This window comes from Microchirus variegatus (assembly GCF_963457635.1).
Source record: "Microchirus variegatus genome assembly, chromosome: 7".
Taxonomy (NCBI): Eukaryota; Metazoa; Chordata; class Actinopteri; order Pleuronectiformes; family Soleidae; genus Microchirus; species Microchirus variegatus.
Window position 1 is genome coordinate 5554013 of NC_139808.1, and position 72089 is coordinate 5626101.

At 37.5% G+C, this 72089-nt stretch overlaps 2 protein-coding genes across 2 annotated transcripts in view; one reads left to right on the plus strand and one right to left on the minus strand.

Annotated features, from left to right (window-relative positions):
* Positions 1 to 6750, plus strand: part of LOC310929634 (serine hydroxymethyltransferase, mitochondrial-like) — a 17984-nt gene extending 11234 nt beyond the window's left edge. The window contains exons 7-12 of the mRNA XM_083892451.1: positions 1842 to 1981; positions 2067 to 2229; positions 2604 to 2703; positions 3843 to 3998; positions 4850 to 4957; positions 5126 to 6750. Coding sequence (XP_083748577.1) covers positions 1842 to 1981; positions 2067 to 2229; positions 2604 to 2703; positions 3843 to 3998; positions 4850 to 4957; positions 5126 to 5253 — 795 coding nt within the window. The 3' untranslated portion in view covers positions 5254 to 6750. The remainder of the gene's footprint in view (positions 1 to 1841; positions 1982 to 2066; positions 2230 to 2603; positions 2704 to 3842; positions 3999 to 4849; positions 4958 to 5125) is intronic.
* Positions 6751 to 39181: 32431 nt separating this feature from the next.
* Positions 39182 to 49001, minus strand: fam210b (family with sequence similarity 210 member B). Its single transcript, XM_083892117.1, has 3 exons — positions 48407 to 49001; positions 42936 to 43132; positions 39182 to 40175 (listed from the first exon to the last, which is right to left on the minus strand). The coding sequence occupies exons 1-3, from the start codon at positions 48929 to 48931 to the stop codon at positions 39959 to 39961; spliced, it is 939 nt and encodes a 312-aa protein (XP_083748243.1). The 5' UTR covers positions 48932 to 49001; the 3' UTR covers positions 39182 to 39958.
* Between the last annotated feature and the right edge of the window lie 23088 nt (positions 49002 to 72089).

A 72089-nucleotide genomic window follows, 5' to 3' on the forward strand; every position in this document is an offset into this window, starting at 1 on the left:
CGAGATCTCTGTCTTTTAACTTATAACTTGTAAACACATACACATTTTCTGGGTTTTTTAGCCTTACGTACAGGAACACAGATGCTGTGTCTTGGTCTCTTGCCGACTCAACCAAACTAAACATGGTCCCTGACGTGCACCTACACAGTGGCACCTTTTGACCGTACACTCCACTGCTCTCTTTGAAAGTGCTCGAGAGGCCCCCTTTATCTGTTTTGTTATACCCACCCGCCGACTCACTTTATTCACTCCATGACTGCTTCTCTTTGTTGCAGAGCTCCACTTTAGCTTGTACCATCAGATGGAGTGTCCCGCCATTACAGAGCTGTGTTTTTATTAAGCACCATAACTGCTTTGTCACTAGGCCTGAAGTGGGGCCATATTTTCCCGCTGGCATGTCTCTGTGGAACTGTTCACTGTTTATGGCAGAATCTGTTGGGCCCGGGCTTCTCTCCAGATTGTTAGTGTTGTGCTACCTAGATTGAAACAGGCTGCTGCTGCTGCTGGTGCTGCTTCTTCTTCTTAAATTTGTTTTGCCATCAGTGATTGTCAGCTACTGCAGATCACCTTTTTGTATTCCTTACCCCCTAAAGTGGCTGTGCCTTCTTCCGTGTCTTTTAATCCAATAAACATGTACTGATCCAGCTTAGATATGAGAGGAAGCGAGGTTGTCATCATAATGCATATTAATTAGAGCACTAAAAAGATTGTTTACTACTCTGATCACTTGCCAACAAGTCATTTGCATGCTTGCAAGCTATTTATTGTTTGTGCCTTTTTGAATAAATGCTGGCAAGAGACGGCAAGGATTTATTGAATTATGCTGTAATAATTCTGGCCTCTGACAAGTGCAGAAGAGTGTAATTATAGCAGATAAATGTAAAAATATCTGCTATTTGAGAATGTAGGAACTTCTAACAAACATAGTAGTAGTCTCTTGTTGTCGTCAAACACCGACAGACAAACTCAAATGGCATCTGACTTCAGTCCAACTGAGCGTTTCACCCCCTGAAAATCCAGCTGAAGGTTAAAAACAACTTGAAAGTGAGGATCTGTGTTTAATAAGTCTTATATTTCAGACACTTGCTGACGGCAAAGGATTTGCTACTAATAATAAAGAGTATAATTATTTTGGCACCCTAAAGTAGGACACTGCATAGGATCGCCAAAAACTTGATATTATTGATCTAATATGGATGTAGGCACATTAAAGGTCCCATATTATACAAAATCAACTTTTCATCATTTTAATCCTTATATTTGGGATTCTGGAGGTCGTATCAGTTGGCCAAGTGTGAAAAAAGATGACTCACTCATGTTTTTGTGGTCCTCCTCAGTCTAAGTACAGGAGATAAAACTCACGATTTTGACTTCTGGGACACAATGCGCTAAATTCCTGGTATTGAGCTCCGTTTTTTCCGTAAAACACTTGAGTGCTGGCGAGAGCAACGGTATCCGAAAACCGGAAGTCCGCAAAACGTTCTATTCTTTGCTCCACAGTGCAGCACAGAGTTCTACACGAACTTCCAGCCTCATAGGATTTATCTGTCCAGTGGATACATGCTATATATGACGGCAATGTGCCTGCTCGAGTCTGCAAATGATCACTTTTCCAAATGCTAACTGCTGTTAGCTCCCAGTAGCCTCTGTGGCTGATGTTATTTCCTGTCCCTTAAGTTTCGTTTTACTTTTTTAAAGAGAATGAGGGTATAATATGTGTCTTTTAAAGCTGACAGCAGCGGCATCACAGCACTAATTTAACCGCAAACAAAAAAATCTTTTAATTTACCCTTACTTAACTGAACCTAATTGTGTCGTTGTTGCCTCTTTTTCTCTTTCAGCTGTGCACTGACATCAACGCCTACATGCTCGCTGACATGGCCCACATAAGTGGCCTGGTGGCAGCCAGTGCCGTCCCCACTCCCTTTGACCATGCTGACCTCGTCACCTCTACCACTCACAAATCCCTCCGCGGAGCCAGGTAAAAAGGACACTCGTGAAACTGATGTGTTTTAGAGGAAGAAATAAGTTTGTTGTCTGATTTATATTACTTGTGTTTTGCTCAGGGCTGGACTCATCTTCTACCGCAAGGGCGTTCGCTCGGTGGATAAGAAGGGGAAAGAGATCAAGTATGACCTCGAGGACAAGGTCAACTTCTCAGTCTTCCCCTCCCTGCAGGGTGGACCTCATAACCATGCCATTGCTGGTGTGGCTGTTGCACTCAAACAGGTCAGCACAATACACAAAAAAAAAATGCTCGTTCAGTGCATATATGACTACATTTGTATCGATGTAGGGTTTTATTATCCTGGTTTTTATTTTATAATAAAAACTTGCCGTTTGCTGCTGGCTCAGATTTTACAGTGAAACAAAATCATGATCAAATCATCGGGATATCTTGGCGTAGCTACTACTGCCCTTTATTTCAGCTTATTTAACTAAATTTCAGAGGGCAGTTTTCACTAGTTCCATCTTCAGATGCCAATAAAATATTTATAGTTTCAAAAATACAATATGTCCTTGTTGTGAAAACATATTTGCTGATCTTAATATGAAACAAAGCCCTCGGCTCAGCTGTTCCTGTTCTTTCTTTGTGTTGCCAGGCCAATTCTCCCATGTTCAAGGAGTACATCGCCCAAGTAATGAAGAACGCCAAGGCCATGGCCAAAGCTCTTCTCAGTAAAGGCTACACCCTGGTATCAGGTAATCAAACTTGTTTTCAGTCATTCTCTTCGAGACACTGGGTCAGCGAATAAGAGAACATGCGTCAATAAAGAGAAACGTCTTGCCATGAAATGCTAATTTAACAGTGTGTGGGGAAAAAAAAGAAAATCAAAAGGCGGGAATGCATTGAAATTCATGATGTGCAAATGGGCTCATGTCAATGTAATGGCCTCGCCAGTCAGGAAAATTAAACCAGATTGTGGTCACTTACTGGTTGTGAGTGAATACATGGCTCTTTAATACGCTGGCCTCAGCTCTTTTTTCAATGCACAGCCGTGCACACTTGATTCCCTAAAACATGCAGACTTGTCCTGTGCTTACACGGCATTGTTTATATACGTTGGTTTTTAATGTCTTTTGTAAATGTCTTTATTAAAATGGAAAAAATAAGGGGAAGTGTTATACTCTCCCACCTCTCTTATCGTCCACGGCTTTATCCTCCTCATGAGGGTTTTTAAACTGTTTTTGTAAATGTGGTCATTTTGGAGCCTGTACATCTGTTTATCATCATATTGTGTTGCTGTATATTGTTTAAGCCATTGTTTGTTAGTCAGCCCACCTTCACTGATACAGAAACACCTCTGTATAAGTTAGAATAATTCAACAGACCATGCAGAGCAGATTCAAAAATGTTGCTACTGAGTGAACATTTGGCACATGAAAAATTAACGGCTTTAATCTGTAAAAGATTGTGTTGCTGAATTACCTGCATCGACTGCTTCATCTGCGTTTAATCACGATGGCTAGATAAATATTTAATCATGTAAGATATAATAGTTTTAATGGCATTGACCGTTTGTCACCTCAGAGCTCATCAGGAAAACATCTTTTGCTCCTGTTTTTCAGTGAAGTAATATTTATAATTGCAGCACGGCGCAGATAGGATTCACATGGATCAGAGCGTAACAAAGATGAAGATATAAAGCATTTTTGGACTTGTTACTATCCAACAGTAATTTGGCTTCATGATTATATTCATCCAGCTCCATATCCTGCGATTATTAAATCTTGTAAGATTAACTCGTCCACTTTAAATTAAAGTTTTAAAGGTCGGAGGCTTAAAATTTAAGTTTGTGTCCATTCAAAAGTGTTAACTTTTTGAATTCTGAATATTTCAGGGGGGACCGACAACCACCTGGTCCTAGTAGACCTGCGGCCTAAGGGCATTGACGGAGCTCGGGCCGAGAGGGTTCTGGAACTAGCGTCAATCACGGCCAATAAGAACACCTGCCCTGGGGACAAGAGTGCCCTGACTCCTGGTGGCCTCAGGCTAGGTAAGGAACAGCTTCATATGATTGTTAATAATAATTCAATAGCATGACTCGGATAAGGTCTTGTCATATTTATTAGGGTAATGATCAGAATAACTACCTTGAGAGAAGCAGCTGGTTCGGCCCAGGCAGCGAGATAAAATAGCGAGAAAAATACTGATAGCGTCTACGGATCACGCCAAATCCGTGCATGACTTTTTGCGTTATGTTGCTAACAGACAGACAAACAAACTCTGGAGAAAAAACACACACCTCCTTGGTGGAGGTCAATAATAATAAATAGACTTTGTGATGGTCAAGTTGTCCAGCATTGTGTGTTATTTATAAATGAATTGTTTTTGTCAGATTTACTTTGTACTTAACATCCACTTCATCTGCTTTGCTGTTTTATTTTTAAATGTAGCTCTGCATATGGAAATGAGTCAGCCACCAATTAAGCCAACAGCACTGAGCAAAACATAATTAATTAAGCATGTTTGGTTTTTAATCCTCTTCCAGGAAGTTCAAGAGCTACACATCTACACGGTTACATTTTTAGCTTTATCTCAGGGCAAGATATTTTACCTACAGTCTAATGATCTCAATACCTTTTCATTTGGACTGTGATTTTTTTTTTATGACTAGCATCTGTGCAGGTTTGACACAGCTACAGTCTCAAATTTAAAATTTCAAGAAGCTTCAGGGTTCTAGTTTTTTTTGTTTTTTTTTCAAATACCATATGGTTCGCAAAGTAAGCAAAGAGAAAATAAACAGCAGACAGCTGAAGTGTTAAAGCTAAATGAAGAAATTACCAATTTTTAATTGTTATTTCAAGCAGCAAGACATGTTTTTTTTTTCTCCCCCCTCTGTTGCAGGCGCTCCAGCCTTGACCTCCAGGCAGTTCAAAGAGTCGGACTTTGTGCAGGTTGTCGAGTTCATGGACGAGGGCTTCAAGATTGCTTTAGATGTCAAGAAAAAGACTGGTAAGCTTTTTGTAGGAAGGGAATCAGATTACAATGTAGCTCTGGTTGTCTTGAAACGGAACAAAGGTATGATGCGCTGTATATTGTATTTAAATTGTTGGATATGAAAACACGGAACTTAATAAAAACCCTGTGGTTTAAGAAAGCTGATATTTTTACTCTCTCTAGGCAAGCTCCAAGACTTCAAGAACTTTCTCCTTCAGGACCCGGAGACTGTGGCTCGCATCGCTGATCTGCGCCACCGCGTTGAAGCCTTTGCCAGGCCCTTCCCCATGCCAGGCTTCGACGATCATTAGACTAGTCTGTATGGACTCGGTGCTGAAAGCCAGGTGATAAAAAATCCGGCTGAGCGGAAATGTCTTAGGAGATGGGAGATATGTGTCGAGTGGTACGCGGATGTGGTTGGTGTCAGGGAAAGTGGGCTAAATGCTGGAAGTTCCCTCGTTACCAGTCAGATCTTAGTAACCACTTTTTTTATATATACATCTTTTGCAGTCATCAGTCAAATTATTCTTACAAAAAACATAACCCTCATTTTGAGGTTCAAAAAACATTATTACAACAGGCTTCTTTTTTTTTAGGCGGCATATAACTTTTTTTTGTACTGAATGTGTAAAGATCATTTTCATGACCAACCGTTATGGTTTACAGAGACTGTGTGACCTGATTAAATGTTAAACTAGTTGTAATAAATCAAACCGAAGAGTCTTAATGCTGTAAAGAGTCCTAACTGAAGTCACTAATATAGATGATTCTATTCACATGGAGATGTGTGCATAGTAGTTTACCACCCTCACCAAGAGCTTCACGATGGGAGGATTCGTTCTGTCAGAACAGTGTTGTGTTCACCATGCAACATTTTTGGGGGTAGAGATGAAAATAATGAAAAAAATATATCACTTTTGAAATTATTTAGATAATGCTAGAGCATCTAGGGCAAAGTGCAAGTGTCTTTATATGCTGCAGTCCAATTACTACATACTTGGTCAAAAAAAGGCAGCAAAAATAATATACCATGAGCTAAACAGTCCATGATCCAATTATCTATTTTTTAATGTAAAAATCTAACCGGGTTTTTTTTTTATTTCTATTGAGGTGTGACTTTCATCTGCTTTCTTTCTTTCTACATATCATAGGTGTCGCGTTTCTATTGCTCTGTTTATAGTTATAACTGATACAATAGCCAAATGTGGAAACGAAGACATCCTCCCACTTTGTTTCACACAGTCTTATAAGTGCATTTAAAAATAGTATTTAGATATACGTTTGTATATATTGTTGGGTAACGAATCATAAATTGCAGTGTATCACACATCATTTTAGGTGATCTGTACTTGTTTCTCTAGAGAAGGAAATGCTGTCACTCTTGACTTCAGTGTCCTTTATATTCCTGTGTGGAAACTGAAGCAGCTGGATTTAATAAAACATTTTTTTTTTTTTTTTTTTTTACAGTACTTTGTTGTCTCTCTGGTTCACAGATTGGCACTGTTGTCATTATCACTGCATCAGTGAGGAAACTAAATTTATGCCTGAGAAATGGTCTTAGAGCACAACTGAAGAAAACAAAAAAAATATTGGATATATTGGAGATGGTGTGGTACTTTCTTACTATGCACAAAACAGCATCTTTAAGTAAACCGAACAATGTGAATTGTCCCAGTGAGCGGACGGTTTTAACAGCAAATGGAATAGACTTCTAGCCAAAGTGTACCAACAAGTATTTTATCAGTGTTGTTTGTCTGTTTTCATCTCTTGACATGTTGCCAGCAATTGTACATCAAATTTGAAAATGCCATTTATATATAACAATTTATGTTCATAGCCGAATCCTAATAAAATGAAATGATGCAAGCATAATTGATGTTTAAGTGATATGAATCATATTAAGTGAGGGTGATGTCGTTCTTTGAAAATGTATTGTATTTGTCTACATTTTTAGTATCAGCTCGGTGAGCGGGGACTAAAAATAGTACCAGGTACTAATAAAACCGCAGAGTCGAGGCCGTGCCGAGCCATGCTACAACTGTATAGTGGAAAAGCTCCATTAGAGGAGGCCTCGTGAATGGCAGTTAGTCGGGCCCTTCCTCATGTTTCTACCACTCTAGAGGGCACTTCAGCGTACGTCTTGAGGACACTTTAGTGCGCAGAGTTTTTGTCCATTAGGGCGATTGTCCCACCGAAAGCGAACCCCCCCCCCCCCCCCCCACTGTGCACGCCACTGATCCTTATTGTTGCTTTGCTCCTGCTACAACCTACAGATGTATTGTTGTGGCATGTATACATATTTCATATGTATGTAGACATGTTTATACTTTTAAGCGCACCAAGACAGATGACTGGTTTTAATGTAAAATGCACTGACGTCGCTTTGGTCATTCATGTGTATGGGAACTGAATTGTACGTTTCAGACGTCTACGTCATTACGACTAGTCGTAATTCAAGTTCTAGATGTTGTTTAATTATCCTAATTTGACAATATCTATATTGTTATTTTTAGATCTTTTATAATTAAGTTTCAGAGAGTCAAAATCAAGCCAAACCTCGAACTTGAGTCATGATGATGCAACTGAATTGTAGATATCTACAGTAAAATGACAAATCCCCAAATGGCAAAAGTGACGTCATTCTGACGGAATTGCGGATATCTGCTGGAGCTCAAACTAGTGAGAATGACGTCTCATATCTACAACTACAATTCATAGTATAGTAACAAAACGACGTGACGTCACAGATATCAAGTCCAGACAGTCAAACGTGGGATATTTAAACCCTCGATGCCCCGCCCACTTTTTTTGATTAGCTTCACCTGCTGAAACTCATCGTTTGCTAGCTTGAAACGCCACCGCCACCGTTTTGTTTTTCCGTACGAAAATGATTTCATAAACATTTTAACCAGCTAACAGTCTGATGACTTATTGTATTTATGGATTAACTAACTTCATGACGGCAGTTTTCTTGCTCGTGTTGCCGTTCACCTGCTCTCTTTCGTCACCTGAGCGGCACCTAGCCACTGACTTAGCCACTAAAGCGCTGTTCAAACTTTCAAAGGATTCATGAACGGCCACTAACGGCTCCATTAAAGGTAAGTGAGAGCTACTTGTGCTAACACAAGCTGTCTGTGTATTGGCTTTGTTTTGTGTTATATTATGTCTTAAAGCCTTTTTTAACATTTTAAAACGCGAAGTTGGACTGTCTGGAATTACCGTTATAAATATATGTGACGTCATGCCACATGAGTCGTGGTTGTAGATATCTGTGACGTCATTCGTACTATTAAAACTGCAGTAGCAGATGCAATTCATTTTTTACTAGTCAAAATGACGTCACTTTTGCCATTCATGTGTATGGGGTTTGTCATTATAGATAGCTGAAACTTTTGATATGGACAATGTGGTTGCCTTCAATAGAGGATAATTTAAAAATATTTTGAACTTGAATTATGACTTTGCATAATGACGTTGGAGATATCTGAACCTGAAATTAGAGATATCTCTGCATTCATTTATAATGACAAACCCCATACACATTAACGGCAAAAGTGACGTCATTCTGACTAGTAAAAACTCAATTGCAGATATCTGTAACTGTAGTTTTAACTAGTAAGAAAGACGTTACAGATATCAGTCGTGAATATTCCGTCTGTCGATTAGATGTTAAAATCGCTTCTCGATCACACTCGAAACTTCCCAGGATAGCCCAAATGAGAAATTATAAGATTAACTGATTATCAATTTTTGGGATTTATGTGTTCCTTATCAATTGTTAACCATTTGAGATAAGGGGAGCACTCACATTGTGAGAAAATTAATTGATTATCTTCTGTCTTCTTTTTATCTGTGTTATTGGACTGAATTGAGTGCTGCAGGGCTCATGTAAACCATGTGCCAAGTAACAATGTAGAGCATCTCCAGAGGATCAAATATTGGACAGGAATTTTCTTGTAAACAGCCACATACCATTATTTTCTATTACAGTTACCTCACTGGGAGAAATGTGTTTATGTGGTCGTCAGCTTTACTTTTTATTTTGTTTTGTTTTGTTTTTTTATGCCACACTTGCATTCATTTGCAACCTGAGGACTGTATGGATGGACTATTGTTTTTTCTGCTCATCAATGCATAACCATTTATAGGAGAGCTAATCAACAACAACATACTATGTTTTAATACAATGCCTGTTGCAATGTTTTCGTCTGTCGTTGTAGTACCGGGTATATTGCTGTATTTAAATGTATCCAGTGTGTACAAGAGTATATACTGCAGGTGATGATGTTGGAATGGCCACAGATAGAGCTGCAGGGTTTGTCGAGGTGGTAATAGCAGCTATAGCCTGGTTCTTGGCTGGGTAGCTAATGCCTGTTTGATGGGGAGTTTGTTATTGGCATGCTTGCATAGTTCCATCCATCTCTGTAACAATCCCTTATGTGCTGTGGCTGGTGTATTCCAGCAGACCAGAAGCCAAATATCAACACTGTTATACTAATGGTTGCAGCCATTTCAGATGTACGATTATATTTGTATGGAAATTGTATGCATTGACACTTTTGAGCACTAGGTGGAGCATTCATCATTGTATCACCAGGGCATACAGTAGCTTAGGAGCCATTACACCTAGTAATACAGTGGTACCGTTTCTGACTGTAAAATAGCTCAGTGGCTGTTATTGATTATAGGATATCCTACATCTATGATGTGATGCAGAGCACAGTGAAGAGTATATTTGCCATCTGTGATAAATGTAGTATGATATAAAGTTTTTCAGTGTTACACTGGTAATGACGCAGCATGACAAGATCTTCATTGTCAAGGACACTGTGAACTTCACAAAAGTAAACACATGCTTCCATTCTGTGGAAGAAGTGATGGATTGGTACATGTTCTGAGTGTGAAATGAACAAATAAGAACTGTGTGGCCTTGACTGTAGGGAGGTCCTTCTCCCATTATGTGATACAGAGCACAATGGTGAGTTTATTTGTGTTGTTAATGGGGCATCATGAGAAGATACACATGAAGGTGACCTGCTCAATAGATTTATGCCCCTGAAGAAGATAATTCTATAGAATGCAATTTAATTTCTCAAACATGAATAATAGTTTACCGTCATGCTTGATACAGTACTTGTTTGATTAAATAGAAGCAATATAGTTGAGATTTAAAGTTTCTAATAGCAGGGTTGTCGGAAGTCATGTAAATTTAAAATGATGTTATTAAGGATTGATCATCTGAATTGATTTAAAGGCTGGAGCCTGGGGAATATACTATATATTGGTAATGAAGTATTGATTAGGAACAATTGCATGTGGCAACCCATTTCTGATAGGACAGCTTCACTGTGTATCACACAGCTCAAGTGTCGGTTCCTCTGACCTAATGTAGTAGGATTTTATTAGCAACAGCATAAAAGTCTTATGTGTGGTCAATAATAAGATTACTTTTTTTCCAATCAATGTTACTGGTGATTGAAATTACATGTATTGTCAGGTCAGTGTTGTGACAGATATTGCACCCACTAGTCCACTGTGGCTGCACGATAGTTGTGCTGCGGCAACAATTCCAAAATTCCAAAATTGCATTCACTAAAATGGCTACTACACCTAACCTTTATCTGTTAAGCCAGCTAAGACCAACGTTGCCCGGTCTTTATAAAGAGCTTTACATTGAGGTGGAGAATGTACTTAAACAGAAGGCAAGTGCTGTACCTTGAATTACGCTGATAGTGGATAATGATAATGCCAAACTGCTTTGGCAATCTATTTATGTATTGAATGAAGATAAGTAACTTTCACAAGCAGCAATGTTGGAGTTGCATCAAATTGTACTTAGGTAGCTCCCTTGCCAGTTTTTTTGGCCGTCGTCTCATCTAATACAGCTTTCCCTTCTTTACCCAGTGGTGTTGTTAACAGTTTTTTTTTCCATTTCTTAGAAGCACTACAGATGAGTGATATCTTGTAGCTGCAGAGCGTGTTGTAAAATCACTCTGTAAAATGAATAGGTCTATAAGCAAGAAAAAGTGCAATGAAGAAGCACTCTTCATTGATAATTGTAATAATTGTACACAGTATTACCCATCTGGTAATACTGCCTCATAATGCCGCTCATATATCAAAGCATTAAAACTTGCCTCTGATCCTCCCTGTGCTGTGGCAGAAAACAGGCATGCACACAAACAAAATGAAAAAGATGATAAAATTAAGCTCCCTCCAGAGCTGATCTGACAATAAATCATGTCTATTAAATGAAGAGAGGGATAAATGATAGTGCCAACAATTAATTAGAAGTATATCTTTAGTCTGATCATGTAGTGTGTGTGTTTGTTTGCGGGTGTGTGATGTGGATGTGTGTTGAATACCTGTACTGGCTAAAGATATGTGATAATCTTAGCATTCATATTTTGTCAAGAGGATCTGTGTCTAGATGTAATGATGTACCAAACTATGGTATTTAAGCACCCAAACCACGCTAATGCGCAGCAATTATCTGATAATGAAACAGTCCATGAGATATCAATTAAGTGTGCGCCGTTGTTGTCAGTCTGTTGAATAATCCTAATCCCAATCCTGGGATTTTCATACTTCTGCACCTGCTGCTTCTTCTATTGCTAATAATGGTAACATCCAGGTGCAACAAACCTAAGAGGAAACTTAGGTTGATATCAATCAAGGTCTGTCTGCACATGCCCACGTGGAGAAATTAGCCAGTGTTATCATATCCATTGGAAGTTAAGAATTGAATAAAGGTGCTTTTTTTCACTTAACTTTTTATTAATTAATTAAGGAAAAATGTGTATTTTCTGAGATGAAAATAAACTGCATGTTCCAAGCTTCCAAAACTTAAAACTTCTCTCACACATTCTATATTTCCATAAATGGATCCAAAATGTTTTATTAAAAAAAAAAAAGATAGTTTCGAGTACATCCGTCCTAAACGAACAACTGAATAGGGCTGTGGTTAGTTAAAGAAAACCTGCTTGTCTTAAATAACACTCTTCATTCGGTCTGTTAATCTTGGTGAAAAAATGATTGCCTGCAGGGCATCAAACATGGTTGCTTTGTTAATCTTAATGAATTAAACCTAACCAGAAGGCTTGTATTTTCAGCAGAAATCATTTTTTATCTATTTAGTAGACCAAACATTGCACTGTGCCTCTTCTGATTATACACTCGAGCTGTGATGTGCAAACTGCTGCAAACTTTTGGTTCATTTGTTTTAACACCATGTGCCCACCCACACTGATGACCTCTTTGACAGGACCACATTTCCTTTGGAAGCAGAGTAAATTAATATTAAACTAGAAATAAGTTGAACCGTGTCCAAAGGAGTTGTCAGAGGTCGTCCTGCTGCCAAAGAAAAGTAAATATCAAATGTGGATCTAACTCCAATCAGACTATGATAATTAAGTTGAAGTAAAATGGGAGACAACAGCTCTGGAGTCGTATCATTTTTTCAGTAAGACATTTTGAATGTGACGACGTAAGAAAAGCAAAGGTCTTAAAAGGAAAATAATGGACCTTTTCAAGTTTATCGTCCTGTTTTGTTTGTTTATTTATTTAATTGTTGCAACTTTGGGTTTTACTTTTAATGTATCTGGGTTGGGTCACTTTAATGGCTTACTTTATATATTGCATTTTCTTCAAGTGTCCTCCAAAAGTAATAGACTTTTTTTTTATTGTTTGTCTCCTCTTTGTTCTCGGCTATCAGCTGGATTAATGACACTCTGATGATACACATGAGGACAAGGAAATATTTCCATCCTCAAATAATCGTCTAACGGTGTCCCTGATCTGCAATCCAGGAAGCTTTATATGTGTGTGTATGCGTCTGAAAGAGTCGGTTTATATCTGTTTTATACACACATTTTCCCCCTTTACCTGTACCTTGAGTAAACAAACATTTTTTCCACTCCTGCAGTAAACCTGCAGTGGTGAGCCAGTAATTGAACCCTGTTTTTTTCTCCCCCCGGTCTAACTTAATGGAACCTCTCCTCGCTCCTGAAGCGATGAGGGATTCTAGGAACAAGACTCCCAATGCAGCATAATTCTTTATGCCGCTTTCAACACAGTGTGAGCTATTCTCGTGTTGTACATTACAAACATGCCGCTGGCATATCTAGGAATTCTTAAAGGCACAATGCCACCACGTACGCTGTGGTAATACTCCAGCCGTGTTCATAATTGAATACAGTCTGCGTTTGTCACCGCACCGTTCATTCCTAAAATTTGAATAAAACTGTTAAACTAAAATATTAAATATTCTTCTAAGATAAAAAAAAAGACATCAGTACAAACCATGGAGCTTATGGTTATAGCATTTAAAAAGTGTTTTTTTTTATATATATATGTGATAAATGCCATGTCATTATGACCCAAGGCCATGCTTTCAACCGCTGCCAAGGAGGTTATGGTTTTGGCAGCATCTGTGTGTTTGTGAGCAGCATAACTCAAAAAGGTAACAATGGATTTTATTGATGTTTTCTAGGGATGTAGGCGATGGCTCAGGAAAGAAATTATTTGATTTCGGTGGCGATCCGTTGATTCCTTTTGCCGGTCATTGTTATTGATGCTGTGAGAAACTGAACGGCATTGTCTTTCACATCAGATTCAGCACAGGTTTCACGTAGCATTGTTCCAGTTTCCAAGCTAAATCTTCAATAGGCCGGTGCATTCAGATGCAACGTTGGGTCCCAGCAGGAAACAAAACAACGTGGTTTTTCCTTGTGAACCATTATGTCATTAATGGGCACTTTCGGCTGGAGACAGGACGAAGAAGGAAGGCCAACATCCCTGTGAAGATAGCCAAGGACATGGTGTAGTAGTCTCTGGAAAAGAAAATGCTTGATGCTGATATGTGCATCCCCTAAATTCCAGGATCAGCTCACAGAAGCTTCTTGTGTCGAGTGTTTACTTCCTCTCATGTTGTCATTCCCTTGTTGATGACATATGAAAGTGGAACTTTGATTGGGCTGAACCAGTGTGAATGCAGGCTGGCTCGCTGAGAGCACCAAGGTTCTGAACTAGAGATTGAACAGGAACCATGCTGGGGCTTGCTCCGGCCATCTTAGTGCTTTCTGTAGTCTGAAGATATAAACCCACATATTTTCTTTATTTCTTTCTACCATGACTGTATATTGCATCTAATCTGACAACCTCCCTCTTGTAAACGGTTGTTCCATTTGGATTATGGCTGGACAAGTTCTGGTTCTTTTAATTTAGTTTTTGAAACTCGGGGAGGAAAAACATTAAAGGATGAAAGGCCTCACTATCTCCATTGGATCAGTGGATCTGCCCAGGGCTTTTCAACAACAGCCACTCTACTCCAGCGCTGCCACAGTTTCCCCCTGTTTTGCGGCATGTCCTATTTACTTATTTATTCGTCCCTTTCTCCACCCATGACTTACTTCTTATCTCACCCATTAAAATTAATCCTCATCTAAAAATATCTCCTCTTGCTCATGAGAGAGGATGCAATCGAAGGAGGAGATAGCCTCCCTCCCTCTGACTCTTAACCGACAAGTGCTCAAGTGTGTTGAGAGTGCTCTCTTTTTCGACTTCTGTGGTCGAAAAAAAATCACAAGCAACCCCGCGCTTGTGATCACGTACCGCCATACTTCATTGCCTGTTGAGGCCTGATTGGGATTACACATCTGCCTTAACTGTTAACTGTTTTGCGGGCACGTCTGTTGACACAGTCGCTGAAGCTGTATGAATGGAGCAATTTAGCTCTAAGGGGCCATTTTAGAGATAGTGGAGTTGGAGAAATGACTAAACGCAGACAAGGACAACATAATATTATTAAATAAAGACAGCAGCTTGAAACTGACATATAAGAAGGCGGCGTACGTGCTGTTTTGAAGCGTTGAAACAATGAGGCGCAGACTATGCGCGGCATAAAAAGAGACAACGGCAAAACAAATGCTCCTTCCATATTCTACAAGCACTTATCCTTATTGATGTGTGTAATCTGCAAGTGTGTGTGTCACCCTCAGCTTTTAAGGATTTGCTCTGATACAGAAAAACACTAAGACTGTCTGATCACAGTGAAGCTGTTAAAATTCCATAATGACTATCCTTCCCTCTCTTTCTCCCTTTTCTGTGACTATGTGTGACCTTGTGATTATGCCCCAGTGTGATGCTTTGGCCCAGCTGATTACCTGTCAGCAGGTTTTGTGTAACGCACTCGCAAATCCCCTCCCAGCAACAGACAATACCCAGTGGGCAGGTTACCACACTGTTTCAGGTAGCATATTGCTGTTTAAAGGGAGCAGACGTACACACACACAAACACATAAATGGACCCATACAGGGGCTGGAACACTGTAGATTGTCTATTAGGAGAACTCAGGGGTCCGACATTCAGACACTTTGTGTGCCATTAGTGCAGGATATTATGTTGTTGTCGGGTGCACAGTGATACCGAATGAAAGCAGATTTTTTTACGTGAACACAGACACAAGCATTCATCGTTCAATGTATGCTCCGACGTGGGGAAATGATGCCAGTGGGAGGCATTTTGAGTGCTGCTCCTGATTCAGAATCTGTCATTCTCCTGCTTCTCACTGAAGTGAAAATATTTTTGGTCTTTCCAGACGAGCAGTGATCAAACAGTTGACAGAGAACCGAAAACGGGTTGATAAGAGCTCTGTGACCCACACAAATATTCATCTCTCAAATTTAATTTCTATTTTAGTCCTCTTCATCTGCAGCCTCATATCACAGCATGAGTGCATGTGTGACTTACTTGTCACAGCGTTGCTGGATTTGTGATGTGGAGAGCGCAGTAAATAATGCTTCTCTCACGGAAATTAAAAGGAAAAGTCTGGCTTGCGCAGATTTATAAGTTAATTTGGCTTTTCAAGGTATTATCATAACATGGGGGTCATTTTAAGCAGACTGTTTTCCTTAATCTGAAATAATGTTATAAACTAAAATAATAAACTAACTAATGACCTTTTAGCACTGTTTTTCTCAATCTCTCTTGTTTTGTGTTGTGGTTCTTTATAATCTTTTACACATTTCCTTGTCTATTTCATATCTTTTAAACGCAATCCAAGAATAGTTCATCAAAATATGACAACATGCTCAACATTCATATACAGTATGTGTTTCCAGTCCCTTATTGTCATGCTGTGTAGTCTTTGCCTGACATACACAACAACAAACCCCATGGACTTCTTGTTAGGATAACAGCTGTTGTTACAGAGGTGGAACTATACTTCTGCTGTTGTTGTTGTAGACATTTTTGACGGCATGTGATTACACATCTGCTAACCAAAGCACTACAATTATACACTATGGTTTACTAGCTTGTAGCTGATATTGTCTGTGTGCCACATGGCGGTGTGCAAGTACTATGTACAATGAGTTTATTTATTTATTTTTCTTCTTTAAAACAGCTGCCTGGTGGATGCGAGTTAATGAGTGAACCACAAGAACTCGGCTTCTACTCAGAAGAGATGAAAAGAGTTTAAACATGGGAAAATGGTCCGTAGAGGTAAGGGGAATGACATTATCTAGGTTCATCACTTAGAACGAACCAACGCTCAGCACTGTAGTAGTTTGACGCATTTGTGACTGTCATCTTATTTGCCAGTCACAATGAAAATCCTCAGTTCATCCCTTTTTAAAAAATATTGATTGTTGCATCTTTTTGGAGCTAAACTCTACAGACTTTGCTAACTTTGAAGTTGCTGTCTAGTGTCAGTCTCTGTTCTTTGATCTTTCAGCTGAGGGGGCTACTACAGGAAAGAGCACAAACTAATATTTACTCATGTTCATGACTATTACTGCAGACCAAAGTAAAATGTGATGATTGGGGTGTCACGACCTCGATTGTAAATCGAATACTGATTGAAACAATCTCGACCTTCGAAAGCGAAGGTGGAATCGATGATTTAACCACGCCCCCAGCGCCGCATCATAAGGATGTAGACTTAACTACGAAAAACAGCTCCGGCTAAAGTGATAACTAGCGCTATAGGTGTGTTTGTAGCATCAGACTTATTACCTTATTTGGTGGTGTAAAACCCTTGATTTAGACATTTTCTGGTTATTGTTACATTTATATTGTTCATGGTACATTGCAAACAAACGATGGACATTTTTCACCCGTGATACCTTGAAGACAATCGAAGTGGGAATTAATAATTAAACGAGTTATCATGACATAAAACCAATGATCCTAGACTAAACTAGACGAGTCTAATAATGGAAGACCCATCTGCGCTAAAAGAGAGGGAAGAAGATTGAAAGTCTAATCGAGTCAAGGATTTGGAGAATCGTGACACCCCTAATTAATACTCGACATGAAATGAAAACAAGTATAAACACTGATCATGCACGAAGTCTTAGTGTATGATGAATGACGACAATAATGAATCATGTGACTAAGGAATCAGTCATCTGTTTTGTGTCCTGTTTAATGAGTTTTATTCACTAGGTTACAGTATTAAATCAGAGCTGCTGTGTGACAGAGCATGAGGTGACAATGTAGACTTTTCACCACAGTGACGTGACAGCAGGAGGTCCTGCCAAACCTGCGGAGCTGCCTAGAGGACCTTTAGAAGTCAGGGTCTTCTTTCTTCAGGTTGTTGTAGTCTGTATTGATGGCCACAAACTGTGAAAGGCAGGAGGAATTAATTTAAATCTGTTTTGCTTAAATTAAACTACATTTCATTAATCAGGGCTGTTTTTAGGAGAGGATGCTGAAAGAAACAGAGGTTAGGATTTTTCCGTCTTCCCTATTGCAAACAGATTTCTATGCACGTATACACTCACCCACAACACATTCTTGTTATAGCTTATTTATTTTTGGGGCTAGGGGATAGGTTTATCAGATATGTATCTTGCTGAGCCTTTTGGGAAACGGTAATGCATATGTCATGTACATCATTGTGTGACTGCATACATGTATGCATAGAGTATGGCTCCACAACCATGAAACAATACACATCAATGCTCAGATTTTTTTCTCCTTGTGTATTTTGCCCACCGCCCTCCATCTCTTCGCTCTCTCTCCCACTTTCCCGTCCTCATTACGATCATTTTTTGGACATCAGTGGAATTTCGATGCGAGACCTTTGCCTTCCAGTAGAGAATTAAACATGCCATGTCCTGACCTTTTGTCTGCAGAGTCTTTCATTCCACTGGCAGGCAACACAGCCTTGAAAACCTCAGAAAACGTTCTTTACTCTTAAAAAAGAAAAACATAACACACATCATCTAGATCGTGCCTTCGGTAAGCTGGTTGTTTTTCAGCTCTTTTTTTTTTGCAGGGGCATTGTTGTTAATATTTCCATTAGTTTGTCTAGGACTCTGTCCTTGTTCAAGAGGCAAGGAAATTACTCCCAACCACCTCCTGGTTTTTAATTAACTTTTGAAAGACTTGTTTTCCTTTGTTCCTTTGTTGGTTTCCTTTATTTGAACGGATGAGGAGAAAGAAAGCCGGACAGCAACAATGTTGATCTGACATTATTTTGTCAGCAATGATCTGTCTAAATCTATTTAGACGGGGTTTTCAGCTGATAAAATGAAATGGTGCCTTTTTTTTCTCTGTGTAAGTTTTCTGGCAAACTCGATTGGTGTAAGCACTCATGCAGGCAGACAGTGTGTGATAGGAAGAGTCACCTTGTACTGGTAGGTTGGATTCGGGCTTGTTCCAGGGCCCTGGGGTGTTCTCCTTGTCCCAGAGGCTACAAAAGCAGAACGTAGAAGAAGGAAGAGAATAGACAGAATGCACATGAGAGAAAGGCATACACTGTGACAGCAAAGAGTAGATGAGGAGGAAAAGAAAATATGAAGAGAAACAAAATGTGTAAATGCCAGATGGAAACCAAAGATGGGGGGGAAAACGAGAGAAGTGATTATGACACGAGGTAAACTCATCCCAGCGACTTGGCAGCGTTCCTCCGTTCATTAACCAAAGTCTGGATTTCATGACGCTCCACTGTGACTGTCCTTCCCTCATCCCACTGTGGCAGCATGTCATGCCGCCAAAGCACAAACAAAGAGGCCAAGAGGCTGATGGCAGTGTGAGCATGCAACTCCAACCCCCCTCCATTATTACAAACATTAGACAGTCTCTGAGTGAGAGAGAGAACGAGGCTGACCAAACACTCATCGCCAGCTGGTGATGAGGTCAGGGTTTATGGTCGACCCTCTGAACAAGTGGTTCTGTGTGGCTGAAAATAGGACATGGGATGCACACTTTTACTTTATGTAAACATTCCCTGATTTCAGAGGGTGGTTGAAATGTTTCATTCTGAAATATGACAAGTTAATAAAGCCATCTGCGTTTGTTGTCAACTTTAATTTAACGCGCAGCGATCAAAAAAGCTTTGTTTTGATCGTAGCATTAAACTCGCTGCACAGCGTTGTTTGTTTTATCCCTTTGGAATCCTTTATGTACAAGGTTTCATGTTTCAGCGTTTGTAACGGAGCCTGACCATTAAATTGACAAGCTGAAATTGTCCACAGATTTTAAACCATCAGAGATATATTTATTAGATGTGTGGGTTAATAAACTGCAGCTAATTATGTGTTTACTGTGACGAACAATAACATGTTTTACTTGAAACCATCTCCTTAAAATTGACTTCAAATATTCTCCCTGGCACAACTGTTTTTCATCATTATTTGGTGACAAAACAAAGAAAACCTATTTGTTTTGAATTAGTGGATATTAAAAAACACCAAAATGGCCTAATTTGATTTCACTCCAAGTGGTACGTTTCTAAAATGACAGATAACAGTTGCTAAGATGCTACGCACACTAAATAAGTGGGAACAATAGACCCATGACATACAACACATACACCTACATCAAATTACCTGCATGTTTAAGCCTCAAACCACCTCTGACGTGGCCCATTCAGTCCTCGTCTGTGCTAGTTGATCTGATCAATCGCATGTTGACGCCGACGGCCTTAAATAAGAATGTTCACACCTGTCGTTAAAATGCATCTTGGGAGCATCTTCTGTCACAGCGTGAGATTGGATCTGGAATGTGGTCTCATGTGTCCTCAAACAGATCAGATCTGAGGACGCATTCAGGACGGATTGGGAGCGTTCAGGTTCAGACTTCTATTTTGCTCAATCAGCGAGTGAGTGGATCAGGCAGAATAGATTTTAACCCTTTAACACCTTAGCCTCAAAATGTCTGCCTGGACCCTTTGTGACTGGTGGTACCTTTGTCAGGCCAAAAAGTGGAAACTATGTACAGGTGTTTTTATTCCCCCCAACTCTTTCCTGTCTGGTGACCAAGACTCTGATTTGTGAGCAAAATTACCACGATAACCATGTTGTCTTTGACGTGCAACTTCACAACTTGCACAAACTGTTGCATAATTACGGTAATGCAAAACGCTTGTGCAAACGTGTCGTATGCGATACGTTCTCGGTTACAGGGTTAATGCCAGGAGGGAGTCACAATTCCTCTCTGGAAACTTTGTTTTTACTGGATGCGTTAGTGTTCATCAACATTTTCAATCTTTGACTTCTGTGTTGCATGTACACTTTGCTTAGTGCAGAAAAAAAAAATTCAAGCAGCGAAAAAATAATTGTTATCACAGAGCCGTGAGGGGGGCCATTGTTGGGTGCCATCAGGCTTGAACCTCACTGTTTAAATCCTGCAATAAAGTGACATGAGCATCATAGTACTTGACACAGAAAATAATTATATTCTATATTTAAGGTTTGGATCTGGAAGAAGTGGAAGAATGGGAAGACTTGCATGATATGAGGCCCTCTGGACAGACGGATGAGGTAGAGGAAGGCTCCTGTGAGGCCCAGAGACGTGAAGAAAGACAGAGGGATTAACTGAGGAGAGAAGACGATGTGGTAAACAAACACACTCTCTTAAGTGGTTAGCTGTGATATGTACTTTGAGCATAAACCTTTGTGATATGCATGCACACACACACACACACACAAACACAAACACACACACACAAACATGAGTAGTTGTTATTCTTGCTTTCCCTCTCACTGCCCTCTTGCATATGCATGAGGCCCAGGCTGTGTGTGAGGCAGCTCACTGTCAGCCTGGGTTGAATGGGCAAGGACGTGGTGGAAGAGAGAGTTGCCGCATGTCAGTGTGTGTGTGTGTGTGTGTGTGTGTGTGTGTCAGCCTCTCCTCCTCAACACTACAGTATACCTGTCAGACCAAACAACCACATCACATCACACACACACACACACACACACACACACACACACACACACACACACACACACACACACACTTAGTGCAAGACAGTTAAACACATGGATATACTTGCAGAAATATGCACAGGAAAGAGCGTCCACACCCAGGGTGCTGCACACTTTAATCCCATGATGTGAGCTGTGATGATCACAGCAATTAAAATAGAAAGTCAGATAAGGGGGGGCTGGGGATAATGCGATAAGTCAACTTAAACAACCAAGGCTAATGTGTGACAATATGAAAATATTTTCATCGACACTATATATATACATATATATATAGTCATACAATTCTTCTGTGCTCTGCTCCGCTGTGGGATGAGACTCAGTGTAGAAATAAGACTCGCAGTGCTCGAGAACAGATGTTCTCTGCCCATACAGATTCAGTCAAGCTGTAGAAAGATGACAGTTTGATCAGGTTGAACTGAGGGATGACTCCGCTCAGCTGTATCTAGACATCTGTCTTCTGTCTGATTGTGTTGTCACTTGCTTTCTTGTTGATTAGCAGAATGTTCAGTGATTAAAACAAAGCTGGTGGAGAGCTGAAGAAAATGCTGTTGGCCTCGAGAACTTGAAGTGGTTCAGCACCAAAAACAACAACAACTTTCTGCAGTATAACTCTGATATGAGCATCCTGCAGCTGATCACATATGTAGATGTCAAATGCAGGCTGATAGCTAAATAGGTGAGCGTTAGCACTCACTGTGAGGAATATGAATAAATCTGCCACTTATAAATCTTGTGAATGATCTATCTAGAAATGCAAGGAACGTCTGTCTGTTCCCCGCATGACTGTCTAATGTTCATTTGACAGCCTTCAAACAATTTACTTAGGGCACCATAACAAGGCTATACTAGTGTATAATAGTATAATAGTTAGACGTTTTTAAAGTACACAATTTAGTTTGAGTTAAGTGGAATCATGTTGAAATGCAGTTGCAGGTGAGATAAATAGTTTGCTCATATTTTGTGTTCACCAAGAATGGAGTTTTCTTGAATTCCTCTCTGAGGACGTTCTAGACAAAACTTTGCAACTTCTTCTGCAACTAAACCTTGGAAAGAAAGTTTTCTTTCTTTCTTTCTTTCTTTCTTTCTTTCTTTCTTTCTTTCTTTCTTTCATTCACTCTCTATCAGTCTCGACGTTTCCTTTCACATACACACACGAATGTTACAGAACACGTAACATACAGAAGTACAGAGCTTCAGTCAAGCAAACACAAATGGCCGTACACACGCACACACATATCAGCCACACAGAAGCAGGTCAGCTTTGATCACTGACACACACACACACACACACACACACTGAGCTGTCCGTTCCCCAGTGCTGATATCTTCTTGCCACAAAAGTGAGTGTTTCACCTTTCACCATTCAGCCTTGCTGATCTGGGAAGTGTTTTTTTTTCTTAGTTTGATGCCGTTTCTGCCCTTATTACTTTTCTGGTGCACTGCCAAGCCAACCCCGTCAATCTTTAAATTTAGGTCACCTTCTGCAACAGTCCAGCGAGGAGGAAAAAGGACGGATAGCTTTCTTTCGTTCGAATCTTTCTTTCGTTCTGTCTTCGCACAGATACAGTCCCAGTACATTTAATTGCTTTATTGTATTAGAATTTTAAACGACCACATAGTAGTAACAGGAACTGTGATACTTTTATATTAGTATCAAGTTTTGTTATATTTTACACTGACTTTAGTTGTTGGATAAAAGTTATGTTTTGTAGTTGTTTCTTGTTCATTTTTAACAAAAACTTTTATTACATTCTCTAATACGTGTTGATGTGTGTGACCCTATAGTGCGTACAGCATTTAAAATGTATGTCATGAATATTTATAGTAACAAACAAAAAGATCCCACAGTGTGCTGCAGGTTCGAATACAACATTTTACAACACGACAGTAAATAAACAGGAGGGTCAGAATGGAGACAGAGAAGAGATTGAAAGGGGGGAGACACATTCCTAATCCTTATAATCCTATTAGCTCAGGACACTGTAAGTTTGGTACTCTAAAGTTTGTGGAAGTGCAGTTATTGCAAGTCCCATTTTTACTCACTCAACAGATACTGGCAGATATTTTCTCAGCATTTCCTCGGCAGTAGAGCAGCTGGCTTCTATAATGGATTCACATTTAAACCACACACCACATTACAACATTGGAGCTCTTAAACTGTATTTATAGCAGTGATCTCACTGTGACGCATGGTCTCGTTTTCAAGAGAGACACGATGAGCCTTTGGATAGCTGTCACTCTAAAGATTTTTGAACCAAAAAAGTGTTTTTTTTAAAGGTGGGTGAGCGTTTTGTCCTGTGTAAAGTAGACCCAATTAAAGCAGTGCCCAAAGTAACACGTCCCTTGGGTTGAGACCTTTGTCTCTGGTATGATAATGGCAATTGATTATAGTCAGCAATGCACCATCTGCAGAACTTCCAGGTTCTTTAACAACACTTTGCAACCTAATGTGATTAACACCAGAATGCTACGCTGTTAAAATGGTGCAGGTCATTACTATTACTTATTTAAAGTACCCGTTGTTTTCCCACCATATATCTAGCTTAAGTTGATTAGAGACAAGTTTCATTGTTAGCCATGGCGGCTTGAGGCAACGAGAGTCTGTTTTGGACGTGTCGGGTCCAGACTGTGAATTCTACTGACTTTGTTGATCTTATGACATTTTTATTATTGTGATTAATGTGCTTTGATCAACTGAATCCAGAAGATGTACCTGCTACCGTCTTACATAAGCACGTAAACGGTCATCCTGATCTTTTAGGATGTTGCTGAGATATACACATCTGAGCTTGTAATAATGCTTTAAATTTAAATTACCGCCAAATCCGTACTTAGGATCCGATCCGAATGAACCTTGATCAGATGGTGGTGTCTACAGTAATCCTGGATACACATACCAGTTTTGACAAAGATATGGATTGGCATGAATGTTGATATGCACCTTCATCTACTTGACTTACAATAACTAGTATATCTGCAAATCTAATAACCATCAAATCTAAAATATTAGCATTTTGTATTTTCTGTGGTTGTAGATAGTAGACGTTTGGCACTAACCAGTGTGGACTTGAGGAAAAACAGGTTTCAGCCATTTAAGAAGGTTCACCTAACAAAATATATATTTTTGCAAGCCTTTTTTGACTGGAAACTTAAGCCTGTTATAAGACCAAGTGGCAGCCAGGCATGACATTACCCATAAGAATCTGAAGTTTGAAGCTTCCAGAAATTAGAAGTTCAGGGGCGTAGCCTGCAATCAGGCATGCATTGGACAATATCAACTGTCAATCACACTGGAGTTTTCCCACAGTGGAGGTGCCCCCCAGTGGCTAATCAGTATATTTTTACTTCCATATTTGCTTCCTGGAAGACTATGTCCACTTTTTATATACAGTCCCTATAAACTAGGGACTAGAATACACTTCTATTCTATTCCACTTAACACGTTTTTGTGAGAGCAGTGTAACGATCAGCATGACAATAATAACATTTACTTCATGTAGAAGTTCAGTTTGTACATGTTCATTCGGAATATGCCTCATATTCCCCAACTTTTAACTCGTCTTTACTGCATCAAATGTGTCCAATATTTTGAGGTGATTAATGCATTGGTTCCTGCGTCCTGCAGTCTTGTGAGTCACCCTAAGTTGTTTTACCTGACATTTGTCAGTGGAAGGACTGCTATTTCTGTATACCACATGACAAGGGTAATGGGTGCAATATTTCACCCAGCAAGGATAGAGAGATTGATGAAGGTTGATGGGGAAGGAAGGGTTTTCAACAGAAGAGGATGGGGGGGAATGAGGTACATTAAGACGAAATAGGGGAGAGAAAAAGTAATCCATTGTTCCCCATAACAGATTGCTGGCCAAGTGTTTAAAAGAAAAGACAGTGTAAGAGTGCAATATCGGAATCGGAATGTTGTGCAGCAAAGAAGAAGAGTGGCTGTAATGAGATTTTCTTTGTAAGTATGAAAACAGTAGACTTGAGTCCAGACTGGACCCCAAATCAAAGTACCACAACAGTCCATTTGCTCTGCTGTCCAGCACAAGATTTCAGGCAGTTAAGATTCATATTTATCACACAATACCATCAGGGTAGTGTGGATGACATCACCCAATGGCACCACTGGGCCCAAACAATGTGGCAGCTACACAGTCATACAATCTGAACAAGTGGTACCACAACAGGTCCCCATGGAGCCTTTATCTCATCATTGAGTCAGTCAGAGGTTAGAATGAATAGGCATAATCCACTGAGAAAGCCTAAATCCACAGATGAATCCTGGGTTAAAAAATCTTTGGAAATCTTTGGGAAAATGAGCCTGCTTCTTACTTTAGTTGTACTTTACTTTAGATTTTCCTGAGTTCTAGAGTTTATGGTCCCAGTTGCTAGATACTTCGATTGTAGTGTAAATGTAATGTATAGAAACATATGATAAATTACGGCGCATACGGCTATTGGCAACTGTATTTACACATTACATGCTGCACTAAAGCATAATGTAATACCATAATCAACAATTCCCAACTGTGTTTACAGATATAAAGAACAGTACAGATGTAAACTTAGATGTCACATTTTTGTCACTCTTTCCATTGAAACATCTGTCAGTCAAACAGTCTTTGTGACTGAGGCTGCTGTCATCCCTGCCACAACAATGGGCATGTTTTCAAAGACACTTCGATGATTTCTTCTTGTCAACTTGACACACACACACACACACACACACACACACACACACACACACACACACACACACACACACACACACACACACACACACACAGTCGTGCCAATGTGCACATGCGCACACACACATAAATAATGTGTTCTTTCAACCAGACATTAACACACTCTTAATGTAAATATAGTAGGATTTGTTCATAATTCTTACCAGTGATGTGAATACACCTGTTGTGTCCCAAAAACCCACAGTGTCTTCACACTCACACACACACACACATAATACATTTTCGACATGTTTTTCTTTCATCAAATAGAGAGTAATAGCGAATCATCTCTGTGACACATGTGGCCCTGTTACTCTCAGGAGCCTCGTCAAATCCAGTCTCCATCCATGTACAAATAAGTGCTGACCCCAACGTGTGATCCCACCAGGATAGCTTTCAAATAATAGATAGCTCTGTTACTGATTCCTCTTGTCTCATGACAATAGTTGATTTTGAATTTCAACGTCTATTTCCAGTGTGTAGACCCCACCAAATTCTAGTCCTCATAAGACGGTGAGACACCATACTTTGACATATGTCATTTACTTATTTTAACCTGAAAAGAGTAAATGTTCTTAAATTATTTGATATTACGCTGCATTTTCTTACATGGACCCCAGATGATTTTTTTCTCTTTTCTCTCACTATGAGAAAACACTCTTGGGAAATTATGTACTTTAAGGTGTAAGGTGTGTTTTGTTTTTTTCACTTATACTATCAGGTGCACGGTGTGCCAAAGTTGTAATTCATTTTAATATCCGATAACAAGGCTTAGTTGTGAGGACTTTGCACTGTTTAATTTGGGAAAAAAATGTATAGAGAATAACAGAGTGGTGCTGCTGTAGAAATGATGATATATGGAACTTCCGGAGCAGAAGAAGAAGTAGCAGTAAGCTAGTTCTTTCCAGTGGCTAATCCATGGTAGTGGTGGCAGTTATGTGGCTACAGGATCACACTGTTCCTGCCGTGCATGAGCATCTTGCACTTTCTGTTTTACCTGATGTTGAAACTAAAACCAAAGGCTTGGTGATGTGGGACACTGAGGCTCTGACTTGGCTCTTTGTCTGGCTCTTTAAATAATTAAGACAGTGTCCCACCTCCTTTTAACAAAACACAACAGACCTCATTGCAGTGAAAAAACTGATACGCCTTGGATCTTTCGAGAGGCCACCTCTTCAGGTCGTCCTCCCATCCTGCAAACACTGTAAATGTTGCAGGGTTAAAGTCACACTAAAAGTGTCAATGCAACACCAATTCTGATACGGACAAGGTACAACCGGGATTTGTGTTAAACTGAATTGATTTAATATAAGCATGACATTAAAAGTTAAATATAAAGTATAAGATTGACTCTTTTAGTGTTACTTGAACACAAATGCATTTAAGCTGTTCTGTCATGTACAGTAGGGCTTATGTTATTTTAAATTAAAATCAGTATTAAAGCTCCCATTGAGTGGTCCTATCGCACATATATGCGAGTTATGGAGGTCTCCTTACATACTTTATCTTGTTTTTATGGTCAAAAACCTCCTAGTTGCTGTAAATGAGCCCATATAAATCTCTCCTCACTGAAGCTCTCGTCAGTCGCCCTGTTTCAGACTGAAATCTTACACCCAGAAGACAGAACTGTGTTGTGATTGGCCAGCCAGCCTAGAGCTTTCCCAACCATCTTGTGATTGGCCAATACCTGGAAGTGACGTAATTAGCACACCAGCTCTCAGAAGCGCAGCTCCCCCCTCTGGAACTGTGGATTCACTGCTACTCATTATCAAAACATTGTTTTAACAATGTTTAATTGTTAGTAGCGTTGTAGACATAGCTTTGTCATGACTCCCCGCCGCAGTCCCTTTTACGCCTTTGACCCGGAGTCGGACCCAGAGTCAGCCCCATGTGTCATTCGGATCTGGAATCTAGATCCTTCTCAAAACTTTTAAACTTATTCATTCTCCCAATCTGGATCCGTATCCAGGTCACCACGGAAATCTAACAGAATCTGCCTTGTGCCATGACCTACATCCCCCCCAGAAAATGTAATCAAAATCCACCCTTTACTTTTTGAGTTGTGCTGCTCACAGTGAGACATACAAACAAACATGGCCAAAAATATAACCTCCTTGGCAGAGGTAATAATAGCCTCAACAATCATAAAAATGATTCAGTTCCAGTCCTAGTTTTCATTTGTGCATTCAAATAACAATACCTATCACAAAAAAAACATAATCACCTTAACAAGCAACCCGTCTCCACAGGAAATAGTGTATATACTGCAGAGCTAGTAACAAGGACAAGAACAGGTACAACAATAGAAATGACAAGACCTTCTCAGTCTTTTTAGAGAAGTCTTGGCCAAGAATTATAAAGTTTGAATGACGTGCAAGACATCTGTGGTTAATTATGCGTCTGCAGTTAGTGCACGTGTAAAATCAGTCATATTGGACTGAGGCCATCATTTCGTTGTTTCTGCTTTCTCCGGGTGGAAGAGAAAGTCGTTCTTAAAGCAGAAGGCATTTCAGCTGATAACCATGTGTGAATGTAAACATTAAAAACAACACAATCTGTTTCCAGGTTTGGAGGCATGAAAACTACCAGCACACACACACACATGCAAGCACACGTTAACGCGGGAGCATCCACAGACATTAGAGGAATCTGTGTTGCCATGGTCGAGCGGTGCACTCATTTTTATTATTAAGTGGCACAGTAGCACATTTCAAACCCTCCACTATGAGCAGCAGCTCCCCTCCACCCTCACCAGCAGTGAGGTTTGGATGATGGTCACGACTTTGTGTGCCCAAACCCAGTCCCGTGAGTTCTGCAAATGCTTTGATGCATTTTTCAAAAGGGCTGTGACATGAATGCCAAAAAACACATAGATTCCATTTTCTGCAGACAGCACACAGTATCCTCCACCATTTCTCCTTTTGTCACACTTTCTTTGCCATGCTGGAATTTTTGTTGCAATAATATAAGTTCTGTAGACTCCACTATACTGTACATCCTCAGTACTAGCTGACAGCAGAATTGTGGTAGTGCAGAAGTTCTGTTTGGGTACACTTTGAAATAAAACTCTTTTCTCCCCCCCCCCCCCCACTCCCACCTTCTCTTTTTCAGTTCTCAATCGTGTTTTGTAGTTGAGACCTACATTTTCTGTTCTTTCAAAACTCTGAACAAATATTGTTTCATCACAATAACCCATCCGTCCATCCATTATCTGCCGCTTTATCCCTTTATCCTCCACCGGGGGGTTGCTGTGCCTATCTCAGCTGACATAGGGCAATAGGCGGGGTACACCCTGGACAGTTTGACAGTCCACAATAACCAACATTCAGTATTATTTTCTCTTTTTTAACTCATCATTCCTCCCACCATGTATTTTAGGGACATGGGTTTAACCATCTCCAGTTTTGGCACTATGTCACATCTGGTTCCGGTGTAACAGGCCAAATTAACCCCTGCCCAGAATAAACCCTGGGTATAGTTTGGCCCTGGCCAGAGTATACCCAGGGAATAAACTGTCCTAGGCCTGGCCAGAATATACCCCTCTTATGTAAAGAGTATATTCACTCAATAATATTTATAATCAGGAACAGGAACATGTATTTACCCCGGAATAATCTATATTTTAGCCAAAAATAAAATTGAAACGAGCCGTTTTTCATCAGTATCCTTACAAAATGTAGGATATAGATAACTACTTTAATTAGTTTCATACATTTACTCAAAACAAGTCTCTAATTACTAATGAACTTTTGACATTACACATTTTCTTAGGGTTATATTGATGTGGTGGATTAAAATGTTGAACATCTCAGTAATTATTGTGTAAATACAAGCAAAACCTCTTTACACAAGAGGGATATAGTCTGGCCTAGACTAATTTATACTCCGGGGTAAAAGTGGCCTAGGCCATAATATAACCGGGGTATAATCTAACATAGGCCAATTTAACCCCAGGTCTATTATTCATATATTATGTGCGGTTATCATGCCACACAAAACAAACTATAATGTATGAAAATGAAGGAGTATTTTAGAGTTGACAGTTGTAATGAACAATACTGTTCACTAACTATAGGGGGCCCCCAAGAGCAAATTCTACATGGCATTTCTTTTAGCATTTTGTCGGCCCACAAAATTCAGGAGAAAGAAGTTATTAATATACTAGGCCTGCAACTATTATAGATTAGTAATCCACTACTAAAATAATATGTGTTTGTGAGTTCATCTACTTAAAGGTGAACAGCCTCTGGTTTCTTTGCTACTCCATATGACAGACTCTGTGGTTTGATAAGAAAAAACAATTAAGAAACAAATTGATTAATCGAGAAAATAAATTGACAAATTAATTGATAGTGAAAACAGTCGTTAGTTGCGGCAAATTAAAGTCACTGAACTATGGCCAAACTCTGTAGCTGCTAGAACAAGAGTGAATATTTACTTATTAAAGGAACTATGTCCCGTGTGGCCAGAAATGAGATCAGTCGGTGCAATCTTCTTTGCCATGCGTTTAAAAGTTTAGTTTAATAGCACGGTTTGTGCTATTGGAAAAACACTGTTATGGTTATTTCACTCGAATGCTGCAGAATCAGCATCCTTGTCGCAATAGAGGGGAGAGTTGGAAATATGCCTGTACATAAATGTACAATTTTTGGGACAAACACTGTTCAAATTTTAAAATTGAACACGCAAAATCTGATGTTCGTTTATAACTCCAGTGTTTAAAGCTCCCATAGAGTGGTTCTATCACACATATATGTGAGTTAGACTGTGTTGTGATTGGCCAGCCAGCGAGGGCGTTCCCAACTGTCTTGTGATTGGCCAATACCTGGAAGTGATGTTTATTGTGTATTGGTACTTCCATTCTATGGGAGCTTTAACACGCAAAATCTGATGTTCTACAGTTCTACATTTATTAATTTTTTTTTTTAAATAAAATGTTGCTTTTCTTCATTTTTAATTGTTAATACACTATTTTAACAGATTTTTTAAGTTATTCTGTAAAAAATTTACAAAATCACTTCCTCAAAGGACATGCTCTGGTCCTTTTATGGTTAAAATAAGCATTTTAAGGATATTTTGAGGCTCCAGTGTTAAAGGGTTAAGACGAGACAAAATACTCATGTGAAACCTGAAGGGTGGAAAAGAAGAGACTAAGTGAACTTCTATCTCTCCCTATCATCCTAATGTCAGGCTGCAGTTTGTGTGGTTTTGGGGGTTATTTCTAAAACCCATAAATGATTATCTCTGTGTGAATTCAGCATGAAGCATGTTAAAAGTGTCTGGTTTTGTCAGTGGGGAAACACTACACCAGCCATATGGAGTGACTTTAGTTGGCATAAATTCTGCCAAATGGCCTAATGTCATAATATTAGAGGCGACGCCATATCTGAATATGAGAGGAATAATAGCTTTTCCTCCCTCTGTCAGCAGGTCTTGATGAAAACCTCATTTTATTGCCACAATCATAATGGAATTATCTCCAGGTGTGATGGGGGCATTTAATGAAATCAAAGGATTACTTGCTCTTTTTTTTCATGGGCTTATTAAAAGGACCTATGTGATAAAAGGCGGCGTGAGAGAGGCTTTAGTTTTTTTTTTCCCCTCTCGTTTTTCCTCTCTGAGTGATTGTGTGTTTGTCAGTCTGGCAGTCGCACCATTTGTGGCTGGCATAAAAGCCTGCAGGGAGCCACAAGATCTGATTGGGAATCTTGGAGGGAAAGAAGAGGAGAAGAAAAAAAATAATACATTGGTTGGTGCAATTTTGTACTGATGTGTTTGACACACAGAGCTCTCATTTTCATGCCCTCGAAGCACACATAAAAGTGTTTTTTCAATAAACGCTGCACTTTGACGCATAGTTTCTGTTCAATAATGGACTTTCTCTTTCTTTCTTTCCTCTCCCTCTCTGTTTGGGTGCATCTTCTCCCCTCTCTTCGCTTTCTGTTTCTCTTCGTCTCAGTTTCTCTCTCATCCCTCTTCTTCTTTCCGTTCTTCTCCTCAGGCTTGACCACCTTTATGAACCGTCATGTGACTCCACTTCTCTATGGTATTGAACTTTATTTAACCTGTCCCTGTAAATCTCATTGCTGGGGGGGGTGTTGGGGGCACATTATGGATGTTAGGTTTAATGAGCAACACAGGCAAATCACAGTAGTATTGCTATCCATAATTCTCTTTGATTGAGTTCTGAATTGTAAAATCAATGCCTCTGTGCCTCCTTTTCACTTGTAGTTAATATTTCTCCATATGGCAAAGCAACTTTGATTCTTCCTTCATCAACCAGAGGTGGCCTGAAGATCTTCAATACATCACCATGTGATGGCAAATAATAACTCAAAGTGTTCTCCTTTATTGTTGTTATCAGCATTGCTGTCCACCAGTATTTCTTTTCTCATCACACTTGAACCGAAACTGCTCATGGAAAGTAAGTAATGCCGCTTTTCCGTTATATTTGAGTTCTAGCACGACTCGGCTGTGCTCTACTTGACTCTACTCGGTATGGTATCAGTCATGTCATTTTTACATTACTATCGTACCGCCGAAACTGCCGTGACGTTGTTTCATAGGTGGCACAAACATAGAAACACGGCAGTGTTGTTGCTAAATACATAATCAGCCTACGGTTGGTGTAGTGGTTAGCGCTCTTGCCTTTGTAGCAAGAAGAAGACCCAGGTTCATGTGTTCGAGCCCTGGTTGGAACAAGGGCCTTTCTGCAAGGTTTGCATGTTCTCCCCGTGTGTGTGTGGGTTTTCTCCGGCTTCCTCCCACAGTCCCAAAACATGCAATATGGGGATTAGGTAAATTGGTCACTCTAAATTGACCATAGGCATGTGAGTGAATGGTTGTTTGTCTTTATGTGTGGCCCTACAATGGACTGGCGAACTGTCCAGGGTGTACACCTATCGCCCTATGTCAGATGAGATAGGCACAACACCCCCCGCAATCCTCCAGTGGAGGATAAAGCGGTAGATGATGGATGGATGTCTACTTATCTGAATGCCTTATGTTGCCATCTATACACATATTTATACTATATTTCAGATAGCAATACTCTGCTATACTATAATGTCACCTACTGGTTGGTGAGCTGCTGTTTTGAAGCCACAAATTTGATATTTTGTCTTGTACCATCCTAGGGTAATCATGTTGAAGAGCAAAATGGGTCTGACTGAAAGCTCTGAACACCTGCAATCGCGCACCTATTAGACGGGACTAGCACACAGTGGTCACGCCCCCAAAAATATCTACTGTATGTATGCTTTGCCATCGACTGTCTGTAACCTAAATGTTAACACCACACTGTGCTGAAGAGACTATAGAGAAAAATGTTTACTGATATTATAAATCGAGTAACATTAGGGTAATTTTTTGCAACATCATTTCCACTTTTGGTTTAATTTCTGGGCCTTGTGACTCTGTCCATTTTCACATAGGCGACTATTCTTATCATAATAACAGCAAAATTAAAGTTTCAGAAGTAAAAATCGAATGTATTTTATGTAATAATATGACACTCGTTTCCTGCATAATTAGCACTGTTAATTCGGATTCTTTCTCAAACTTTTCTTTATTTCCGTAAAACGAACTTGGGTGGCTGACTGCTATTCTGCCACTAAAGGGTAAACAATGGTTACTTTCATGGCTGTTGTCAAGCTGTGATGAATGACCGCACCTTACGACTCGGGAAAAATGCTTAAAACAGAAAATTAATCCAAGTCGTGAATAAATGTATGAAACATTTGTGTTGTGCCTGGTCAGCACTCATTCAAGTTAGCCAAAGGAAGGAGGGGGGAAAGTGAGGAATGGTGGGGGATTGAAGAGACGAGCAGGCGAGTGGCAGTGGTGTAGTGGCATAAAATCAAGCACTCAGCAGCTCCACAACACCCCATTAGTCTTCATTTTCACCGGGACATGCAACAAGGCCGTACGTCTTGGGGAACAAACTAAAATTTATTGGACCGACCAGTTCGGGCTAATTGAAAGAAATTGTGTGTCTGTTTGCTTTCTATTACATTTGTAAAAGGTGGCAGTTTGGGGCGGGGTGATGATCTGGGGCCTGAGCTTGTTGCCCTCCACTCCTCACCTCAGCCCTGGTCCCCGTGTTAATGGCTTGATCCACGAGCGCCCTCCACTGAGCAGACAGTCTGAGCTGTGGGAATCATTTAAGGAGGAATCGTTTAGGGAGGATTTATGAGATGCATTCATTATGAAGTGTGTAGAGGCAAAGAGATTTCGATCAGTAATGGCAGCTCAGTAATGGCTTACAACACTGTGTGTGTACTTGTTATTTTGGTTCACACCTCTCGTGGAGTACAACATGCTGATTATGACTGATCATCGCCATTCTTGATTTTGAAAGATGCTTTAACTGGATTTTAACAAATTTCTATTTGGACTTAAAGATGGTTTAACTGCTATTTTTCATGTTGCTTATCATTATTATAGTGTTAGAGCTGAAGCAATTACTCGATTTAGCAATTATTAATCGATTACTAAATTAATCGTCAACTATTTTGATAATCCATTCATTGGTTTGAAGCTTTTTTCATGACTAAAACAAGATTTCTGATTGTTTTAGCTTCATTTTTAGCTTCATTTCTTTGCTCCACATAACAAAGAAATCATTCTTAGCGAATCATTTTGGTTCGTGGACAAAACAAGACATTTGAGAACATCATCATTTCCAGCTTTGACAAACTTGATCAACATTTTTTTAACATTTTCTGACATTTTATGGACAAAACGATTACTCGATTAATCGAGAAAATCATCAACAGATTGATCAATAATGAAAAAAATCGTTAGTTGCAGCTCTAGTCCAAGTTATTAGAGGCGATGTGTGAATGTTTTGCCCTACAATCTGACTTTATGACCTCCTCTGACACACTGTAGGAAGTTGTAAAATGACCTGATGTTTCTGCATGTTCAAACATTGTTCTAGTTAAAGTAAAATATGAACATTAAAGTATCAGAGTGTAGGATTTGCTCTTACTCCAAGTCTTGGAGGTTAAAATTCTACATTGTGTCGCTTTAAAGATAATAAACTATATAAAAGATAACAAATAACTCTTTAGATTAGAGAGAACACATGTTCACCATTAACCAGGTGCTCTCTAACATGCATATACGTAGCATACTAGCCCTTTATTAGTAAATATGTATTAACACCTTATGTAGGAAAAATATAAATTTATGTCATAATAAAGGTTATGTAGAATAATGTATGCTTAATGATTACTAATAAAGGGCTAGTATGCTACTTATATATGTTAGTAAGCACCTAGTTAATGGTAAATATGTGTTCCCTAATCTAAAGTGTTACCAAGATGACTTATGTTTTAAAACCAGTCTCTTTGTTTGCCCATCATTTCTCTGTTTGTATAAATAATTAAATCATGTAATTATTGATTATTATTTATTTTTCACAGTGAAACATCTCGCACGCTTTCAAAAGGAAATGAGGGGAATAGTGTTGCGTAGCGGTGCCTTCCATTTTGTCATTAAATCCTTATTTGGTCCTTATTTTTTATCAAGAGACTTTATTTGTGGAACAAGCTGGAAAAAATAATAATTTCCTGGCTCCATTTGCATCCTCATTGCTGAATCTCATGTCACACACTCTGTATACAGTATTCTTGCAGCCAGAGATAAGTCGGACACAAAAGCAGCATTCAGGTGAGACACCATTTACGCTGCGCATAAACGTAATAAATATATGATAACGGATGACGTGACGCAGCTGTAGAACGTCATTGTACACAAATCTGGACGGAAATGCAGCCTCCACATGTAGGACATCTGGTTGTGATCCGTTTTGGCGTCTAATACCAGATATTATGTTTTCTGCTTGGTGAGAGTAAATCTTCAGCAGAAAATGATTTGTAGAAAGAAATCCCATAAGCCCTTTAGTCAAATCATTGTTTCATTCCCAACATGTAAAACAATTTTGCCAATCCAGTGTCAGCAGTTTGACTGGAGGAGGGAACAGTGATATTAATAGGATCTTTATTGCACAAAGAAAGCACAAAAAAACCGAGTGACCAAGTGACAGACATTCATCTAAGTTACAATAACAGACAGTTGAAAACATTTCACTGCTGCCAAAAACACTTTGACAACTTATGCCTGCTGCTGCTGCCTCCTCTCCCTCCTCTTCTTCTCTGTCACAGGACAGATAAACTATGTCTCTCCCCTCTCTGCTCACTTATAATTGCTCACATTTAACAGCTGAGATTCTGAATCCCGAGGAGAAATGACGAGGAGGCGGCAGCGCCCGCACGCGCGCTCCGCACACACTCGCACAGACGTGCACGGGCGTATACGCAAGAAAGAAAATTAAATGCACGCAACTCCGGTGGAAAATGACTGGCACTGGTGTTTAAAATAATAAGATGCAGCTGTTGATAGTAGCGACTGTCTCCAGGTTTGCTTCCCTGTGGCCCCTGTGGCAGCAGTGGAGCCGTGATGAAGGCAGACAGCTGACAGGTGCTCCGAGATGATGCTGCCATCAGGTGCATCTGCTAAACTTAACTCAGAGACAGGCAGAGGAGAGAGCTGGGGAGGGAGGGAGGGAAGGGGAGGGAAGAAGAGATGCTCCAGCGAAAGAAAGTTGTGGAGAAAGAGAGGAGTGGCCAAAAAAAATATACAAAGAAAACAGGGTTGACGAGCGAGAAGGAGAGGTTTGTTAGTTTGTGTGTGCGGCGCGTTTCCATCGTGTACACCTTTAAAACTTTATGTCAGCCGTCCCCGTAAAGAAATTCACAGGATGTCTTTGAAGCGCAGAGGTTGACAAAAATATTTGCTGCTCCATCTCGACGCTGTCATTCTGTTGGTCTAAACAGGTTTCCCGAGCAGGTCAGGAGATGAGGAGATGGTGGGAGGAAGGTAAATAAGGAGGGATGATGAGCAGGTGCAGGGAGACGGAGCAGTAAGAATTCTAAGAAATAATTAAAATGAAGAAATTTAATAGAAGGGGGCGAAAAATGCAGCTTGTCAGGAGGTGAGTTGGAGTAGATGTCAGGGAGGAGGAGTGTGTGTGTGTGTGTGTGTGTGTGTGTGTGTGTGTGTGTGTGTGTGTGTGTGTGTGTGTGTGCGCTTCTGCTGCCTTGTGTTTACGTATCATTGTGTGCATCAGCACTTTGCAAATACGATACACACACACACACACACACGCCTTTCAAAGTCTTGCATCAGAAGTGGCACCTGTGTCTGGATACACACACCCGTCACGGGTGCACCTGACGCTGAATCTAACTTTCATAAAAGGTGCTGAAGCAGGAGCTCTGACCCCTTGAACCCAATACATTTGTGGGGTGGTGGTGGAGGGGGGGGGGGGGGTCGTCAAACTCAAGATGAAGTGTTCACAGGAATCATAATTCAATTTTGGGCAGAGCAAAAAAAAAGGTGAGAGTGGAGCATGACCAATGACTCCTTCCACCCTGTCCTCTTTCTGCCATGTACATATTCACACCCCAGACCCAGCCCCACCCTCACACACTCTCTTAATACACAAATGCACATTTGTGTGGATGGAGACAAGTCTGACACAGCCCAGTGCAGAGTGGGTATAGTCCGACAGAGTGGCTGGGAGCGCTGTCACCAATTTGTTCCTAGCCATGGGGGACATGCAGGGGATGGAGAGGCGATGGCAGCTCCCTGTCCTCATCATGGCTAATGAGGCCAAGGCTTCTCCTTCCTCCTCTGCAGATCTGTGAGTGTGTGTGCGGGTGTGAGTGTGTGCGAGTGTGTGTGTGCGCGAGCGCATCAGTCTGTCACAGTGCTGCCAAAGCTCGTATTCCTGAAACACCTGGGTTGATATTTGGCATAGACCACCATGTTCTCTTAGTTTTCTCTTAGTTCACACCTCTCCTGGTTGAATTATTTACTGGGCCAGGAAACGCATACACACACACATATATACACAAACATACAGAAAAGATTGGTCTCGTTCAAGGCAGCTACCGTTCACTACACTGCAGATCTTCAGGGGCACGCCAGCTGAGGCTTGCTCGCTGTGCTAGCTGACCTGTCAAACCTTCAAGGGTAGGAGAGAGGGAGGACAGAGAGGAGCGAGATGGGATGGCGCAGACATGCTACAGAGCCACAGAGTGATGAATACTTATGAAGAGTAAATCTGGTCAGTGTGAGGTGACCCGAGCCCTTTCTGAAACGCACCGTGCACCGTCATTACCGCCCGATTATCTTCTTTGTGTTAAAGTCTCCTCCTGTTATCTGGAGTTTGTACAGTTTGAGACCGAAACAAGAGTTCCATTCTGATTTAATCGCTGCTGTGCTGCTCATCGATCATCTCTTAAACATTGTGCGCGTCTTAGTGATGCATGAGGAGCGATTCTCATTCTCGCGTTTTTGAAGCCGGCATCTATCTTGACGACACACTGAGATGTTCAGAGTGAGAAATGAGAGCTGTGTGACGTGGTCACACCACAGGGGGACAACACGGGGAGTGGGCATTTGTAGTTCAGGAGCTCCTCTGTGTGGTTAAAATGGGAAGGGCAGCCTTCATTTTCGACACACATACTCCATGTATTGTTAAGTAACAGCTACTGATTTCAGTTAACTCCCAAAATAGAGCAATTTTCCATTTTTTCTCTCCACTCAGCTTCTGTAATTTAATCTCTCCTCCCACAGAAAAAATAGGTTAGGGAATTGGGAAGATTTCCGTCAGTATTTCATCCAATATTAGACTTTATTTTATCTTGTTTGTCTCCTGAGGGAAATATTAGGCTGTTAATTGTTTTCCAAAGTGTTGACTAGTTAATCAGATGGTATTTGGCACTGACCAGGGAGTGCACAAAGCTGCCAACTGTGAGGCCGTGTATGTCACGATTCAAATCTAGTCCATGATTCATCATGGCACGTTGCATCTTCGGTCAGTACAAGCAGTATAAGTCAAATTAAATATGACATAACATTTTCTTTGTTTGTTAAATTGAACAACTAATGCCTCTGCAGTCAGGCTGCAGACATTAGTACATGGGCTGTATCTGCATCGCTGCAGAATCTTCCATGCTCGCATCGCAGTGCGTCTTAATAATGATTATTTTCAACACGCCTGCAGTCAAGAGTTGAACTATGAAACGAAATCACAGCACCAAACTTAAGAGAATCATATTGAAACCAAATTAAGTGATAAAATATACTTCTAATGTGGAATTATTTCATGGAGAGAAAAAAAACACCAAGTATAAAAGACAAAACTCCCTTTATTAGTCAAAGTCCAATCAGAAGAGAACTATCCTACCCCAAAAAACAAGTTCATTCAGAGGTTGCACGGAACTACAATCACCCTCACTCAGAGATTAATGTTCTGGCAAACCAGGTAGTGGCATTAGCAAAGAGAACAAGAGGCGGCAAATGAAGAGAAAATGGAGGCAGCAAAAGGATAGAGGGAGAAGAAATTGAATGCCAGGAGAGAGAGCAGAATATTAGAGAAGTAAAACAATATCAGAAAAATGGGAGAGAGTCTGAGTTGTGTAAGGAGAATGGATAGGATGGAGAGAGAGAGAGGATGGAGGTAGGAGACAGTGAACCTGAATATTCTGCTGATTCACCTAACACCAGAACATGGCTTAGTCAGCTCTCAGGGAGCAGTGGAAGAGACATCAGCTTTTTTTTTCTCCTGTTGTCCCTGTGGGCAACCTTCACAGCATTTGGAGGAAAAACCTGGCCAGTGAAAAGAGCTCAGTCCTGAAACTGAAAATCGCCACACTGCTCTGACTTGTAACTGGTTTATAAATATTTGAGCTTTCAGACTGTTTTGTGCTTTAGTTTCTGAGTTTTTAAATCCACACACACACACATTAAGACACAACTCCAGATACACTGGTGTTTGGTGAGCAGTTACATTATTACTTTTCTTTTTTTAATCTCACAGAAAACTACTTCAAACATGTGATTCTGTTACAATGCAAAGAAAACATTTAACCCGAATTCACAACTGCAATTAAAAAAAAGAGAAATAGTATGTACAGATGTTTTTAATTTAATGACTAACAATAATCTGGATGCTTGTTGCTTAAATGAGGCAGAAATAATGCACAGGTCTTCATGGTGTAGGCGTTGGTGGCTTGAAGAGACCAGTCTTTCTGAAGTAGCGCACAATAAGCGGGACGGACACCAGGGTGATGCTCATGCGCACCGGAGCGAAGAGCTTGTGGATGGCGTAGGCCAGGACGAACGTGCTGGTTCCTGCCGCCATCTTTGAGCGGACCACTGTCTCGCTGAAGCCCAGTTTGCACAGAATGGCCGCCATATCGATCCCACTGGGGAGACACAACAACACAAGAGAGTGGTTAAAAAGTGTGTGTAATTCATACATTAGCCAATCACTTACTTTTTACTCCTCTACATTTAGATTGCAGTTGTTTAAAACAAGTGTTTGGATATCAGTGACTCCACTGATATCTTTAATCTTTAGCACACGTCATGTGAAATGACAGATGGATATGGATTCATGGATTTCTGCTGTTATGAAAAACAAAAGGGGGAAAAAAAAACAAGGTTGACGACATTGGGAAGCAGTGTGGGATCATGGGAACTGTTTTCTTATTTGGTTCACTTGTGCTGTAAGAGGAGCTCTTTGAGAGTCAGTGACCCATTACCATAACATGAAAGCAAAACAAGACACCGGCCAACTACTGATACCAAATATTTTCTTCGGCACACTGAAGTTTCATAGGGGTTTTCACAGTCCATCGCCTTGAATAGTCATACGGATTCATGTTTCTGATAAATACCAATAGTCTCATAATTATTTTTGTTATTTTTATGCAAACATTTTGAATATTTTGTCTTTAAATATATATATATTTTTTTTTTTAACTATATTAATAACTTAAAAACAGTGTGTGTGTGTGTGTGTGTGTGTAGTGTTTTCTTGCACAACACTTTCAGTAAAAGTAAAGGAAACTCTCCCTCTGTTTTGAGTTCCAGTGTATGCTAATGTAAGTGCAGTGCCCCTTTATCTCCACCAGATGAAGCTGTGTGCAATAACTCATGTTCCATAACAGTTTTGTTCATAGCCTATTGGCCCATTTACGGTGGAGATAAGAATCAGCAAAGTAAACAAATCAAAGGGGGGGAGGATTATTAACAAGCCCCCATGCAACTCTGTGTATATGAGACACTTTAACTTATTTAAGATCTTTACCTTTGAGCTATTTAGGGGAGAAATATGCAAAGAATGTGAAAGCACCAGGCTTAAAGCAGTACCACAGCCCCCCTCCGTCTCTCCCCCTCTTTCTCTCACATTAACAGCTCCACTGCGCTCCATAAACGTTGCTCAGTTAAATATAAGGATCCATCTGAACTGTGACATCTGATTACCCAGCACTGTATTAGCAGGCCACATCGCCTGGCCTCTGTGGACAAAATGATAATACTGGACGGTCGCTGGATACTGAGTAACTTCTCAGTTCGAGGGTTTGTTATGAGCTGTAGGAGGAAATCGCCAAGCTGTCAGATAATCACTGCCAAGTCGCTGCAGTGTTCGAGGCCCTGGCATGTGGCTCAGACAAACAGACGTGGGCTCGCTGCCTTTGGCTGCTTTGGCTTTTCCTCTGTCCATCACTGTCATTAGAAGGTAATAAAAATGCAGGGCAAATGTCAAAAGATTTGAAATTCTGCACATATTGTGGAAAAGGTAAAGGTCTAACAAAAAAAAAAAAAGAAAGCAAGAGGAGAAAATTACCTAATGTTTTATTCAGGCACTCCACATGATTTTAGTGTCTGCATCTGACTGAGCCAGCAGCAGTGTCTCCACAACAGCAGGGCTGCTACAATATGGCCGACTGAGTGGGGCATAACAAGAGGCCGTACTTAGCGTCCTCGCATATAAAAAGGTCCCATTTGCTGCCAATTTACAGCAGACATTTTGCATTCCTCTGTGTAAGAGCCGTCTGTGGTCGAGCCATTTGGAAATGTTACTGTCAGTATGATATCAGGAAGTGAAGTTTGATGCACTTCAGAGATATTGTTTAAGTGTTTTGCAGTTCCCTCATTCACAGCCACATCAACTCTTCAGGATACGCTTTTGAGAAGGTTGTGAAGGGATCTAGACTTTGTCCCCTTCATCGAGAGTAACCAGGATTAGCCAAAGCTGCTATACTGCTGATTATTAACCTCCACCAAGGAGGTATATGTTTTTGCCGGGGTTTGTTTGTCTGTTTGTCTGTTAGCAACATCACTTGAAAAGTCACTTACGGATTTGGATGAAATTCAGGAAATGTCCGCAATGGGACCAGGAACAAGTGATTTGAAATTTTGGCGTGATTCATAGACCCTATCACTGGTTTCAACACTGGTTGTCTGACCCAGCAGGGTGTATTTTATAGGCACTGAGCTGCCTTGGCAGGAGTGCTTTTCTAGTTATAAATAATCCAAAGATTTATCGATTATGAAAATTTGCAGCCCTACAGTCAATAGGAAATTGTTAATTATGTTCATAATTGACTCTTTTTCTGTTAAATTGCCAAATATTATTTGGTTGCAGCCTCTTAGCCAACACATTTCGGTTACAATTTACATTACAATTTTATAGCAATATAAACCAAATACTGCTAGTTTACGACTGTGTGTCTGTCAAATCAAGGCATTTAAATATGTCTAAAGGATATTGATAAGCATGTTTAATGGTTTTCTGTGATTTTATAGATCTAATGGTGATCAATCAGTGAATCAATAAAAACATTGGTTGCTTGCTGCACCTAAATTAACTTTAAAATGGTCTGGTGTATAACATTTAGAAGGATTTAGTTGCAGAAATTCAATATTTTACCCCTAAGTATGTTTGTCTTTGTGTATTATCCATTTAAATTTTTCATCGTCATTTTTCATTGGTTTTCATCGTCTTAGATTAAGCCTTTTTCCGTGTACTTATACTGGGACCTTGCTTTACAAAGGCCGCCATCTTGTGCCATCATGTTTCTACAGCAGCCCGCAATGGACAAAACAACCAAAGCTTGTGTTTTTGCTTGGAATTAAATGCCACATGTAGAACAACAAGCGGTCCACTCTTTGGTTACCTGGATACAAGCAGATAGAACATTCCCAGAGACATGAGGGAGATGCAGACGTGAAAGGAAACTCCCACCGCTCCATACTCCTTAAAGACTTTCTTTAGCTGCTGCGTCTTGGAGGGTTTCCCTCCTTCTGGCTCGGGCTCCTCTGGGGCCTTTTCAGTCGACGAGGACGTAGTGGGCGTTTCCTTTAACTTCTGCTCCTGTTGGAATAAATGAGAGAGAAGAAAAAAATAGCAGGGAGTGGTTAGAACATGATGAATTAATGAACTTGTTAAAGTCCAACTTCAGTTAAATATTCACTGTGTAATAGATGAAACCATTCAAATAATCAACCATGCTCTAGTGCAAGGATAAGACGTCAAAGACACCAATTGTTTGTGTAACAACAATCAAAATAGAACAATTAAATTGCAGCCAGTGCAATTTGCTAAGTGCATTGTTTAAATGTGAAGTTTATTGTTCAGCCGTATAGAAGAAAGACATTTCATTCATCACAGCGGTAGATAAATGGATGGATGGATGTCTCAGAGTTGAGTAATCGAAGTGGGCCCTTCATCCTGTAAATGTTCATAATAAAGATGAGGCTACTGCTGTGTTATGTAGATAATTAACATCATTATGCAGGCTTGCACTCGTGTACAAAGCAATAACTCTCTCTTACAGGGAGCCTCTCATTAGTGCACAAACACACACACACACACAACAAACATTATCACACCATCTGACACGTAGCAGGGGGCCAGCAGGTCACCCCTAGTGTTTGCCTCTAATAAAACTGAGAGAACACACAGTAAAACCCAACAAAGCATTGATGGTATAGACACAAGACCAAGACAGCAGAGGTTTAAGAAAAGCAACCCTACGTTTACTGAACGAACGCCTCCTGGGCTACGTTTCATAACAGTAGCCTCTTGCTTGTAATGCAGTCAAACCTGTGTAACAGGCATTTAAGCATGAAAAGAGTTGTAAAAGCAGCGTTGGTCTTTTTTTCACTCCGACAGCGATATTACACTGTTAGAAAAACTGAACGTCCATTCAAATACACTGAGCAGACAAACTTTAAAGTTTTCTCTGTGCTGAAATATTGATTTGTCTGTACTCATTTATTCAGTCAGATCCAGAGATAGACTAAACATTTACAGATCTCACACACACAGACTCAGTCTCTATCTATGTAATAAGTAAATAAGTAAATTACTAGAGAAAGAGTACAAAACACCACCAAGGCTGTTCAGTTTCACAGTGTCAATACAGATTAAGATCTGGATTTTGACCAAAATACACAGTAACATAGACCATGAGGTGAGGCGCCTGTCTGTCAGTCTGTTTGTTCTTTCTTTCTCATCATCCGTCCATCTTCTACCCCTTTATCCCCCACAGGAGGGTTGTGGTAGAACACCCACTCTCACTCTCACACCTATGGTCAATTTAAAGTGTCCAATTTACCTAATCCCCATATTGCATGTTTGCTGCAAAGGAAAGAGTTCTTTCTAAGCAATATTGACATTTTAAACAGAATTAGGAACAACCCCCCCCCCCCCCATCTCACAAGGTTAACAATCTATTAATTTCTTCCTAGGACCAGAACCCACATCCCCAGAAAAATATCTAAAAATGTGTCCTTTTAAATATTGAGTTATTCACCATGCAGACAAAAAAAATCAGTGTCCTCTGTAGAAGTAATAATAATAATAATAGCTTCTCTGTTTTCAAACTAAGAACCAAGGCAAACGGGTTGAAAATTTTAGAATCTGACTCAGACTACTGTCCTTGTATAGAATAAAGAATACATGCACTATCAAGTACTTGTGTCTCCTCCACTACATGAGGTGGTGGTGTCCCCTTTCAGCTTGTATGTAATGGGTCATTTCCCGTTGACTTATTACATCATAGACCAAAGTAACTTTAGCTGGTAGCTTGTCCAGCATCATCCTGATTCTTCCTACCATCCATGAACTCACGTATTAAACGTATTAAATTCTTTGAGCTGGTGCGGTGTAAACTTGTTCTGTCATCAGTCAAAAAAAGGAATTTTTACCATTTTTTTCCTCACTGTTCTTTTGGTTATGGGCCAAAGAACATACATGTAATTGTAATTTGACTCCTGACCACATTATCAGGGTGTGTTCATCCAACTTATGTAGTTTTCTTTAAAGTCTGGTTTCAGTCAGCCAAATGGAACAATGTGATATCTTTCTTACATTATGTAGACTGTGGCTGTGTGTGTGTGTGTGTGAGTCCTTGCTCACAGACCTGCCACTCATTTTCCTGATCACCCTGCTGAGCTAATGCAATTACACCATTTTTTTTATAACACCCCTCCAGTTTACCTCAGGGTTTTCATTTTCATTAAGCAGACTGGGTGAAAAACCTATTACACTTTCAACTTCACTGACAGTTTTCTCATTGTTCTCTTTAATCAGGCTGAGGGTTTAGTGTTAACTGGTGGGGGTTGTTGGAGTGGGGGGTGGTTCAGTGCCTTGTTATTAAAAATCATCGTTTCTGCCAAGAGCACAATTCCACAGTGGGAAAACAGGAAACGGGGTTAGGCCTGAGTGGGATATTATCTATTTTTAGTCAAACTCCTGACATGCTGTCGTGCGTACAAAGTCCAGACAAGAGGGAGAATTTCACGTCAAAGTCAACATTAAATAGGACAAAATGTAGGCCGATTATGGAATAGCATGAAAGGAGAGAATGATGAGGCACTAATGCAATAATTGACAGGAATACTTTCATAAGCTTCTTACCTACAAAACAAACAAGAATCCACCCTGTCAATAAAGATTTGGAACTGCCCAAAGGCTACAAATATAAAGTTTGAATATCTTTAATCATGCATATTTGCACATTTGTTAAATACATCGCCTTTTAATTTGTAGATTATGTTGATTTGTAACTTCCTGGTCTAGTTTTAAACATGAAAGCGTCTCATTGTCTAAGATTCTGCGTGGCTTGTGAGATTCATACATTAATTCCAAATACAGTAGCTCTCATTCATATTTGAATGCCTTCACTCTTTTGTGGATATCCATCTGTAAATTTCCTGCTGACATTTAAAATCGAGTGGACACTGAGACCGTGAAGAAGATAAAGAATTTAGGTCTAAACTCCCAGGATAAAGCCACAGGCTGGCTGACGTATTCACTGGCCTGAAAACAATACACAATAGAAAGTCCAACGTGGGTGAGGGAGCAGGCCTTTGCTTTTCAGAGGCCAGTCAGGCCAAGCTTTAAGTAAAGGCAGGCAGCAGCATGGGAGGGTCATGTGAGCCAGCAGCGGCCAAAAGGAGTTGTGTAGAGTGGGTGAATGGGAGGGACACAGTGAGACTGCTGTGTGTCTGATAACAGCTTTTCAGAGGCATGAAAACACATGCAAACATGAGGAGACGTTGTGGCAGAGAGCCACTCACGTGCACACAGACAGAGCATGAGGCAAAAGATAGAGTGGTCAACAGGTTTGTCTCCTACTACACAACCAGTCTTTTCTACTTTGTCATTGTGTGTATAAAAAAAGGGAAGAAAATGAGGAATTTGAGGTATTGTTGTTGTTCCACTTTCATGCAGGCAGCGGAATATCACAGAGTTAAATTAATGTCTGACTCTGTAAAATGGGGGAACTGCCACGGTGGCATAGACATCAATGCTATTGTGTTACATGTCGCGCCTCTGATTTGCAATAAAAACTGAGGCCTGAGTGAAATTAAAAGGATTTTGTAGATTGTGTGACAGTGGTGTGTGCTGCTGTTGGATTACAAAAAATATGACCAAATTGGTGGCTTGTTGTTTCTTGGGGATGGGACAATACCAATGTCACAACCTCAGGTATCTACAGATATTGTTATTAGTCTGAAACAGTCATTTTAGACCATTTATGAACTTTGAAGCTGTTAACACCACATTTATGCTGAGTTTCCAACTGTGTAACACATATTGTTCTTCCAAAAAGAAGAAATAAACCGCCCAGACATGACTCAGCAAAATTAATTTTGCTGATTTTCATTCATCAAGTATGCGATACATAAGATTTTTGGATTGAATCTGATTTTGCATTTTTATCTGTCTGATATCTAATCCAGTGATTTTGACCAGTATCAGACCGATACAGATACTGAACGATACCGATTCCCATCACTAATAGTTCTTATTGTTTAGTTTACAAAAGCAAAAGGGGATTTAAAAAATTTATTTAAATCAACTTCACTTGCATTCGGTGACCAAAATATCCGTTTTATCAGGTTTAAATATTTTAGCACATTGACTAAATTCATCTCTTAGGTTTAAAGTCAAATATTTCAACCGCTATTGGCCGATTTGCCATGAAACCTGGGTTCACGCACGTCTGAAGTCAAGATGGTGACTCTTGTGGCATTATTTACAAACAAACAGTTTACAAACTGTAGATGAGTTAAAAAGATTTAAAACCCCCTCGAAAATGTGGGTTAATCTACAACATTTAGCAAGGAAATCTCATCTTTTAACAGTCAGCATGTTAGCATGCTAATGTCAGCCTTTAAAAAAAGCATGACTGTCTTGTGTAATTATCTCTAGGAGATGAGATCAGGAGGAAGCTTCTTCTGCTCCTCCTCTGGACTGTGTTTACAGCCTAAAATCTAAATGTGCAGCATCTGAGTGCAGTTTTTCCATCAACCCTACGTACTGCAGCTTTAAGTGTCTGACAGGACAACAGGGCTTTGGTTAGGCCTCTTGTTTATTTGACAATAATAAATAGATCTGTGTGTGTGTTTGTGTGTTTTGTTGCCTCCTTGATTCAGACCTTTTCAGGACCAGTTTTCCTCATGGGGACCAAAGTCTGGTCCTAATGTGGTTACAGTTAGGATTAAGATTTGAATTATGCACTGGTTAAGGTTAGAGTTTGGCATCGAGCTGTTGTGGTTATGAGGGCTATGAGTTTGTCCTGACAAGAACAGCTGTGCTAACCTGTGTGTGTGTGTTCATGTCCTCACAAGGTTGTGAGTACAAATTCAGGTTCAAAGCCATTATTTTGAAGACATGATGTTTTAGTAAGTCCTCACATCTTAAAAGGCTTTTTTTGGTAGTAACTGACCTAACTTTGAGGTTAGAATTGTCAGTTGAGCAAAGAAATCAAGTGTGTGTTGCCTTGTACTGTATTTATTACCTCTTTGTGGCCTTTTTCTGGCATGAAGTAGTTAAGTTTAGGGCTAAGATTTGAACTGCAGTTAAGGTTAAGGTTAAGGTTTAGGCGTTAAGTGGTTATGGTTAGGATAACGTGTAAAAGTGTCCTGATAAGAATAGAAACACACACTTGTGTGTGTTTGTGTTGCTGCTGTTTCAGAGTCAGGTTGTGAAGACAGATCACATTCACAGAGCTCAGCTCTTCTTGCACTGCTATGTAACAAGGCACACACACACACGCACAGGTAGAAGGACAGACAGACATTTTGTTTCTTCCACTGTGAGGTTACACAAACACTAGTTGAGTACCAAATTCACCGTTGTGTTGGGGTCGATAATCGCGGGCTCCTCGCTGACGTCACTCCTCTTGGTGGCTGCAGCCGTGGATGAAGCTCTGCTGTGCATGGTCCTGGTCCTGGTGCTGGTCCTGGTGTTGAAGAGTCCGCGGTTACCTGGAAACAAACCATGACACAGCAGCTCCTCTCTGCTGCTGTGGAGCCTCGTCCCCGTCCCGATTACATCTAAATGACCGCCCTCACTTGTTCTCCCGCCCCTGGGCACTCGGTCCAGATCCAGGTGCCTCCAGTCCCGGATTCCAAAGTCACATTTTTGTATGGGATGAGTTCCCTGTCGTTGCTTCCTCGGGTGAACAAGTGTTGAGTCAGCAGGTCCACAGAGAGACCGGCTCCAGTGAAACGTGTGACCTTTGCGTAATGTCAGAGTGACGCACCTCAGTCTGTTTGCTTTGTGCACCGCACACGAGCGCGGCGCCCTGAGCGTGTGCGCCGCTGCCGCTGCCGCCGCCGCGCACAGCCTCCCTGCGCCGCACCACAACAACAACATCGCCGTCGACCGAGTTCCGTGGCTTTGATTATATCAAGTAATAGAATAATGTTCACAGCATGTAGGTGAAGAGTGGGCAGCTGTAAACATGCTGCCCTTCTCTCTCTCTCTGCTGCCGCCTCCGCCTCCTCCTCCTCTGTTGACCCATTATCAGCCGCAGCCAATCAGCGCTGACGCAGGGAGAAGGGGAGGGGGCATTTAAAGGTGTAATCCGTGTCATGGAACCGTCTCTGTGGTGAATGTGACTGAACCATTACATAATTATATTACACGGTAATTGTTTATAATCGTTATAAATATAAATACTGTGCAGGTGCTTTTTATATTTACAGCTGCATTGCATAACATTTGGTGATTTTTGCTGATGTTGTTATTCTGCCTGTGTTTGGTCTTTGTCATCAGAGATGATGTAACATTGTTTGTTTGCATAATTTGAAAAAGGATCTGTTGAGTAATACTGTCAGAGCTGGCAGAGGGATTGTTTGTGACTAGAAGGATTTAAACTGCTGAGCGACCAGGGGTTTTTGCGAATACCTCTTTGTGTTTTGTCATACTCTACGGTATCAATGTCACTTTTGTGTGCAATACAGCTATCACAACCTCGAGTATCGACAGATTTTAGTCTGACAGTATAATTTTAGACCATTTATGAACTGAAGCGGTTAACGACACATTTGTGCTGAGTCATTTCAAAGATATAGTTCTCCAACTGTGTTCTCCAACTGTGTTCTCCCAAAAAGTACAGCCCAAACATGACTCAGCTAAAATGCCTTTGTTGATTTTTATTTACAGTTTTACGGGTTAGGGCTATCGGATGTAACAGTTTTACTATTTACAGTTGTCTGACTTTAGTTGCCTCCGTCTGTCTTGTCATAAAAAATAACAACTTCCAGTGTTGAAATCATAAACCACTTTTTTTTCCCTTTGTTGTTTCTGGCATCGTTCCAGGAAATGTCTGTAGTACACATGCCAGGCCTGTATGTGCATTGATACAGTGAAATATCGCAATATTTTGTGCAGCGATATTATGCAAAAGTGTCAATTTTAAGTAAGAAAAATCAATCAATTGACATTTTAGTCCACTAGATGGCGCCAAGTTCTCACTCTCACCAGAGCTGTTGTGCGAGTATATCGCAATATATGATTTCGCAAGTACTCAGTCTATCGCACTATCGTCATGATATCGTATTGTGGCATTTCTGGCGATTCCCACCCTGATTATGCGCCTATTTAGTTTATTTTTAAAATAATAAACTCAAACAAGTAGACAATCACAGAAAGACGGTGACATTTCATTATGTAAGTACTGAGCAAAAGTCTATTTAATCAGTGCTTTAATGACCAGACAGTGTCATTATTTCTCAACACATCCCTAATACATGGGAAACATGTACACACGTTTTAATAACACATTTTTTGGGAGAAAAACGCAGCTTCTACAGGTTAAAGTGTCAAGTATTTTCATGTGACCTGCCCTTACATTTGAACAACGTACGACCCTAACTCTCTTCAACCAAATGAATGGGTTAAATTGATGTCATATTTAATCTCATTTATATTAAACAAGACCAACTTTCTCTGCATGCCTTCATTATCTGTGTTTGTACGTGTTATGTGCAGTTCAGATAAGGACCATTGAACCAACTGATGAATGAAAGGGGAAAAAAGACATGAAGACGAAGACATTAACCGTTGATCTTCTGATCTACAGTTGCTGACCACACCCCACTCTTCTGTTTTCCTCTTAGTTTGATGTAAATATGCAAAGTCATTCTACATTGTGGCTGTCATGTAAATTTTAAAAATACCAGTTTGAAGTGTCAACAAAAAAAAGTGGTTCTAAAGCAAATATTGTACTAAGTTCTGTCACTGAACACTGAATGCCATCTGGTTTGTGGTCAGTGTTGCATCATGTGATAAACTTACTGTCAGTTTCCACGTGTGCAATCTTTTCTTTGACATTTGCACCTTTTTTCTTAGATGGAAAAAATGCACGTACAAACTGAGAGACGGAGAAAATGGAGCAACAGTGAGTAGGAGGTGAGATAACAGAAGAAGAGGGGGGGGGATGATTTGGCAGGAAACAAATGTAAAAACAGCTCACAGTGAGCAGCAGCAGAGCCTGTGACCTTTTCTCTGACACCACAAACACAAAACTTAGCCCTCTTTAAAGTTGGTCATCAGTTTTAAATCTGGTTAAATCATCTCTTTGTTTATCAGTTTACAAAAAAACATATTTATTTGCTTTTAGTAAAATACAGAGCATTGTGAATAAAGATACTGAGATGAGAGGTGGTTCAATCCCATCTAGAACATGTTATACCATAATGACTGAGAGTCATGTGGCTGCAGAGAGAGAGAAAAACTGACAGAAAGTTAATGACTCACACCTGAAGACAAAAATATAATTTTATTGTTTAATCTAATTCCTAATTTAAAAAAAAAAATAAAAATAAATAAATGTTCAATTAAAAACTTTATCACAACTAAAATCCCTTAAATTAATCAACTTCTGCTCATATTATTCCATGCTTGCATTTTAACCATTCATATTCCTGTGTAAACATTATAGAGCCTAGTGGGATTATAATCACGCATGCATACAGCTGCGAAAACTACAGCAGGACGTGATGATCTGATTAAATCATGTGATATTAACCTGATAAAGACAAAAGGTGTGAATAAGACACTGTCATGTAAACCGTTGGGTTAATTGTGTTAATATCAAACTATAGGTGTGTTTGGAGAACATGTGCGAAGATACTGTATATTCTACTCCTCGTCATCTTTTTTCACACTTTGCCAACTCATCGGGCCTCCAGATTCCCAAATATAAGTATTAAAATGATTAAAAAGTGGATATTGCATAATATTTCTCCTTTAAATGACCTACTGTCAGTGTTCGCAGTGTGTTGGCCTCTCTGCAGTTTCTGAAATATTCAGACCAGCCCCTCTTTCAACGACCGTGTCACATTTAAAGTCACTTAAATCAAGTTTCCTCCTCTTTCTGATGCTAGCTTTGAACTTCAGCAGGTCGTCTTGACCTTTGACCTTTGACATTTGAGTGCAATAATGAAATTATAAGTACTGGATGAACTCATCATACTATCGTTACATGTCATCAATCCAACAGTTGAGATTTTTCTGATTTGTGATTGATGTGGCCATGTCTTGAGTGGACCCTGTGTCGCAGAGCGAGCTAGCCAACTTTGATTTTTGAGCGAGAATCCCCTCGTTCAATAAGCGTCTGTCAGCAGCCGGACAGTCACTCATCGACTCGTCCCACTTCAGCTCAGGTCATATGCAGTACAACAATGAAGCTGTGTTGAGTTCAGCAGATCCTGGGAACTGGGCAGACGTCCATCCATTTGTTCTTTTTGTGGAGCTTTTCAATCGGTCTCCTGACGAACTGGCAGGATGGTCAATACCCTCTTACCCAGCGCCGGCCCTCTTCCATCCACCCACCCTTCATTTGTATGCCATCCTCCTTTCATCGCTGAACACATCCCGTCTTCCATCGACGTGTCAGCGTATAAGCGACTCCTGGCATTGATTCATTTTTCCGACTTTGTCCTTCACACTCCCCCACTGTTCTTCAGTGTCCATCCGTCTGTGTATTCAGCGTATAGTGGCCAGCATGTGACTGCATCCTCTCTCTGGCACTGTTCCACTTCACCCTTCAGTGAAGAGGACTGAAGGACTGGGACCAGAGCCAGCTGGCCTGGACTCAGTACCGCTCAGGCACAATAGCAAAGCCCAGGCCATGAAGACGAGGTTAATGCAGTCTGGATCATGTGTTTTCACCACTATTGTCCCTCTCTATGTACGTCTATATGCTTTAGACATACTGACACACTGGCACATAAAGGGGGGTTTTTCTCCCCAACATTTGCTGTAACTTTGACTAATTAGTTCCTCTTTGTTGTGCTGGTTTGCCGTTCAGTGCCCTGTGCACACACGTTAATGACGTTAACAGATCTATGAAAAGTATATCTGTGCCAATAAGACACTCCCTTATAAGTAGCAGGAATTAAATAGATTTGGATGGATGAATGAATCACTACTAATACATTTTCTATGTGAACAGTTACTGAGCAGGAGCTGAACATTGAGAAAATAAGCTCAAATAAAATGAAAAACAAAATAAAACATAGATTGTGGGTTCAGATTTATGAAAGTTTTTGGTCTTACAAAACTTGATTACTGCTGCCAAGTGCATGAGAAACCTCTTCCTCCAACAGTTTATTTGGTTTAATAGTTTTTTATTTTTTTAGTTTGTAAATTTCATTTAATTCACAAATAATAATAAAGAAAACTATTTAATATCAATAATTATTTTATTTACTCTGCCCCTTAATCCCAAGTAATCAATTTTCAATAATATGAAATAAAACAAGTAAATAAAAAAACTTCCAAGGGAGAAAAAACCCACTTTGTTTGTTGATATGTTTTAAAATAAAATGCATTGTATTTCCTTAACATACTGGTTTTAATGGCATTTTTAAATGTAATGTTTGATGCAGATTATTTGGCAAAGTTTAAGCATTATGACAAATGTGGGCAATTTTCTCTGAACTGATGCACGGGGGACAAAAAAAGTTGAACATAATTTAACTGGTAGATGGAGAAAACAGCCCAGAAATATCTGAAATTATATATCAACCATTGGCTGCCCAGATTTCTGAACTCTGGCCTGAGCCATATAAAATTCTTCAACATCCACTTATATATTTATAAGATATAATTAAAGTTTCCTTGTCTCTCGCTCACTGAGCTGGTGTTTCTGTCTGAGAAACCACAGCTCAGTGCAGCTCTGTAAAAACACTGAACCCGGCTGACCTCAGAACCAGTGAATGAGAGGTAGTTCAGGAAAAAAGAGAAGGGTGGAAAAGGGAGAAAAAATAAATAAAAGATGCGGTAGAAACTGGCCCAGAGAGCTGAGAGACAGAGGCTGGAACGTCCTTCACCACACGGCTGTCTGTCTCAGAACAGTTAAATATGTAGAGGGACAGAGAAAACAGCCTTCTCTCAATGTGAACGGCATTGCTACTTATCTTCTTATGGTGTACACAGACCTGACTTGCATTTGTCGTCCAAAATCTGACCATTTTTTTGAAAAAAATGAATTTGGTCCAAAGTTTGACAAAAACATCATACTATACTATGTCGTCCGGAATCGGAAAAAAAAATTTGAATTTTTTTTTTAGCCCAAAATGTGACCATAAAGTCATACTATACTATGTCGTCGACCTCAATGTCATACTACACTATTTTGTCCAAAATCTGACCATTTTTTTGAAAAAAAAACTTTTGTTCCAAAATTTGACAAAAACGACATACTATACTATGTCGTCCAAAATCAGAAAAACATTTTGAATTTTTTTTTTAGCCCAAGATGTGACCAAAACATCATACTATACTATGTCGTCGACCTCAATGTCATACTACACTATTTCATCCAAAATCTGACAATTTCTTTGAAAAAAAACTTTTCGTCCAAAATCGAATTTTTTTAATGAACTTTTTTTTAGCCCAAAATGTGACCAAAACATCATACTATACTATGTCGTCGACCTCAATGTCATACTACACTATTTCGTCCAAAATCTGACCATTTTTAAAAAAAAATAATTTGGTCCAAAATTTGACAAAAACGACATACTATACTATGTCGTCCAAAATCTGATTGTTTTTTATGAACTTTTTTTTTTAGCCCAAAATGTGACCAAAACGTCATACTATACTATGTCGTCGACCTCAATGTCATACTACACTATTTCATCCAAAGTCTGACCATTTTTTTGAAAAAAATATTTTGGTCCAAAATTTGACAAAAACGACATACTATACTATGTCGTCCAAAGTTGGAAAAACATTTTGAAACTTTTTTTTTAGCTCAAAATGTGACCAAAACGACATACTATACTGTCGTCCAAAATCAGATTTCTTTTATGAACTTTTTTTTTTAGCCCAAAATGTGACCAAAACATCATACTATACTATGTCGTCGACCTCAATTTCATACTACACTATTTCATCCAAAGTCTGACCATTTTTTAGAAACAAATATTTTGGTCCAAAATTTGACAAAAACGACATACATTTTTTTGTATGTATGTCGTTTTTCTATGAGGTCGACATTACATGTCGTTTTTGTATGTAATGTTTTTCAGTATGTCGTCCAAAATCTGATTGTTTTCATGAACTTTTTTTTTTTAGCCCAAAATGTGACCAAAACGTCATACTATACCAGGGGTCACCAACCTTATTGAGATGAGAGCTACCTGAAGGGTAAAAAATAATATGGAGGGCTACCACATTAACATTTTTTTTTTGTTTACCATTTAAATGATTAATATTATGCATTCAACTGCATACACATTCATTCCAGTGCTTACTCCTAACGATTACCAGTTTTTATAAACAATATCAAAGATATTTTACTGAGCGATCATACGGATACATGCAAGTGAGGTGAAGTGAAGTGAGCCCGCGGGCACCGTATTGGCTGCCTGCGGGCTACCAGGTGCCCGCGGGCACCACGTTGGTGACCCCTGTACTATACTTTGTCGTTGACCTCAATGTCATACTACACTATTTTGTCCAAAACCTGACCATTTTTTTGAAAGAAAACTTATGGTCCAAAATTTGACAAAAACGACATACTATACTATGTCTTCCAAGAGAGACAGGAAATAGGAGGCAGAGAGGTGGGGAAAGACTGCTCGGTGCGGGATTTGAACCGGGGTCGCTTGCACAAGGGCTATAGCCTCAACACATGGGGCAGGTTGGGTGCTCTACCATCTGAGCTAAAACGTGAGACTATAACTTGTCGAACTCAATTTCATACTACACTATTTCATCCAAAATCTGACCATTTTTTTAGAAACAAATATTTTGGTCCAAAATTTGACAAAAACTACATACTATACTATGTCTTCCAAAATCAGATTTTTTTTTTAGCCCAAAATGTGACCAAAACATCATACTATACTATGTCGTCGACCTCAATGTCATACTACACTATTTCGTCAAAAATCTGACCATTTTAAAAAAATATATATTTTGGTCCAAAATTTAACAAAAACAACATACTATACTATGTCTTCCAAAATCTGATTTTTTTTATGAACTTTTTTTTTTTAGCCCAAAATGTGACCAAAACATCATACTATACTATGTCGTCGACGTCAATGTCATACTACACTATTTCGTCTAAAATCTGACCATTTTTTAGAAACAAATATTTTGGTCCAAAATTTGACAAAAACTACATACTATACTATGTCGTCCAAAATCAGATTTTTTTTATGAACTTTTTTTTAGCCCAAAATGTGACCAAAACATCACACTATACTATGTCGTCGACCTCAATGTCATACTACACTATTTCGTCAAAAATCTGACCATTTTTTTGGAAAAAATATTTTGGTCCAAAATTTGACAAAAACGACATACTATACTATGTCGTCCAAAATCAGATTTCTTTTATGAACTTTTTTTTTTAGCCCAAAATGTGACCAAAACGTCATACTATACTATGTCGTCGACCTCAATTTCATACTACACTATTTCATCCAAAGTCTGACCATTTTTAGAAACAAATATTTTGGTCCAAAATTTGACAAAAACTACATACTATACTATGTCTTCCAAACTCAGATTTTTTTTATGAACTTTTTTTTTGCCCAAAATGTGACCAAAACATCATACTATACTATGTCGTCGACCTCAATGTCATACTACACTATTTCGTCAAAAATCTGACAATTTTTTTGAAAAAAATGAATTTGGTCCAAAATTTGACAATAACGACATACTATACTGTCGTCCAAAGTCGGAAAAACATTTTGAAACTTTTTTTTAGCTGAAAATGTGACCAAAACGTCATACTATACTATGTCGTTGACCTCAATGTCATACTACACTATTTTGTCCAAAATCTGACCATTTTTTTGAAAGAAAACTTATGGTCCAAAATTTGACAAAAACGACATACTATACTTTGTCGTCCAAGAGAGACAGGAAATAGGAGGCAGAAAGGTGGGGAAAGACTGCTCGGTGTGGGATTTGAACCGGGGTCGCCTGCACAAGGGCTATAGCCTCAACACATGGGGCAGGTTGGGTGCTCTACCATCTGAGCTAAAAAGTGAGACTATAACTTGTCGAACTCAATTTCATACTACACTATTTCATCCAAAGTCTGACCATTTTTTAGAAACAAATATTTTTGTCCAAAATTTGACAAAAACTACATACTATACTATGTCTTCCAAAATCAGATTTTTTTTATGAACTTTTTTTTTTAGCCAAAAATGTGACCAAAACGTCATACTATACTATGTCGTCCAAAGTCGGAAAAACATTTTGAAACTTTTTTTTAGCCCAAAATGTGACCAAAACGTCATACTATACTATGTCGTCGACCTCAATGTCATACAACACTATTTCGTCCAAAATCTGAATTTATTTTTTGAAAAAAAAGGATTTGGTCCAAAATTTGACAAAAACGACATACTATACTATGTCGTCCAAAATCTTAAAATTTCTTTGAATTTCTTTTTTGCCCAAAATGTGACCAAAAAATCATACTATACTATGTCGTCGACCTCAATGTCATACTACACTATTTCGTCCAAAATCTGACCATTTTTTTGAAAAAAATATTTTGGTCCAAAATTTGACAAAAACGACATACTATACTATGTCGTCCAAAATCGAATTTTTTTTAAAGAACTTTTTTTTTTTAGCCCAAAATGTTACCAAAACGTCATACTATACTATGTCGTCGACCTAAATGTCATACTACACTATTTCGTCCAAAATCTCACAATTCTTTTGAAAAAAAAGAATTTGGTCCAAAATTTGTCATAAATGACATACTATACTATGTCGTCCAAAATCTAAAAATTTCTTTGAATTTCTTTTTTTAGCCAAAAATGTGACCAAAACATCATACTATACTATGTCTTCGACCTCAATGTCATACCACACAATTTCGTCCAAAATATGACAATTTTTTTGAAAAAAAAATGAATTTGGTCCAAAATTTGACAAAACTACATACTATACTATGTCGTCCAAAGTCAAAAAACATTTTGAAACTTTTTTTTAGCCCAAAATGTGACCAAAACATCCTACTATACTATGTCGTCGACCTCAATGTCATACTACACTATTTCGCCCAAAATCTGACAATTCTTTTGAAAAAAAAGAATTTGTTCCAAAATTTGTCAAAAACGACATACTATACTATGTCGTCCAAAATCTAATCATTTCTTTGAATTTTTTTTTTAGCCCAAAATGTGACCAAAACATCATACTATACTATGTCGTCGACCTCAATGTCATACTACACTATTTCGTCCAAAATCTGACAATTTTTTTGAAAAAAAGAAATTTGGTCCAAAATTTGACAAAAACGACATACTATACTATGTCGTCCAAGATCGTAATGTTTTTTTTTTTTATCCCAAAATGTGACAGAACATCATACTATACTATGTCATCAACCTCAATGTCATAATACACTATTTAGTCCAAAATCTGACCATTTTTTTGAAAAAAAAGAATTTGGTCCAAAATTTGACAAAAACGACATACTATACTATGTCGTCCAAAATTGGAATGTTTTTTTTTTTTATCCCAAAATGTGACAGAACATCATACTATACTATGTCATCAACCTCAATGTCATAATACACTATTCAGTCCAAAATCTGACCATTTTTTTGAAAAAAAGAAATTTGGTCAAAAATTTGACAAAAACGACATACTATACTATGTCGTCCAAAATCGTAATGTTTTTTTTTTTTATCCCAAAATGTGACAGAACATCATACTATACTATGTCATCAACCTCAATGTCATAATACACTATTTAGTCCAAAATCTGACAATTTTTTTGAAAAAAAAATGTTGGTCCAAAATTTGACAAAAACGACATACTATACTATGTCGTCCAAAATCGGAATGTTTTTTTTTTTCATCCCAAAATGTGACAGAACATCATACTATACTATGTCATCAACCTCAATGTCATAATACACTATTTAGTCCAAAATCTGACCATTTTTTTGAAAAACAAAATGTTGGTCCAAAATTTGACAAAAATGACATACTATACTATGTCGTCCAAAATCGATTTTTTTTTTTTATCCCAAAATGTGACAGAACATCATACTATACTATGTCATCAACCTCAATGTCATAATACACTATTCAGTCCAAAATCTGACCATTTTTTTGAAAAAAAAATGTTGGTCCAAAATTGGACAAAGACGACATACTATACTATGTCGTCCAAAATCGGAATGTTTTTTTTTTTTTATCCCAAAATGTGACAGAACATCATACTATACTATGTCATCAACCTCAATGTCATAATACATTATTCAGTCCAAAATCTGACCATTTTTTTAGAAAAAAAGAAATTTGGTCCAAAATTTGACAAAAACGACATACTATACTATGTCGTCCAAAATTGGAATGTTTTTTTTTTTTATCCCAAAATGTGACAGAACATCATACTATACTATGTCATCAACCTCAATGTCATAATACACTATTTAGTCCAAAATCTGACCATTTTTTTGAAAAAAAAGAATTTGGTCCAAAATTTGACAAAAACGACATACTATACTATGTCGTCCAAAATCGGTATGTTTTTTTTTTTTTTATCCCAAAATTTGACAGAACATCATACTATACTATGTCATCAACCTCAATGTCATAATACACTATTTAGTCCAAAATCTGACAATTTTTTTGAAAAAAAAATGTTGGTCCAAAATTTGACAAAAACGACATACTAAACTATGTCGTCCAAAATTGGAATGTTTTTTTTTTTTATCCCAAAAGTGACAGAACATCATACTATACTATGTCATCAACCTCAATGTCATAATACACTATTTAGTCCAAAATCTGACAATTTTTTTGAAAAAAAAATGTTGGTCCAAAATTTGACAAAAACGACATACTATACTATGTCGTCCAAAATCGATTTTTCTTTTTTTATCCCAAAATGTGACAGAACATCATACTATACTATGTCATCAACCTCAATGTCATAATACACTATTTAGTCCAAAATCTGACAATTTTTTTGAAAAAAAAATGTTGGTCCAAAATTTGACAAAAACGACATACTATACTGTCGTCCAAAATCGATTTTTCTTTTTTTATCCCAAAATGTGACAGAACATCATACTATACTATGTCATCAACCTCAATATCATAATACACTATTTAGTCCAAAATCTGACAATTTTTTTGAAAAAAAAGAATTTGGTCCAAAATTTGACAAAAACGACATACTATACTATGTCGTCCAAAGTCGGAAAAACATTTTGAAACTTTTTTTTAGCCCAAAATGTGACCAAAACGTCATACTATACTATGTCGTCGACCTCAATGTCATACAGCTCTATTTCGTCCAAAATCTGAATTTATTTTTTGAAAAAAAAGGATTTGGTCCAAAATTTGACAAAAACGACATACTATACTATGTCGTCCAAAATCTTAAAATTTCTTTGAATTTCTTTTTTGCCCAAAATGTGACCAAAACATCCTACTATACTATGTCGTTGACCTCAATGTCATACTACACTATTTCGCCCAAAATCTGACAATTCTTTTGAAAAAAAAGAATTTGGTCCAAAATTTGTAAAAAATGACATACTATACTATGTCGTCCAAAATCTAAAAATTTCTTTGAATTTTTTTTTTAGCCCAAAATGTGACCAAAAAATCATACTATACTATGTCGTCGACCTCAATGTCATACTACACTATTTCGTCCAAAATCTGACCATTTTTTTGAAAAAAATATTTTGGTCCAAAATTTGACAAAAACGACATACTATACTATGTCGTCCAAAATCTAATCATTTCTTTGAATTTTTTTTTTAGCCCAAAATGTGACCAAAACATCATACTATACTATGTCGTCGACCTCAATGTCATACTACACTATTTCGTCCAAAATCTGACAATTTTTTTGAAAAAAAGAAATTTGGTCCAAAATTTGACAAAAACGACATACTATACTATGTCGTCCAAGATCGTAATGTTTTTTTTTTTTATCCCAAAATGTGACAGAACATCATACTATACTATGTCATCAACCTCAATGTCATAATACACTATTTAGTCCAAAATCTGACCATTTTTTTGAAAAAAAAGAATTTGGTCCAAAATTTGACAAAAACGACATACTATACTATGTCGTCCAAAATTGGAATGTTTTTTTTTTTTATCCCAAAATGTGACAGAACATCATACTATACTATGTCATCAACCTCAATGTCATAATACACTATTCAGTCCAAAATCTGACCATTTTTTTGAAAAAAAGAAATTTGGTCAAAAATTTGACAAAAACGACATACTATACTATGTCGTCCAAAATCGTAATGTTTTTTTTTTTTATCCCAAAATGTGACAGAACATCATACTATACTATGTCATCAACCTCAATGTCATAATACACTATTTAGTCCAAAATCTGACAATTTTTTTGAAAAAAAAATGTTGGTCCAAAATTTGACAAAAACGACATACTATACTATGTCGTCCAAAATCGGAATGTTTTTTTTTTTCATCCCAAAATGTGACAGAACATCATACTATACTATGTCATCAACCTCAATGTCATAATACACTATTTAGTCCAAAATCTGACCATTTTTTTGAAAAACAAAATGTTGGTCCAAAATTTGACAAAAATGACATACTATACTATGTCGTCCAAAATCGATTTTTTTTTTTTATCCCAAAATGTGACAGAACATCATACTATACTATGTCATCAACCTCAATGTCATAATACACTATTCAGTCCAAAATCTGACCATTTTTTTGAAAAAAAAATGTTGGTCCAAAATTGGACAAAAACGACATACTATACTATGTCGTCCAAAATCGGAATGTTTTTTTTTTTTTATCCCAAAATGTGACAGAACATCATACTATACTATGTCATCAACCTCAATGTCATAATACATTATTCAGTCCAAAATCTGACCATTTTTTTAGAAAAAAAGAAATTTGGTCCAAAATTTGACAAAAACGACATACTATACTATGTCGTCCAAAATTGGAATGTTTTTTTTTTTTATCCCAAAATGTGACAGAACATCATACTATACTATGTCATCAACCTCAATGTCATAATACACTATTTAGTCCAAAATCTGACCATTTTTTTGAAAAAAAAATGTTGGTCCAAAATTTGACAAAAACGACATACTATACTATGTTGTCCAAAATTGGAATGTTTTTTTTTTTTCTCCCAAAATGTGACAGAACATCATACTATACTATGTCATCAACCTCAATGTCATAATACACTATTCAGTCCAAAATCTGACAATTTTTTTGAAAAAAAAGAATTTGGTCCAAAATTTGACAAAAACGACATACTATACTATGTCGTCCAAAATTGGAATGTTTTTTTTATCCCAAAAGTGACAGAACATCATACTATACTATGTCATCAACCTCAATCTCATAATACACTATTTAGTCCAAAATCTGACCATTTTTTTGAAAAAAAAGAATTTGGTCCAAAATTTGACAAAAACGACATACTATACTATGTCGTCCAAAATCGGAATGTTTTTTTTTTTTTATCCCAAAATGTGACAGAACATCATACTATACTATGTCATCAACCTCAATGTCATAATACACTATTTAGTCCAAAATCTGACCATTTTTTTGAAAAAAAAATGTTGGTCCAAAATTTGACAAAAATGACATACTATACTATGTCGTCCAAAATTGGAATGTTTTTTTTTTTTATCCCAAAATGTGACAGAACATCATACTATACTATGTCATCAACCTCAATGTCATAATACACTATTTAGTCCAAAATCTGACCATTTTTTTGAAAAAAAATGTTGGTCCAAAATTTGACAAAAACGACATACTATACTATGTCGTCCAAAATCGGAATGTTTTTTTTTTTTTTTATCCCAAAATGTGACAGAACAACATACTATACTATGTCATCAACCTCAATGTCATAATACATTATTCAGTCCAAAATCTGACAATTTTTTTGAAAAAAAAATGTTGGTCCAAAATTTGACAAAAACGACATACTATACTATGTCGTCCAAAATTGGAATGTTTTTTTTTTTTATCCCAAAATGTGACAGAACATCATACTATACTATGTCATCAACCTCAATGTCATAATACACTATTCAGTACAAAATCTGACCATTTTTTTGAAAAAAAGAAATTTGGTCAAAAATTTGACAAAAACGACATACTATATACTATGTCGTCCAAAATCGTAATGTTTTTTTTTTTTATCCCAAAATGTGACAGAACATCATACTATACTATGTCATCAACCTCAATGTCATAATACATTATTCAGTCCAAAATCTGACAATTTTTTTGAAAAAAAAATGTTGGTCCAAAATTTGACAAAAACGACATACTATACTATGTCGTCCAAAATTGGAATGTTTTTTTTTTTTATCCCAAAATGTGACAGAACATCATACTATACTATGTCATCAACCTCAATGTCATAATACACTATTCAGTACAAAATCTGACCATTTTTTTGAAAAAAAGAAATTTGGTCAAAAATTTGACAAAAACGACATACTATATACTATGTCGTCCAAAATCGTAATGTTTTTTTTTTTTATCCCAAAATGTGACAGAACATCATACTATACTATGTCATCAACCTCAATGTCATAATACACTATTTAGTCCAAAATCTGACCATTTTTTTGAAAAAAAAGAATTTGGTCCAAAATTTGACAAAAACGACATACTATACTATGTCGTCCAAAATCGGAATGTTTTTTTTTTTTTTATCCCAAAATTTGACAGAACATCATACTATACTATGTCATCAACCTCAATGTCATAATACACTATTTAGTCCAAAATCTGACCATTTTTTTGAAAAAAAAATGTTGGTCCAAAATTTGACAAAAACGACATACTAAACTATGTCGTCCAAAATTGGAATGTTTTTTTTTTTTATCCCAAAAGTGACAGAACATCATACTATACTATGTCATCAACCTCAATGTCATAATACACTATTTAGTCCAAAATCTGACAATTTTTTTGAAAAAAAAATGTTGGCCCAAAATTTGACAAAAACGACATACTATACTATGTCGTCCAAAATCGATTTTTCTTTTTTTATCCCAAAATGTGACAGAACATCATACTATACTATGTCATCAACCTCAATGTCATAATACACTATTTAGTCCAAAATCTGACCATTTTTTTGAAAAAAAAATGTTGGTCCAAAATTTGACAAAAACGACATACTAAACTATGTCGTCCAAAATTGGAATGTTTTTTTTTTTTATCCCAAAAGTGACAGAACATCATACTATACTATGTCATCAACCTCAATGTCATAATACACTATTTAGTCCAAAATCTGACAATTTTTTTGAAAAAAAAATGTTGGCCCAAAATTTGACAAAAACGACATACTATACTATGTCGTCCAAAATCGATTTTTCTTTTTTTATCCCAAAATGTGACAGAACATCATACTATACTATGTCATCAACCTCAATGTCATAATACACTATTTAGTCCAAAATCTGACAATTTTTTTGAAAAAAAAATGTTGGTCCAAAATTTGACAAAAACGACATACTATACTATGTCGTCCAAAATCGATTTTTCTTTTTTTATCCCAAAATGTGACAGAACATCATACTATACTATGTCATCAACCTCAATGTCATAATACACTATTTAGTCCAAAATCTGACAATTATTTTGAAAAAAAAGAATTTGGTCCAAAATTTGACAAAAACGACATACTATACTATGTCGTCCAAAATTGGAATGTTTTTTTTTTTTATCCCAAAATGTGACAGAACATCATACTATACTATGTCATCAACCTCAATGTCATAATACACTATTTAGTCCAAAATCTGACCATTTTTTTGAAAAAAAAGAATTTGGTCCAAAATTTGACAAAAACGACATACTATACTATGTCGTCCAAAATCGGAATGTTTTTTTTTTTTTTATCCCAAAATTTGACAGAACATCATACTATACTATGTCATCAACCTCAATGTCATAATACACTATTTAGTCCAAAATCTGACCATTTTTTTGAAAAAAAAATGTTGGTCCAAAATTTGACAAAAACGACATACTAAACTATGTCGTCCAAAATCGGAATGTTTTTTTTTTTTTATCCCAAAATGTGACAGAACATCATACTATACTATTTCATCAACCTCAATGTCATACTACACTATTTAGTCCAAAATCTGACCATTTTTTTGAAAAAAAAGAATTTGGTCCAAAATTTGACAAAAACGACATACTATACTATGTCGTCCAAAATTGGAATGTTTTTTTTTTTATCCCAAAAGTGACAGAACATCATACTATACTATGTCATCAACCTCAATGTCATAATACACTATTTAGTCCAAAATCTGACCATTTTTTTGAAAAAAAAATGTTGGTCCAAAATTTGACAAAAATGACATACTATACTATGTCGTCCAAAATTGGAATGTTTTTTTTTGTTTATCCCAAAATGTGACAGAACATCATACTATACTATGTCATCAACCTCAATGTCATAATACACTATTTAGTCCAAAATCTGACCATTTTTTTGAAAAAAAATGTTGGTCCAAAATTTGACAAAAACGACATACTATACTATGTCGTCCAAAATCGGAATGTTTTTTTTTTTTTATCCCAAAATGTGACAGAACATCAAACTATACTATGTCATCAACCTCAATGTCATAATACACTATTCAGTCCAAAATCTGACCATTTTTTTGAAAAAAAGAAATTTGGTCCAAAATTTGACAAAAACGACATACTATACTATGTCGTCCAAAATCGGAATTTTTTTTTTTTTCATCCCAAAATGTGACAGAACATCATACTATACTATGTCATCAACCTCAATGTCATAATACACTATTTAGTCCAAAATCTGACAATTTTTTTGAAAAAAAAATGTTGGTCCAAAATTTGACAAAAACGACATACTATACTATGTCGTCCAAAATTGGAATGTTTTTTTTTTTATCCCAAAATGTGACAGAACATCATACTATACTATGTCATCAACCTCAATGTCATAATACACTATTCAGTACAAAATCTGACCATTTTTTTGAAAAAAAGAAATTTGGTCAAAAATTTGACAAAAACGACATACTATACTATGTCGTCCAAAATTGGAATGTTTTTTTTTTTTATCCCAAAATGTGACAGAACATCATACTATACTATGTCATCAACCTCAATGTCATAATACACTATTCAGTCCAAAATCTGACCATTTTTTTGAAAAAAAGAAATTTGGTCAAAAATTTGACAAAAACGACATACTATACTATGTCGTCCAAAATCGTAATGTTTTTTTTTTTTTATCCCAAAATGTGACAGAACATCATACTATACTATGTCATCAACCTCAATGTCATAATACACTATTTAGTCCAAAATCTGACCATTTTTTTGAAAAAAAAGAATTTGGTCCAAAATTTGACAAAAACGACATACTATACTATGTCGTCCAAAATCGGAATGTTTTTTTTTTTTTTATCCCAAAATTTGACAGAACATCATACTATACTATGTCATCAACCTCAATGTCATAATACACTATTTAGTCCAAAATCTGACCATTTTTTTGAAAAAAAAATGTTGGTCCAAAATTTGACAAAAACGACATACTAAACTATGTCGTCCAAAATCGGAATGTTTTTTTTTTTTTTATCCCAAAATGTGACAGAACATCATACTATACTATTTCATCAACCTCAATGTCATACTACACTATTTAGTCCAAAATCTGACCATTTTTTTGAAAAAAAAGAATTTGGTCCAAAATTTGACAAAAACGACATACTATACTATGTCGTCCAAAATTGGAATGTTTTTTTTTTTTATCCCAAAAGTGACAGAACATCATACTATACTATGTCATCAACCTCAATGTCATAATACAGTATTTAGTCCAAAATCTGACAATTTTTTTGAAAAAAAAGAATTTGGTCCAAAATCTGACAAAAACGACATACTATACTATGTCATCCAAAATTGGAATGTTTTTTTTATCCCAAAAGTGACAGAACATCATACTATACTATGTCATCAACCTCAATGTCATAATACACTATTTAGTCCAAAATATGACCATTTTTTTGAAAAAAAAGAATTTGGTCCAAAATTTGACAAAAACGACATACTATACTATGTCGTCCAAAATCGGAATGTTTTTTTTTTTTTATCCCAAAATGTGACAGAACATCATACTATACTATGTCATCAACCTCAATGTCATAATACACTATTTAGTCCAAAATCTGACCATTTTTTTGAAAAAAAAATGTTGGTCCAAAATTTGACAAAAACGACATACTATACTATGTCGTCCAAAATCGGAATGTTTTTTTTTTTTATCCCAAAATGTGACAGAACATCATACTATACTATGTCATCAACCTCAATGTCATAATACACTATTTAGTCCAAAATCTGACCATTTTTTTGAAAAAAAAATGTTGGTCCAAAATTTGACAAAAACGACATACTATACTATGTTGTCCAAAATTGGAATGTTTTTTTTTTTTATCCCAAAATGTGACAGAACATCATACTATACTATGTCATCAACCTCAATGTCATAATACACTATTCAGTCCAAAATCTGACCATTTTTTTGAAAAAAAGAAATTTGGTCAAAAATTTGACAAAAATGACATACTATACGATGTCGTCCAAAATCGTAATGTTTTTTTTTTATTATCCCAAAATGTGACAGAACATCATACTATACTATGTCATCAACCTCAATGTCATAATACACTATTTAGTCCAAAATCTGACCATTTTTTTGAAAAAAAAATGTTGGTCCAAAATTTGACAAAAACGACATACTATACTATGTCATCCAAAATCGATTTTTTTTTTTTGTCCCAAAAGTGACAGAACATCATACTATACTATGTCATCAACCTCAATGTCATACTACACTATTTAGTCCAAAATCTGACCATTTTTTTGAAAAAAAAGAATTTGGTCCAAAATTTGACAAAAACGACATACTATACTATGTCGTCCAAAATTGGAATGTTTTTTTTTTTTATCCCAAAAGTGACAGAACATCATACTATACTATGTCATCAACCTCAATGTCATAATACACTATTTAGTCCAAAATCTGACAATTTTATTGAAAAAAAAATGTTGGTCCAAAATTTGACAAAAATGACATACTATACTATGTCGTCCAAAATCGATTTTTCTTTTTTTATCCCAAAATGTGACAGAACATCATACTATACTATGTCATCAACCTCAATGTCATAATACACTATTTAGTCCAAAATTTGACAAAAACGACATACTATACTATGTCGTCCAAAATTGGAATGTTTTTTTTTTTTATCCCAAAATGTGACAGAACATCATACTATACTATGTCATCAACCTCAATGTCATAATACACTATTCAGTCCAAAATCTGACCATTTTTTTGAAAAAAAGAAATTTGGTCAAAAATTTGACAAAAACGACATACTATACTATGTCGTCCAAAATCGTAATGTTTTTTTTTTTTATCCCAAAATGTGACAGAACATCATACTATACTATGTCATCAACCTCAATGTCATAATACACTATTTAGTCCAAAATCTGACCATTTTTTTGAAAAAAAAATGTTGGTCCAAAATTTGACAAAAACGACATACTATACTATGTCGTCCAAAATCGGAATGTTTTTTTTTTTTATCCCAAAATGTGACAGAACATCATACTATACTATGTCATCAACCTCAATGTCATAATACATTATTCAGTCCAAAATCTGACCATTTTTTTGAAAAAAAGAAATTTGGTCCAAAATTTGACAAAAACGACATACTATACTATGTCGTCCAAAATCTGAATTTTTTTTTTTTTCATCCCAAAATGTGACAGAACATCATACTATACTATGTCATCAACCTCAATGTCATAATACACTATTTAGTCCAAAATCTGACAATTTTTTTGAAGAAAAAATGTTGGTCCAAAATTTGACAAAAACGACATACTATACTATGTCGTCCAAAATCGGAATGTTTTTTTTTTTTTATCCCAAAATGTGACAGAACATCATACTATACTATGTCATCAACCTCAATGTCATAATACACTATTTAGTCCAAAATCTGACCATTTTTTTGAAAAAAAAATGTTGGTCCAAAATTTGACAAAAACGACATACTATACTATGTCGTCCAAAATCGATTTTTTTTTTTTATCCCAAAAGTGACAGAACATTATACTATACTATGTCATCAACCTCAATGTCATAATACACTATTTAGTCCAAAATCTGACCATTTTTTTGAAAAAAAAGAATTTGGTCCAAAATTTGACAAAAACGACATACTATACTATGTCGTCCAAAATCGGAATGTTTTTTTTTTTATCCCAAAATGTGACAGAACATCATACTATACTATGTCATCAACCTCAATGTCATAATACACTATTTAGTCCAAAATCTGACCATTTTTTTGAAAAAAAAATGTTGGTCCAAAATTTGACAAAAATGACATACTATACTATGTCGTCCAAAATCGATTTTTCTTTTTTATCCCAAAATGTGACAGAACATCATACTATACTATGTCATCAACCTCAATGTCATAATACACTATTTAGTCCAAAATCTGACCATTTTTTTGAAAAAAAAGAATTTGGTCCAAAATTTGACAAAAACGACATACTATACTATGTCGTCCAAAATTGGAATGTTTTTTTTTTTTATCCCAAAATGTGACAGAACATCATACTATACTATGTCATCAACCTCAATGTCATAATACACTATTTCGTCCAAAATCTGACCATTTTTTTTGAAAAAAGAATTTGGTCCAAAATCTGACAAAAACTACATACTATACTATGTCGTCCAAAATTGGAATGTTTTTTTTTTTTATCCCAAAATGTGACAGAACATCATACTATACTATGTCATCAACCTCAATGTCATAATACACTATTTAGTCCAAAATCTGACCATTTTTTTGAAAAAAAAATGTTGGTCCAAAATTTGACAAAAACGACATACTATACTGTCGTCCAAAATCGATTTTTTTTTTTATCTTAAAAGTGACAGAACATCATACTATACTATGTCATCAACCTCAATGTCATAATACACTATTTAGTCCAAAATCTGACAATTTTTTTGAAAAAAAAGAATTTGGTCCAAAATTTGACAAAAACGACATACTATACTATGTCGTCCAAAATCGGAATGTTTTTTTTTTTTTTATCCCAAAATGTGACAGAACATCATACTATACTATGTCATCAACCTCAATGTCATAATACACTATTTAGTCCAAAATCTGACCATTTTTTTGAAAAAAAAATGTTGGTCCAAAATTTGACAAAAACGACATACTATACTATGTCGTCCAAAATCGGAATGTTTTTTTTTTTTATCCCAAAATGTGACAGAACATCATACTATACTATGTCATCAACCTCAATGTCATAATACACTATTTAGTCCAAAATCTGACCATTTTTTTGAAAAAAAAATGTTGGTCCAAAATTTGACAAAAACGACATACTATACTATGTCGTCCAAAATCGATTTTTTTTTTTTATCCCAAAAGTGACAGAACATCATACTATACTATGTCATCAACCTCAATGTCATAATACACTATTTAGTCCAAAATCTGACCATTTTTTTGAAAAAAAAATGTTGGTCCAAAATTTGACAAAAACGACATACTATACTATGTCGTCCAAAATCGATTTTTTGTTTTTATCCCAAAAGTGACAGAACATCATACTATACTATGTCATCAACCTCAATGTCATAATACACTATTTAGTCCAAAATCTGACCATTTTTTTGAAAAAAAAGAATTTGGTCCAAAATTTGACAAAAACAACATACTATACTATGTCGTCCAAAATTGGAATGTTTTTCTTTTTTTATCCCAAAATGTGACAGAACATCATACTATACTATGTCATCAACCTCAATGTCATAATACACTATTTAGTCCAAAATCTGACAATTTTTTTGAAAAAAAAAGAATTTGGTCCAAAATTTGACAAAAACGACATACTATACTATGTCGTCCAAAATTGGAATGTTTTTTTTTTTTATCCCAAAATGTGACAGAACATCATACTATACTATGTCATCAACCTCAATGTCATAATACACTATTTAGTCCAAAATCTGACCATTTTTTTGAAAAAAAAGAATTTGGTCCAAAATCTGACAAAAACTACATACTATACTATGTCGTCCAAAATTGGAATGTTTTTTTTTTTTATCCCAAAATGTGACAGAACATCATACTATACTATGTCATCAACCTCAATGTCATAATACACTATTTAGTCCAAAATCTGACAATTTTTTTGAAAAAAAAATGTTGGTCCAAAATTTGACAAAAACGACATACTATACTATGTCGTCCAAAATCGATTTTTTTTTTTATCCCAAAAGTGACAGAACATCATACTATACTATGTCATCAACCTCAATGTCATAATACACTATTTAGTCCAAAATCTGACCATTTTTTTGAAAAAAAATGTTGGTCCAAAATTTGACAAAAACGACATACTATACTATGTCGTCCAAAATCGGAATGTTTTTTTTTTTTATCCCAAAATGTGACAGAACATCATACTATACTATGTCATCAACCTCAATGTCATAATACACTATTCAGTCCAAAATCTGACCATTTTTTTGAAAAAAAGAAATTTGGTCCAAAATTTGACAAAAACGACATACTATACTATGTCGTCCAAAATCGGAATTTCTTTTTTTTTTCATCCCAAAATGTGACAGAACATCATACTATACTATGTCAACCTCAATGTCATAATACACTATTTAGTCCAAAATCTGACCATTTTTTTGAAAAAAAAATGTTGGTCCAAAATTTGACAAAAACGACATACTATACTATGTCGTCCAAAATTGGAATGTTTTTTTTTTTTTATCCCAAAATGTGACAGAACATCATACTATACTATGTCATCAACCTCAATGTCATACTACACTATTTAGTCCAAAATCTGACTATTTTTTTGAAAAAAAAGAATTTGGTCCAAAATTTGA

Coding starts and splice junctions, on each gene's coding strand:
- fam210b (XM_083892117.1), bottom strand. CDS start 48,931: ATGTTGTTGTTGTGGTGCGGCGCAGGGAGGCTGTGCGCGGCGGCGGCA. Junction 43,133..48,406: donor TTATCGACCCCAACACAACG/GTGAATTTGGTA, acceptor TTATTCCAACAG/GAGCAGAAGTTAAAGGAAAC. Junction 40,176..42,935: donor TTCTATCTGCTTGTATCCAG/GTAACCAAAGAG, acceptor GTGTCTCCCCAG/TGGGATCGATATGGCGGCCA.